Source organism: Pinus tabuliformis, chromosome 4_1, assembly GCF_031772625.1.
Source record: "Pinus tabuliformis cultivar Carrire ecotype Pingquan chromosome 4_1, CPIR1, whole genome shotgun sequence".
Taxonomy (NCBI): Eukaryota; Viridiplantae; Streptophyta; class Pinopsida; order Pinales; family Pinaceae; genus Pinus; species Pinus tabuliformis.
The window spans coordinates 592,845,326-592,917,414 of record NC_142303.1 but is presented as its reverse complement, the minus strand read 5'-3'; positions in this window follow the sequence as shown (position 1 = coordinate 592,917,414).

Below are 72,089 nucleotides of genomic sequence, written 5' to 3'. Positions count from 1 at the left end.
TCTTGCAAAATTTGGATTGAGTGGAGTCGCCACTTGAGCAAGAATCTAAATCTAAAGTTCAAAAATGCTAAAACCAAAAGGTTAGTCGATTTCCCAGGTACAAAAAAGCTTGTCCCTAGCAACGATGCCAAAAGATGTTGACCCTACTGCCTACACCTACCTACAAGTTAGTGAGAAAAGCCTTCAACCCCAGAAGGTGTGGTTGGTGGCAGGGGACTAAGAGAAGGGGTTGTCACACTAAATCCCTTCTCTCTCCATTTAAGCTATCTCCTAGGTTAGCTAAGGGGGGTGGTCCCTAATGAAAAGTTCAGTTAAAAAGAGACGTGAGTTTCTAGGAGAATTGTTAAAGTTAAATGGATTATATCTTTAAGATTTATAAGCATGCACTGAAATGAGCAATAACCATCGTATGATAAGCATGAAATACATAAACAACTAGTGCCTTCCAAGTATTTGCTCTTTAAGAAATGAAATTGTATTTTGCTTAAAACAAAAGTAGAATGTTTCAAAAATTGAAAGCAAAGCAATCCTGAAATAGAGACAAAGATGACATGAAAGAGTCAAAATGATAATCTGCAATTAGTGTACAAGAACTAGATCAAGACATGCAAGTAGAACTCCATACTTATCTAGTTAAAACAATGCTCTAGGTAGCAAATAACATCCTTGAAAGCACAAGATATCGATCAAGAAAATTATTTCATTTAAATTTATGTGATCTTAGTAGGATAGAGGAAAAGAAACTCCCTCTTTCAAAATTGTTTGATGAGATCCTTGAGGCAAACCGATTGGGTTCTTCTATTCTTGATCTTGGGAGTTAGTTCGTCTATTGGAGAGCTACCCCACTCCCAAGTAAGTCTTTCAACCAAATCTAAAGATCTCTACACACTTGGAAAAACCCCACTCCCAAGTAAATCCTTCAACCAAATCTAAAGATCTCTACACACTTGGAAAAAGATGTCAGCAATCATAAGGGATTAGATTATGCAATGGAGGAGAAGGCTAGAGATTTCACCAAAAATCTTCTAGTGCTCCTCTTCTTAGAATATTTCCCTAACCCAAAAACCATACAAAATCGCTTGCATTATTAATCCAAACAAGTGGCAAAATGATAACTAGCATAATCCGACATACATGTAGAATGTAAAGCACAACAATTGAAATAACATCACCTCAAGAAATGGAAGGAGAACACCAACACAATAGTACCCCAAAGTCTCTTTTACTATATGAGAGATGAATACAAAATCCAGCAAAGTCCCCGTAAGCCCAGTAGCTCGTTCTATGATACAATATGAGAGCCAAAGGCTCATTTAAATAGAACTATGGGAGCCAATCCCAATGAAAAATAAATGACAAGTGTAACTTGATGACAATTCCAATGTAAAAACGAATTTGTACAAGTGGCTGATATGACTGTTGTGTAATCCAGTAGGTGGCAGTCAATAGAGCCTTGCTGGCTTATGTATTCCTCCTTGGAATCAACATTGATTCTTCTCTAGTGGCAGCGTATTCTTTAGCTTGAAGTGGAGTGAGTCGTGTGAAAAACTTGGAGTAAAAGGGTACATATCCCTTGCAAATCTGAGCTGAACTGATGTGTCAATGTGAGAAATCTGTGGACTGTTCCTTGACATCAACGTGAGAAATCTGTGGACTGTTCCTTGACTGCGTAGGAGTCTTTATCAGCTGGCAGATTACAAGTGTGAGGCTGTGTGATAAGTAACTACTACTAGGTGGAGCAACATGGAGACCAAAGTGGAGACATACTCCACTAAATCTGAAATATCTCACACTTAATTCAACCTTCCAAATCTGCGTAGATCTCTTCTGATGAATCGAGTCGTAACAAAGGCAATTCAAGCCTCTTAACTGGCACTTAACTTTCTGATTGGCTGGCAATGGATTGGTGGGGGACAAGACTTGTCTTACTTGGCCACGTTGTCCCTTTTGACTGCTGTGTTGAGTTGATCCGTGTACAATTACTATACTTTGGAGAAACATTTACCATAGATTTTTCATGAACGTTTGCTCTCCGTTGATTTCCCTTGCTGCGTTTGAAACCTTTGACATTTATGGCATGTGCATATTTCTCTTTTAATTGCCCATATGTAGCAAAGGAGAGTGAGGTGGGGTCCATTCCCCACTCACTAACTTTACCTTATATTTGAATTATATCACATTTTTTTTTTCTTTGAATTGAATTTAACTTGAATTTTTTCCATGCATAATACTTCATGACTTCATCACGAAACAATTTGACTGCCTTTGACTTGGCACATTTGACTTTGGCTTGTACGCTATGTGGTGGGCCCCACATATTTGCAACATCAGCTTTGACTTCTCCTATGAATTTCCATGTCACCCTTTGATTCTTTTTTGACTTTGGAAAGAATAATTATTTTTTCCAATTATTAATTTTTTGAATTTTTTTTCTCATTTTTGCTACTGTCATTAGGAAAATCGGTTTTTGAGGGGCTATAAGTCAATTTTTGACCCCCAAAGTGGGTCCTAGGATTATGTTGGGTCTCTGAAAATGAATTTCGAGTAGTTACATGCCCCAAACATTTCCTAAGACCACTTATTTACATCATTACATAAAAAATAATTAAAAAATAATGTTTTGTGGGAAATTTTTAATTATTAAAAAATCCTACTTAGACCTAGCCAAATTCCACAAAATTTTTTGTGTGATCAAGTATGGTAATATACATTGTCTCTAGACACTAAGATATGTTAGGGGCTTAACCTTTAAAACGTCACCCCGACTTTTGGGTAAAAAATGAGTGAAAAAAACCCAGAAAATTATCCGCCTCTGAAAAAGAAGGGATAATTAACCAGATAAAAAACATTCCAAGGTGTACTTGTTTGCTGATTGAGTTCCAACATCCTAGGCTTGTTACAGACTCAAAAACTGATCATTACTAGTATCACTAATTACAATTCCCTGCAGGATGTGGAATCTGGGTACAAGAAAGATGATGAGAAGATAGAAGTAGAGTTAAAAAACTTTGTTGACTGATGATATATGATGGTACAACTGTCCTGTGGATCATCCTGTGGCGTGGAGTCTTCATATAATCATCGGGTGCCAGGCCAATGGTCAACACATCCTAAGTGCCAAATCTTCCTATGTTACTTCTCTCCTACTTTCCAATAATTAATCTCAAATAACTTTAATCTCTAACCATGCCAACACATGCCAAAGCATGCCAAACATGCTAAGACTTTCCAAGTGCTAACATGTGCCAAGTGCCAATGTGTGTCAGGGAGTGTTATGCATGCTATGGAGTGGCAAGGCATGTCGAAGAGTGCTAAGGTGTGCCAAAGAGTGCCAATGCATACCAAGGAGTGTTAGGGAGTACTAGGGAAACAAAAGGGAGCACTAGGTCAAAATGCATGGAAATGAATGAATATGAGGGTGTTCTAGGGAGTGTCAACAAGTGCTAGGTGTGCTAAGGAGGGAGTGACAAGGTATGCTAGGGAAAACTAGGGCATGTCAAGAAGTGCCAGAGTGTGCTAGGGAGTTCCAGGGTGTGCTAACATGTGCCAAATTGTGCTAAGGCATGCTAGGATGTGCAGGGTGCCAGGGTGTGCCAACATGTGTCAAGGAGTGTCCAGGCAACAAAAGGGAGAACCAAGCTAAAATGCAAGGAAATGAACACATAAGAGGGTTAATAAGTTAGGACTTTACCTTTTTCAAAAGAGGCATGCTAGGCACACTAACAATAGGTTCCAATACATGTCAAGTGCCAATATGTTCCAAGTGCTAATGTATGTCAATGCATCCCAAGGTGTTTTGGGGCATGTTAGGGACTACAGGGCATGCCAACATGTGCTTGGGCGTCCTAGTCATGAAAGATGTTCTAGGTACAAATATGTTCCAAGACATGCGAACTGCCAAAGAATGTTAGTGTGTGCCAAAGCATGTCAAGGTGTGTCAAGAGTGTTGAAGAGTGTTAGGTATCTCTCATTAATAGAATTGACTAAACTTGATTATGTATTAAATAATATGGTTCCTACACACACTAGTGGAACTTCATCTAAAGGGAATTTGCTAGATAATAAACCTAACAAAGATGAATAATGTGTTGACTCATAGGAAAACTATATTATCATTACTTGAGGGAAATGATACACACTAATTACTTCTTAACAAATTGAGTGACTCTAACCACTATGACCTTGGACACATAATGAAAAAGACTCCATAACAATGGTCTTAAATTGTTATCTTTTGACAAAAAATATAGCAAGAGTCACATAGCATCATCAAAAACTCATTGGAATGATCAATGATGACGAACATTTTTTTACTGTCACCAAAAATAACCAAAAAGAGTGTCAGTGAGGGCCAATAAAAGATCGTCACTAGAAGTGTCACCAAAGAGAGAATTAGTGATGGGCCTTTAACAACCCTCACCAAAAGTGTCATTGAAAATGGCTTTGGTGACAAACCTTAAAGGACCGTCACTATATGCACTTACAACAATGTCTTTTTAAGGATTGTCACCATATGCAACACTGGTGATGAACCTTAAAGGTCTGTCATAGGCATGACCCTCACCAATGACCTTTTTTTGTTGTAGTGAAGTTGTGGAAGGAAGTTGTGCAAGCTTGTGGAACGAAGTATTACCGAGGGTGGTACACCGTGGGGTATTTGTGTATTGAGGTTGTGTGTAGGTCGAAGGGCCGCAACTTGGTTATTTATTGGGTTTGGTTGTGGGTTGCTAGTTGAAGGGTTGTAACTCAGTTATTGTATATTTGTATCTATGAAGGGTTATGGCAACAAACTGTTTGGAGTTCCTCCCAACCAAACCGAATTCGATTATAAACCGAATTTTTGTGTATTGAAGATTTATCATCAAAGAGCAGTTAGGAAATTGTTTTGGGAGTCCCCCCTCTGATTTACATAAGTGTTATTTATGTACATGATTCGTGTTGCTTATGATTGAATGTGATTATTGCTGAGCTTAAGTTAATTGAAGTAAACTATAGTTGAAGTTAAGTTTTGAAGTGGCTATTGTAGTGAGATTTGATTGAACACCAATTTCGCAAGTATGAGATATTTGTCTCGGTATAGGGTACATGGGCTAGAGGCATGGTATGAGCATTAGTAAACTCAAGTTGGTTTCGCCATTGAGGAGAAAGTGCGCTAGTGCCAAACACCTCAGGGGACTCAGGAAGCTCGTAGCTCAGAGGTGCGCCCTGGTGGCGTGACACCCAGATTTTGAGACTAGACATTGGCTTACCTGAGGGAAGTTATTTCTAGGAGGGAAACCTCACCATGTTTTGAGGCTTATACCATGCCTTTGGGAGGGATATTGAACCTCTTGATCCAAAAATATTTCATCCTTTGGGAGACCACCCTCTATCTTCGATGGTTTTGTTTACATTTAGCATACCTTTCTTATTGTCTTAGTCTCCTTTACCTTGTGGATGTCAAGTAGAAATTTTCTAGGCTAAGGAGATGGTGTTGCGTTTGCCTCTACTTGAGCCAACCCAAAAATATTATCAGTGGAGGTATATAGCTTGCTTGGACAATGAGATTACCATGTTTGAATTTTTAGCATGCAATAGTAGTCTCCCACTTGTGAATCATTCATGCCAATGGCGGGAATTAGTCTTTTCCATTTGTTTCTTTTTGCCTCTCTCTCTATATTTTCTCGTTTTGTCAACTCTATTTTTGGTCACCTCACTAGCGATTGATTCCCTCTAAGTCATTGTCATGTTTAGGGCCCAACTTGAGATACCACTTCCTAGATGGTTCTAGTCAACATGCTCCTTCCTCCTTGTTACTTCCTTGGAATGTTGGTTTTGGTTGTTGCATCCTGTAGACTACAATTATGGGATTTCTTAATCATTTATCCAACACATCCTTCCTCTAATCTTTTGCTCCTTGACTTAGCTAGTACCACCCTAGTGTCGCAACAAATTTTCTCTCAGACTATATCGACCTTTTTCTATTGTTTTCATTTTTCTTTTCTCATTCTCTCAACATCTACATACTCATGTTGGATATTTTATCTTCACTATTACGTCACTGGCTCATCATGACTCACACCTTTTCTTGTTTTGTGCTAGCATTGTCTCATGTAGCCTTTGCTTTTTCCTCTCGAAATTCACTTTTTCTCATGCTAGAGCTACCATGGTGATTGTATTTCCAAATCTTTCCTTCATTGGTGCTTCACCAGTCTTCGTATCTCTTGCACCCTAGGTAGCTACACGTGGCCATAGCTATCTCGTAGTTTCATAGCTATTTATGAACTTTGCCATTGTAGATGCCTTTTATTTCCATCTATTTTGCAACTGACGAGGTCGCTTGGATGATTATTAGGATATATTCTTACCTTGGAAACCCCTCTTTTGGACTTATGAACACTTTTGGAGTTGTCCACCTATTTAGCCCCTTTTCACTCCACACAAGTGGACGTCTGAACAGTAGTTTCATAGCTATTTCATGAACTTTTCCACTGTAGATGCCCTTTATTTCCATCTATTTTGCAACTGACGAGGTCGCTTGGATGATTATGAGGATATATTCTTACCTAGCAAACCCCTCTCTTGGACTTATGAACACTTTTGGATGATTTGTCCACCTATTTAGCCCCTTTTCACTTCACACATGTGGACGTTTGAACTTCTAGGGCCAAACATTGGCTTCGTTGAGGGAATTTATTTCTATGAGAACAATCTTACCATGTTTTGGGGCTTATATCTAGCCTTTGGTACTTAACTAGTCTTTGTATCTCTTGCACCATATTTAGATACATGTGGGCATAACTAGCTCTTAGCTTCATAGCTATTTCATCAACTTTGCCACTTTATATGCCCTTTATTTTTTAATTTGGAAATTTTTGCCTTTTATTTTTGATGGTGCTAAAGCAGTGTCAATACATCCCTTGTTTTCTCGTCTCATCTTGATTTTGTTCACCTCGTGTCCTTGCTAGGGAGTCAGTGTCACCTTCTACCCACCTAAAGGTAAAACTCTAACATGACCATTGTAGGATTATAAACTATTTTGGTAGCGATGTTACCATTCTTATATCTTTCGCATCCTTCAACAAACTGCAACACGAAGACACCTCTTTTGTTAAATTATAATATTTATGACTATACTTCTTTGGTTTTTATGCATTTCACTTATGCTTGCTTCTTAACACCATTCCTATCTATTTTGTTAAGCATGTACCCACCTCTTATGGATTCAACACGTTTTGGCCATGGACTCTTTGGACTAACTCTATGATTGTTCATGTGGTGTCACATTTCATAAGTCAATTTCATAAGTGGTAGTACACATATCCCAAGCCATTGGTCACATTATTCAAGGCACATTTGGGCAACTTTTGCATGCATGGGCATCCTTATTACATGCTAGGTGCTCAACTAGTGTCAATACCTCCCTTTTTTTTGTGTTGATTTTGTTCACCTTCTATCCTTGCTAGGTAGCTGATGTCACCTTATCTCCTAGAGGTAAAACTATAACATAATCATGGTAGGATTGTATCTTATTTTGGTATTGAGATTACCATGTTCACATCTTTCACATCCTTCAGCAAGCTCGCATCAAGACATCTTTTTTGTTCAGTGAATTATAATTATCGTAATTATAACTATTCTTCCTTGGCTTTTCACATTTCATTTATGCTTCTTTCTTTACACTACTGTTATCTACCTTTTTCAACATAGAACCCCCTTTTATATATTCAACACATTTTGTCTTGAATATAGTTATTCAAGACAAAATGTGTTGAATATCAGTTATTGTTATCCTATTCCCTTTTAGTTTTATGGGGAATGCTAGTTAGCAGCCTCCATTTTGTTTCCTCCTAGTTTCTCATTTGTTTCCCTTCTTATTTAGGTTTAGAGTTGGTGAATAGTATAGGTACCCATGTTGTTTGATTAACTTCGTGTTGTTTTTGATAAGTCTCTTAGACATTGCTACTTTGCCCATGCTATTATAAATTTGTTCAAAGGCTATATCAACTATATTTAATATAATCAATAGCTACATTTAGCAAATCCCACCTAGGAGCAACATGTGTGTCAAGAAATTTATAGCTATAGAACTTTGAAGTTCATAAGTTCCATGCATTCTTGGAGATGGTATGAGATTGAGATTTGTGTAAGTGGTTCCATTTTATTCTTAATTATACCAAACCAATAGTTGGCTGTGGTTCGAGACCAATTGTTACACTAGAATCAATATGGAACCTAGGGAAAATATGCGATGAAATTGCTCTTGTGATAGCTTCTTGTACATGTTGTGTCTTGGACTGTGGATAATCTAAGACTATTAATTAAGGTATTCCTTCTACTCAAACATATCTTTGAAGAAATCTTTAACATATTTAGTGAGCATCTAAGTATTCAACAAACAATTGTACACTTTTTTTTTTTTTTTTTTTTTTGAATTTCTGATCGGAGAACCCACAGTAATGGAGTTTTTACACCAACGTTTCGAATCCCAAATGGGATCCATTACTGTGGGTTCTCCGATCAGAAATTCAAATAACACAAACCACAGATCTCTGAAATCCAATTGTACACTTGTAATTCATGTATTACAATTCTCATCTACTTGAATTTCTATTTACCATCGATAATGCCAATAAGACATACATTCTCGACTAAAAAATTTGTAATTTTCAGTAGATGCATCTAACCTTGTAGCTTTTCACAACTTGAACTTGGTCATTTATGAGCACCATCTATCTTTGATAGGTGTGTCTTGGACATGTTGACCCTGCCGCCTACACCTACCTACAAGTCAGTGAGAAAATCCTTCAACCTCACAAGGTGTGGTTGGTGGCGGGGAACTCAAAGAAGGGGCTGTCACACTAATCTCGACTCTCTCCGTTTGAGCTATCTCCTAGGTTAGCTAAGGGGGGTGGTCCCTAATGAAAAGTTAAGTTAAAAGATGTGAGTTTCTAGGAGAGTGTTATAGTGAAAATGGATTACTTTTAAGGATTTATGGGCAAATATGAAGTGAGCAACTTGAAATAACAATGCCAATCATTAATATGATTAAAAACCATAAAACCCCAGTGCCTTATAAGGAATTTGCTCAACAATTTAAGAGATATTTGCTCAAAGTAAAATGCAATGCTCTCAAAAGAAAAAACAAAGTAACCCTGAAATGTAAATAAGAATTGTTAGCACAAGATATGTAAGATACAAAATGCTTTTGAGATAATCAACTTTATAAATCAAAACATGTGAAACATATCTTGCCAAAACCCAAAAATTAGTAATTAACTTGGAAATGTAAAAGAAAGGAAGTGCTAAACCAAGACATCAATATGCAATTAGACTTGAAACATGAAAATAAAACACTTGTTTGAAATGATTACAATACTTGCTTTTGGAATATACTTTGCATATGAAAACTCAAACCATCAAGAGACAAGCAAAGTAAATGTAATGGAAAGTGCTTTTGGTTAATTTTATTAATTAGCTCTATAACAAGATTACAATTTAACTCTTCAATCGTCAAACCTCACCCTCGCTCAGACCTCACCCTCGCCCAATGATATGGATCTCACAGTGAGGAGTCAATAGAGGAGTAGAGGATCCCTAAAATGTCTGCTTCAACCAACTTATGTTGGAGGTAAAATTTTAATGAGGCTTGGGGCCTTCCTACATTAAAATGCCTAGATGAAATGCAAATTGTGTTAATTCCCCAAATTAAAATAATGATACATGCAAATGCTTCAAAGAGATTGATTTGCAATGCTTGAAAATGAAATAGCGTTCAACATAAGTTGCAATTTTAACTTCAATTGGAGGAATAAAATTAGCTTACAAGTGTTGCATGTTTTTCATCAATGAATTAAAATGATACAAGTAATTTGCTTGAAAGTAAAATTTGTTTCAAATAGACAATGACAATAAATTGCTCCAATATTCAAGATAACAATGTAGCATAAAATTGAAGCATGTATTCAAGTGCTCATGAAACAATTTACCAAGGTAAATGGAAACGAATCAAAGTTTGTTAAGAATATAAAATGCTTGCATGTAAATGATGAATTGCCCAAAGTAAAATGTAAGCTTGTAGCTCCAAGCAACAATGAGAAAGAAAATGTAAAGCTCAAACGAAATTGTAACAAACTTTAGCTTATTGAAATGTGATAGTGAGGTTGTGTTAGTTCCCAATTAAAGCATGCATGTAAGTGAATGAAGTATGAAAGCTTAAACCATGCAAATGTCAATCCACCCAAGAGAAGCCTCCCTCTAAATGGGGAGATAGGAAACTGTTGTCGCACAAATTGTCCAGGCAACGCGACAACGCTCAGACCGGGGGTTGTCACCCTGATCCCCGATCTCTCCATTTAAGCCGTCTCCCAGAAGTAGGCTAAGGGGGGTAGACCCTATGGGATAAATGAAGACCAACTGGGAATCAACTGGTTTGGGAGACACAGCAGGGGAAAACCAGCACTTGGTCGATTTTAGAATTTGATTAGATCTTTAAATGCTTAAGACCAGTGCCTTATGGAGTTAATGAAAACCAAGTAATTAATTAACTGCTGCTGCTTATGAAGTAATTTAATGATTGCTTGAAAATATTTACAAAATATCAAACATGTCACGAGCATTATATAATCCAAGCAGTGATTAATTTCACCAAATGCAAGATATTCAATAGATGCGCAATGTTCTAGCAATTAAATTTCAAAAGATCAAATACTTTAAGCAACCACGAAATTTAAATGCTAACCAGTTTCAAATAGTTAATCTCCAGATATAAACATTTAAGCACATTTAACTATACCACAACAAAAAAAGACTTTAAAAGGAATTTCCAATTTTTAATTAGTCTTTTTTCAAAATTTTTTAATTTTTAAATATTTTTATTATTATTATTATTATTTTTTTTTCCATTAAAATCTAAATTAGATTCTAAAAAAAAAACTAAGGATTAAACTTTCTATGCTTTTTTTTTTGGGGATTTTTTTTTAATTATATTAAATTTCTAAATTTAAATTCTAAATTAAATAAAACTCAAAATTATTAAAATCTAAAATCAAATCCTAAACTAAACTAGGACCAAATTCTAATAAAACAAATCTAACAAAATGAAAATCTAATAATAAAAAAAATTCAAAGTCCTAAACTAAACTATGCACTAAACTAAAAATAAAACTTAAATCTAATCTAAATCTAATGTAAATCTAACGCTAACCTAAAAAAATCGAACGAAAACTAACAAAGAAATAACGCATATAAAAAAAATCAAAATGTGCGTTTGCAGGTGAGATAGGTAGCAAAAGAAGCACGACGGACAAAGGGATGCAGCTCCGAGGAAGGGGTGAAGAGCGACGGAAGGCATAGGAGGCTGCGTGGATGAGCAGGCAACGTTTGAGAACGCAGGCTGCAGGATGGGTCTCACATAGGTTTTTGAGGAAGGCATGCAGAAAACTCGAGCAAGGGAATGGCGCGGAGATGGAAAAAGGAAACACGCGAGGCAACTTGGAACAAAGGGGACACAGAGAAAGGCAACAATGGAGAAAAAAGGTAAGGAAGAAGGTTGCAGGCTGAATCGAGGGCAGAAGGAAGACTTGCGTACAAGGATTAGGCGTATGGCAGCTTGATGGTGAAAGGGTGTGCGTGGAAATGATGACGTGAGGAGACTAATAACAACGTGTTGAGGGTGCCGTGGAGAAAGTGCAGCAAGGTGATGGATGTTTGCAGGTTTGAACGAGAAATGGCAGCGATGGAGGAATAAACGCAGAGCTTGAGAGGCGGGAGGCTTTCACGCAGGGTTGAGAAAGGATCTCGAGCAGGGGGAGGACGGATTGCAAGAGAGCAATGGATGGAGCTGATGAAGAAGCGTGAGGGAGACTGCGTGAGGAAAGCAGGTTGAGAAGACTGCGGAGTGGGGGAGAAAAAAGGTGAGATGGCAGCGTTGAAGGAGTATGGCCATCAGATGGGCAATGGCGTAGAGATGGCAGCATGAAGGCTGCACGGGAAATTGATGGGGAGCCTGTTGCAGGCCCAGGGCAGCGAACACCCTTGAAAAAAATTTCGAAATTTTTCCTGCAGAAACGAAAACCCTGGGCAACAGCAAAAAGCCTGAAAAACCCTCAAATTCCTTCAGAAAAACCCTGCAAGAACTGATCCTGAGGCCAGATCTTACCCTCAAGGGCCTAGATTTGGCTTCAAACAAAAATTTCTTCTCAGACCTGCAACCTGCAATGGCAAAACAGAATACCAGAAACAACATGTGGAAGAAACAAAACTAAAAACCCTAAAACCAGCTAAATAAATACAATATTCACAGTTTAAAGGCTCTAAATAGCCAGATTTGTCAATATGCCAAAAAGATACTTTTGAAGATTTTGAATTTAAGATGAGGTGCTTTAGAAAACCCTTCATGCATCCGCAACAGAAATTCTAATGATAAGCCCGAGATTAAAACCAGCTGGGCTCTTTAGAAAATGCAATCCGGGAGTTGGCTGGTTCAGCCGAGAACTTCCCCGAACGCCCGGTAAACTCAAAATCAAGGATATCCTGCACAGCTTAATTCAACCATTAACAAAGAGGGAGAAAACGATACTAAAATCCAGATCTAATGGAGATACCTGCCATCATATTCAGAAATTTAACTACCATTCAAACCCTAGCGACTAAACAAGATACCTGTGTTTAAAATCACTCTTCATCAAGCTATCATCAATGGCTGAAAATAAGTTTATGCAGAAAAATAAAACATCTTATAGCGCTTCCAGAAGAGTAACACCAACAAGATTTCAACCCGAAAGTCTTTTCTTTATTGCACATGAAAAATGACTACAAGAGAGCTTTCTTTAACACACGACTCTAAAATCGAATGATTTCAAATGACCCTTGACACCTTATTTAAAGGAAAATTTCCCCAACGGCTAGTTCAAGTGATCCATGTCAAAATGATCTTGACCGTCGATGAGGATCAAAATCTCTTTTAATCTCATCCTTCGAAATTTCAAATGCATTTTAATATATTAAAAATTTGGAATCTTGCATTTATTTCCTCAAAACTTTGACTTATTATTATTTTATTATTTTTAAAATTTTTTATTTATTTTTAAAATTAATTTTTTAATTTAATTTAATTTAATTTTTAATTTTTTAGTTATTTTTTAATTTATTATTATTAATTATTAATTATTTATATCTTTTATTATTTTTATTGGACCCTCAAACTTAGCCTTTGGAAAAAATCACCTAGGACCTAAGACTTATGAGGGGATAAAACATTTTCTAACCCTCAAGACACTTTACATCATGACTTTTACAATTTTACATCTCAAGGGGAAAACCCATTTGACACAGACCCTCATAGACTACCCAGTTCTGCGACACAAACAAAATCTAGCAGATCAAGCAATTTGTAATAAAATAACCTAACCAAATAGTTAGGACTATTCCCAAATCACTTTACATGGACTCGACCTAGCACACTAGGACTGCCCTAAGATTCTAATGACAAAAGCCATTCCAGCTTTGGGGTTAGGCTGAAGGAAAACTCTGTCGACCATTGGTTAGTGAGACAAAAAACTTTCCGGAACGTAGATTATCACTAGAAAATTAGGTTTGCCTGGGCAATTTACAAACATGACACAGATTCGCTAAGATTATTTACATTTTACACATGCAGACTGGGTTTACAACATAACACGATCAGGCTGATGATGGGAGTCGAATGGCACAGACACGACGATCAAGCACTACCCTTTTGCGAAAAAGGGAGTGTACTGCTATGGGTAGTTGATCAACATCTTGCTCTACTTGGGGACACGTTGCTGCATTGTAAGAATGTGAGAATCCAAAATCTGCATCCACGCAACACACCACAAAACATAAGTAGCGTCCATCCAAAAATCATCATATAACATTAAGCATAGGAAAGATATAAGCTCTTCATTTATTAACTATCTAGTAACATGAAAGTAAATCTAGTCCTAAAACAGAAATGAAAATGCTGAAAAAAGGAGTAGGGTTAGAAATACAGAGGATACCCTATGGCATCAGATGTGTTTAATATAGTGTATACTTAGCATTTGCCTTTCAGGCAAATCTGTCGGCTGCTTCTCAGATGTGCCATGTCCAATTCTGCATATGGTAGGACTTTTTCCTATCCGAAAATCAAGTTGCTCGTGGCTATCTGATGCATCAAATCTTATTCTCGTTCTCTTTCTTTTGCGTTTTTTCTTTGTGGTACACTGTATCACTGATGACGTGCAACTTTCTGCTTCAAAGCTCTCAAATGAAGTATGTAAGATATGCGTGACATGTCTTTCTTCATTCTGCATCTGCTCTGTCAAGGATGATGGATCAATCTCACAGGTGCGATGAGTTATAACTTGATCTTCTATGACTGGTGGATTAACCGTGTGAGCATCAACCTGATTATTAATTTCCCTATTATCCAGGTCACCTTCGATTAGCTACTTTTCAATGGAGCAATGGACCTCATAATAAGATGGAGCTTGTTGCAGCAGATAAGGAGGCTTCTGATCTATTGGCGTTCCCTGGTTTATTTCATCCTCTGACCACTGTTGAAATTTCTGAACCTGTATTGTAATGGCATGCATCTGACTAGAGTGTTCAACCTTCATGGCACTGATTTCCCTGGCATGGTCTTCTTCCATGGTCAATAACTTATTCTGAAGGCATATCTGATTAGCTTCCATATCTTTTATTACTTTATCGTCCTTTGCCTTTATGGTCATCCAACAATATTGCATAAAGTTTATTTCTTTCTTATGATTTTCTTGCAAGGTAGCCAACTGATTATTATAATCAAATCTCATGATGGTCATTTCATCATCCATGGTTGACAACTTGTTCTGAATAACACCTATTTCTTCCTGAAAACTTGCTTCCCTAGCAGTCACTTGATTTGAATGATTGAGTTCCATGATTGTCATATTTTCCTCTAAGCCTGATAACTTGCTTTGCATAAAATTAATTTCCCTGTCATGATTAGCTTTCATGGTCTCAATTTCCTTAGCATGCTAACTTTGCATGTCGGTTACATGATCAGAGTGTTTAATTTTCATGATTTCCATCTCCTTATCACATTTTTCCAGGTGGGTGCATAAAGTTCTCATATCATTGGCGTAATTAGTTTGATTGATCTCCATATTTTTTACCAGCAGCATTAGTTCTTCTATAATTTGCTTCTTATTTTCCCTTTCATTGTCAACACTGATTTTACAATTTGTCCCTGCTTTTCCACTATCATGGATTTGATCTGCAATGGTACAAGTGGATGGCACATTCTGATATGAAGAATTGTCTTGAAATCTTTCATCGACAACTGGACCCTTCATAAGATTACTTTCATTCTGTTGCACAATTTTAGGGGCACAAGGTGAGCTATCTTGATAACCATATCTATCTTTAAAAGCATTGACAATGTCTTGTAAAGAAGTGAAAGAATCTTCAGGACAATTATTAAACCAATTCAAAGCATCACCCTCTAAAGAAAGGACAAATAGACGCATTTTGACATCTTCATGATCATACTGAGGAGATCTACAATATATGATCATTATACGAGTAAACTTGCATAAATGCTTTCTAACAACGACTAAATCACCACTCGAGAACAAAGGTAATTTAAAAATGGTCACTTACAGAATATCATGGAGAAAATCAGTAAAAGGACATGGGGTAAACAAATAATCCATGATGAATAATGAAGGACCAAATGGATGATAGAGAGAGACCTCTGCTCAAGAAAATCAAGAGATAAAAGAAGTGGAGTCGCCACTTGAACACGAATCTAATTCTAAGATCCAAAAGATAACAAACAACCAGATAATAGGATATAAGGAGGGCTTCTTGTCTGGGAAAAATAAATGAAAAGGAATGGAGCCGCCACCCAAACAAGAAACAAACCAAGATGTCTAGGTGCTAAAGGTATGATTAAACGATATGACGAAAGATAGGGTGATGAAAAGATCAAATGACGCCAAAAAATGTTGGCCGCTTGACAGGCTAATGAATGGCGAAAAAGATGAGATGCGCCAAAAAATGTTGATTTTGCCGGCTCGAATGAGAGATGAGAAAGATGAAAGATGAATGTCGAATAAACCAAGGACAGAAAAAACTCTATCCCCGGCAACGGCGCTAAAAAATGTTGTCGTTGCCGGCTCAAATGAAAAGATGACAAATGAGGAAATGTCGATAAAATGTCGTTGAAGCGCTGAGAATCAAATATCCCCGGCAACGGCGCCAAAAAATGTTGTCGCATAGATTGCCTAGGCAACGCCACAACGCTCAGACCAGGGGCTGTCACCCTGATCCCCAATCTCTCCGTTTAAGCCGTCTCCCAAAAGAAGGCTAAGGGGGGTAGACCCTATGGGATAAATAAGACCAACTGGAAATCAATTGGTTTGGGAGACACAGCAGGGGAAAACCAGCACTTGGTCGATTTTAGAATTTGATTAGATCTTTAAATGCTTAAGACCAGTGCCTTATGGAGTTAATGAAAACCAAGTAATTAATTAACTGCTGTTGCTTATGAAGTAATTTAATGATAGCTTGAAAATATTTACAAAATATCAAACATGTCACGAGCGTTATATAATCCAAGCAGTGATTAATTTCACCAGGTGCAAGATATTCAATAGATGCGCAATGTTCTAGCAATTAAATTTCAAAAGATCAAATACTTTTAGCAACCACGAAATTTAAATGCTAACCAGTTTCAAATAGTTAATCTCTAGATATAAACATTTAAGCACATTTAACTATACCACAACAAAAAAAGACTTTAAAAGGAATTTCCAATTTTTAATTATTCTTTTTTCAAATTTTCTTTATTTTTAAAATATTTTTATTGTTATTTATTTTTTATTTTTTCATTAAAATATAAACTAGATTCTAAAAAAAAAAAAAAACCTAAGGATTAAACTTTCTATGCTTTTTTTTGGTGATTTTTTTTTTAATTATATTAAATTTCTAAATTAGATAAACCTCAAAATTATTAAAATCTAAAATCAAATCCTAAACTAAACTAGGACCAAAATCTAATAAAACAGAATCTAACAAAACGAAAATCTAATAATAAAAAAAAATCAAAGTCCTAAACTAAACTATGCACTAAACTAAAAATAAAACTTAAATCTAATCTAAATCTAATGTAAATCTAACGCTAACCTAAAAAAATCGAATGAAAACTAACAAAGAAATAACACATAAAAAAATCAAAATGTGCGTTTGCAGGTGAGATAGGCGGCGAAAGCAACACGAAGGAGGAAGGGATGCAAGTCCGAGGAAGGGGTGAAGAGCGACGGCAGGCAGAGGAGGCTGCGTGGATGAGCAGGCAGCGTTTGAAAATGCAGGGTGCAAGATGGGTCTCACGCAGGTTTTGGAGGAAGGCACGCGGAAAACTCGAGCAAGGGAATGGCGCAGAGATGGAAAAAGGAAACGCGTGAGGCAGCTTAGAACAAAGGGGATGCAGAGAAAGGCAGCAATGGAGAACAAAGGTAAGGAAGAAGGCTATGGGCTGAATTGAGGGCGGAAGGAAGACTTGCGTACAGGGATTAGGCGTATGGCAACTTGATGGTGAAAGGGTGTGCGTGGAAATGGTGACGTGAGGAGACTGATAGCAATGTGCTGTGGGTGCCATTGAGAAAGTGCAGCAAGGTGATGTATGTTTGCAGGCTTGAACAAGAAATGGCAACGATGGAGGAATAAACGCAGAGCTGGAGAGGCGGGAGGCTTTCACGCAGGGTTGAGAAAGGATCTCGAGCAAGGGGAGGACGGATTGCAGGAGAGCGATGGATGGAGCTGATGAAGAAGTGTGAGGGAGACTGTGTGAAGAAAGCAGGTTGAGAACACTGTGGAGTGGGGGAGAAAAAAGGTGTGATGGCAACGTTGAAGGAGTATGGCCAGCAGATGGGCAATGGCGTAGAGATGGCAGCGTGAAGGTTGCGCGAGAAATTGATGGGGAGCCTGTTGCAAGCCCAGGGCAGCGAACACCCTTAAATTTTTTTTTGAAACTTTTCTTGCAAAAACAAAAACCCTGGGCAACAGCAAAAAGCCTTAAAATACCCTCAAATTACTTTAGAAAAACCCTGCAAGAACTGATCTTGAGGCCAGATCTTACCCTCCAGGGCCTAGATCTGGCTTCAAACAAAAATTTCTTCTCAGACCTGCAACCTGCAATGGCAAAACAAAATACTCAGAAACAACATGTGCAAGAAACAAAACTAAAAACCCTAAAACCAACTAAATAAATACAATATTCACAGTTTAAAGGCTCTAAATAGCCATATTTGTCAGTATGCCACAAAAATACTTTTGAAGATTTTGAATTTAAGATGAGGTGCTTCAAAAAACCCTTCATGCATCCGCAACAAAAATTCTAATGATAAGCCCGGGATTAAAACCAGCTGGGCTCTTCAGTAAATGCAATTCAAGAGTTGGCTGGTTTAGTCGAGAACTTCCCTGAATGCCCGGTAAACTCAAAATCAAAGATATCCTGCACAACTTAATTCAACCATTAAAAAATAGGGAGAAAACGATAATAAAATCCAGATCTAATGGAGATACCTACCATTATATTCAGAAATTTAACTACCATTCAAACCCTGGTGACTAACCAAGATACTTGTGTTTAAAATCACTCTTCATCAAGCTATCATCAATGGCTGAAAATAAGTTTATGTAGAAAAATAAAACATCTTACACCGCTTCCAGAAGAGTAACACCAACAAGATTTCAACCCGAAAGTCTTTTTTTATTGCACATGAAAAATGACTATGAGAGAGCTTTCTTCATCACACGACTCTAAGATCGAATGATCTCAAATGACCCTTAACACTTTATTTAAAGGAAAATTTCCCCAACAGCTAGTTCGAGTGATCCATGTCAAAATGATCTCGATTGTCGATGAGGATCAAAATCTCTTATTATCGCATCTGTCGAAATTTCAAATGCATTTTAATATATTAAAAAATTGAAATCTTGCATTTATTTCCTCAAAACTTTGACTTATTATTATTTTTTAAATTTTTTATTTATCTTTTTTAATTTAATTTAATTTAATTTTAAATTTTTTAGTTAATTTTTCATTTTTTTAAATTTTTTATTATTTATATCTTTTATTATTTTTATTGGACCCTCGAATTTAGCCTTTGGAAAAAATCACCTAGGACCTAAGACTTATGAGGGGATTAAAACATTTTCTAACCCTCAAGACACTTTACATTATGACTTTTACAATTTTACATCTCAAGGGGGAAAACCCATTTGACATAGACCCTCATAGACTACCCAGTTCTGCGACACAAATAAAATCTAGCAGATCAAGCAACTTGTAATAAAATAGCCTAACCAAATAGTTAGGACTATTCCCAAATCACTTTTACATGGACTCAACCTAGCACACTAGGACTCCCCTAAGATTCTAATGACAAAATCATTCTGGCTTTGGGTTTAGGCTGAAGGAAAACTCTGCCAACCATGGGTCGATGAGACAAAAAACCTTCCGGAACGTAGATTATCACTAGAAAATTAGGTTTGCGTAGGCAATTTACATACATGACACAGATCTGCTAAGATTATGTACAATTTACACATGCAGACTGGGTTTACAACAAAACATGATCAGGTTGATGATGGGAGTCGAATGGCACGGACATGACGATCAAGCGCTACCCTTTTGCGAAAAAAGGGAGTGTACTGCTATGGGTAGTTGACACGTAGTGGTCAACAGATACCATGGGAGAAATCCCAAGCTCCCACAAACAAGTTAGATCCTTTATTAATATTACAATGAGAAGAGGGCCCTTCAAAGTTCTCAAGTATACTTCAAGGTGAGTCCTCACAATAATTTCTTGAAACTTGGACACTAGACCTCCTTTCTTGAGAAAGTAGTGACAAGATCTCACAAAACTTATGCAAGGGAAACAAGGTGTGAGTTTCCTCCAAATGCCCATGCTTAAAGAGGAAAATGGGCAGCCCTCTAGTAAGCTCGACTTGGCCAAAATAAGCCTCAAAAGGGCTCACGACATCCTTGGAAATCAAACCCCCAACACTTGCCAAAGGTCTTGCAAACACTTGTTAGATGTTGCAGGAAGTTGCTCTTCAAAATCTGCCACACAAGAGTTAGCAAACAATCCAAACAATGGCTGCAAAATAAGTTAAGTATTAATGGAAAAATCAGTAAGATAAAATGTATATGTACAATTATAATTTACAAAAGGCTAAGCTAAAGAGTGAGAGTAAACTCTCATTTTTGCTTAGCCATCTTCAAGCTCTTAGATAGCGAATGAAAGAAATGAAGTACAATGTTCTTTTAAAAGAGATTTAAATTTAGAAGTTCTCAGCTTGTGTACAAGCTATGTGTCGAAATCCCTGCAAAACCACTTTGTAAGATAAGACTATGAAGGTTCAAAGAACAAATGAGAGCTCCTTTAAGAATGTATCAAGAGTGGGTTGGTCTCTCCAAAGACTTCCCCTCACGTTTGATTCTGTAATCCCAACAAGATGTTCCCTTTACAAAACTTCAATCAAGAATTAGTTCCATATAGATTTAGCGATAAACAATGATAAGAAACTCTAGAGATTTATTTAAAACCAACTAGAGCATTCTATACCTAGAGCATACTTCTAAATCAAATGTCAATGCAAGATAGCTCTACATTAACAAATCTACAAGAGCATATGGAAGAAAATTAGATCAAAGCATGAATAAAAGGAATTATACCAATGCTCAACAATCCATCCCACTTGAAAAGGAGGAACACCTCATGAATGAAACCCCAAAGTCTTTATTGATATTTTTGAAAGTGTATAAGGCAGCATCGCTTCCGCAAGCACAATAGCTAGTAACAATATTATACAATGTGAGAGCCCATGGCTCTATTATATAGAGTTGGGAGCAAATCCCAATGAAGAATGACAATGACAAATGGCATTGGAGTCAATCCCAATGTAGAAGTGATTAAACAAGTGGCATGAGGTGACAATCCCAATGTAGAAGTGATTAAACAAGTGGCATGAGGTGACAATCCCAAAGAGAAATTCAAATTTGTTGAATGGAGCTCCAATGCCAAGTGTAAAAATCGAATTCTGGCAAGTGGACATCATTTTCTTCTTCCCTTATGTGCCAAATTCGAATTTTATGGTGGAATGACAAGTGTATATGGGTGGTAACCCATGTGGGGACGATTTCCCACAAAAATCTCTACCAAATATTCTCCCAAATCCTCCCAAATGTGCATTAACTTTACAAATTCGAATTTCCAAGCAGCTTTTTCATTTAATGCCAGAAATTCGATTTTATTTGAGCACATGTCCTTTCTTTGATTTTAAGAGTCCACATCACCTTGGGACTTCACTTTAACTCCCCCATAATTTTCCACCTCATTCCACAACATTTAACATGCATGGATATTTATTTTTCTCCATTTATTTAATTTCTGATTTAATTAATTGCTAGATTTCCCACTAAACTTAGGAAAAATGGGTTTTGAGGGTCCAAAACACATTATTAACCCCTCAAAGTGTGTCATAATAGGAAGTTGAGGGTGAGAGGTGTAATTTTGATTACTCATACCCCATACAACTTCTCTAGACTACACTTATTACAATTTAAATACAATTTTATTTGCAATTTTTGACTTGTGGGAAATCTAAAAATTAAAAAATGACTACCTAGACCTAACCAAATTCCACAAAATTTTTTGTGTGATCTAGTATGGTAATATACATAGACTCTAGACACTAAGATGTGTTAGGGGCTCAACCTTCAAACCATCACTCCAACTTTGGGGTAAAATGTGAGTGAAAAAACCTAGAGAATTATCCGCCTCTGAAAAAGAAGGGATAATTAACTAGATAAAAAAAACATTCAAAGGTGTACTCGTTTTCTGATCGAGTCCCAAAAACCTAGGCCTGTTACAGACTCAAAACTCATCATTACTAGTATCACTTATTACAATTCCCCGTAGGGTGTGGAATTTGGGTACAAGAAAGATGATGAGAAAATAGATGTAGAGTTAAAAAAACTTTGTTGAGTGACGATATTTGATGGTACAAGTGTCCTTTAGATCATCCTTGGGCATGGAGTCTTCATGTAATCATCAGGTGTCACTCCAGTGGTCAACAAGACAGATGGATAGTCCAAGACTGTCAATTAAGGTACTCCTTCCGCTCAAACATGGCTTAGAAGAAAATCATCAACCTATTTAGTGAGAGGATCTAAACCTTTTTGGCACATTTATTGACACCTTGCTGCAAAATTGTGAATGCAGTGGAATAGAATCATTGATCAAGAACAAATAATTCAATCAATTGGTTGATGTGCACAATTAGAGCAGATGCTACCACACCACAACACATAAATATTGTTGTTAGATTCACTCCTTGTACATGTAGACATTGAATGCATTCACTTTGGATCCCTTTGGGAATGAGTTGGATCTCATAGACTTCAGGTGGAGATTGTTCACCATTTTCCACATCCAAATAGGATTTGCCATATGTGCCATCTCCATGAGCTGGAGACAAAGGGTGCCCCTCATCTTTAGGTAAAGGATGCTACCGTCTCTGTAGGGGACTTGGGGTGCTTGCTCTCCACTTTTTTTATTATTATTGTGTTAGAGATGCCTAGCCCTCTTGATAAAGGAGATTTTCAACCATAGATCTCGATTTTGGCATGCCCCACCTTGCCATGGGACTATTGAGAGGATCACCTTTTGTTGTTTGATCGAGGCAACAAGAGAAAACGAGTGTCCTGGAGTTCTTCATAACATGCAGTGGTGAGATCTTGGGTATCTTTTCAAGATCACTCCTTAGGAGATTGACTGATATCCTCGAGGTTGATTTAGAGGTTTCAAGCAAGACATTCGACCACACAAACTCCCAGTGTTCAAATGGATCTAGAGTAGGGTACCGGCTTCATTTGTCAGATTACCTCCAACATTAGTTGAGCATCCAGATATATATCTGTTGTTTTTTCCTTTTGACCTTGGATGTAGGAGAGCAAGGGTCCCTCATAACTATGCCTTCCCTAGGATTGTTTAGTGATATCTGTAATGACCCACTTATAGCTATAAATAAAATACAAGTATTAGCATACATACGAGACCTCCATACGATAGCTACGTATGCATGGACCCGTATGTAACGCACTATATATATGATAAACCCTCAAACGAACAGAAAATGTTAGTTTTAATGTTAAATTTTAATTTGTAAATTAAAATTTATGAAATTAATAAAATTAATTAATTAAAATTATAAATTAAATAAATTCATTAAAATAATAAATAAACTTTATCAAATCAAATTTACATATTCGAATAAAATCACCAAATCAAATAAGATTTTGTTTTATAAAATTAACACGTATCAAAATTAGGACACGGAGATGGAGGGAGACGGTGAACGGAGACTTAAAAGAAGGAAGGTTATCTTGAGAGAAAGGGGAAAAAGAATGATCAGGGGGCGGTTGGAAGAAGTACAGTTGAGAGGAGGAAAATTTGTAACACAAAGTTATCGACAGTAAGGGCTGAGCCTTGTTTGTTCTGAAGTTTTTGGGCATGGGGGAATAGTTTGCGTCAATTGAGAAGCATTCTGGACTGAATACCTAGGTTGTACCCAGTTTGGCTGGGAGGTTTTGGTCTTTTGGTAACGGGAGTGAGAGCGGGAGCAATTCTGAAGCATCTTCATCCGCAGGAACGCAGGTAGGTACTTCTCATCAAATCAATTAATTTTGATATATGAATTTTGGTTAAACTTTAAAGCAGGTTTCATGTAGATTTCATATTTTGTTTAGAGTAAATGGCTGGTTAAATTATTTAGAGCATTACAATATCCCACCTTGTTATTCAAGGACTTCGACAATGAGCCATTTCCTTGATTGGCCCTTTTTCCCTTGATAATCAGGCCTAGGAGATGTCATCTTTGATGCCATCCACATCTCTCTCTCTTTGTGCATCAAGATGTTAAGTTTTTGAGTCTTGGGACTCTTACTTTCTATCAATGCCCCTATAATAGTGTTATATATCTTTTGGAGTTGGTTAGACCTAGTGATTAGCTTAGTTAGATGCTTTATCTACATTTCTCTTTTTCTTATCTTTCTGTATTTTTCTTTCAGCATTACCTAGGAGTTGGTTTTGCGCTTTTGTGGTCATTTGGTGGATATTTATAAATCTCAAGAAAGCCCTACTGTGATTTTACCTCCCCATTGTGAAGGCTTTTGTTCATACCTGTAACTATCATAGTAATTTTCAATTTGAGTACTTTGGGAGTTCAATTGATGTAGAGAATCTTTGGCACTGAGTAGCTTGTTATTAGATCACTGCCATCTGTAAAGTCCATCGAATATAAAATATAGCTTTGCTTTGAAATTTCAACATCTAATGCATAATTCACATGCCCAGAAGCTTTAAAATGTGTCATTCAGGTATTTTTCCACCCATTTCTCATCTTATTCTATTGTTGGGTATTGGATATTTGTAGGATCTGTGTAGCGTAGGATCTGTGAGTAGGGTACCAGTTTCATTTGTCAGATTACCTCCAGCATTAGTTGAGCATCCAGATATATATCTGTTGTGTCTTCCTTTTGACCTTGGATGGTAGGAGAGCAGGGGTTCCTCACAACTATGCCTTCCCTAGGATTGTTTAGTGATATCCCACCTTGTTGCTCAAGGACTTCGACAATGGGCCATTGCCTTGATTGGCCCTCTTTCCCTTGATAATCAGCCCTAGGAGATGTCATCTTTGATGCCATCCACAGCTCTCTCTCTCTCTTTGCATCAAGATGTTCAGTTTTTGAGTCTTAGGACTCTTACTTTCTATCAATGCCCCTATAATATTGTTATATATCTTTTGGAGTTGGTTAGACCTAGTGATTAGCTTAGTTAGATGCTTTATCTACATTTCTCTTTTTCTTTATCTTTCTATATTTTGCTTTCAGCATTACCTAGGAGTTGGTTTTGCACTTTTGTGGTCATTTGGTGGATATTTATAAATCTCAAGAAAGCCCTACTGTGATTTTACCTCCCCATTGTGAAGGCTTTTGTTCATACCTGTAACTATCATAGTTAATTTTCAATTTGAGTACTTTGGGAGTTCACATCAGTTTTCCTCTTGAGATTGTTTTTCTTGTCAATTGATGTAGAGAATCTTTGGCACTGAATAGCTTGTTATTAGATCACTGCCATCTGAAAAGTCCATCAAATATAAAATATAGCTTTGCTTTGAAATTTCAACATCTAAGGCATAATTCACATGCCCAGAAGCTTTAAAATGTGTCGTTCAGGTAATTTTCCACCCATTTCTCATCTTATTCTATGGTTGGGTATTGGAGATTTGTAGGATCTGTGTGTAGCGTACCTCCATGGCTTTGCTGCATTTCACGACAGATTTGTCAAATTCTTTGTAATCTTTAGCTTGAGTTCCTTGAATCTCTCTGTTAAGGAAATGTCAAAGGTGCTCAATTTGCAATTAACTTTTTGCATCATATCGCAATGCTCTTTTGTTGTGTTTTGGGTTGGTATTAGTGTAGTACATCTGTATAATTTGAATTTTTAAAGTACATATCATTTTTTTTTGCTTTGATAGTTATAACTGAGAAACAGAGGGCTTCTCTGCAGACTACACTCAATATCCTGATTATTTTTTAGTGTAATACCTCTGTATAACTTGAATTTTTGAAGTTCATATCAACAAAAATATTTGCTTTGACTGTTATAACCTAGACACATGGGGCTTCTCTGCAGACTACACTCAATATATAACCTGGTTATTTGTTAGCTTTAAATGTGGGCAGTATCTCTATAATTCTTTGTTGTTAGCCGACATGTTTCTATATTCCTTTAATAGAAGGCCATTTGCATTAAGTTACTGAGCTCACCTAATTCTTTGTTGTCAGCCGACATATTTCTATATTCCTCTAATAGAAGGCCATTTGCATTAAGTTACTGAGCTCACCAAAGTTGTATTATTAGACTTTTGTAAACTGGCAATATTTTCTGATTTCATGTTATTCCTCTTAAACAGTTTATTACGCAAAGTTTTCAAGTTGGGTAATTCACTGAATATGTAACTTCGTTATTTAATTTCATACATGAACAAGATCCATGATCATACATATACATGATCAAATATGAAATATGAGGTTTGATAATGTAATTCTACGCTTCAATGATGATTTTTAGTCATCCAAATTTAAAGTAAGAATTTCATCTAAACAAAATTGAAATTCCTGTAGATAGAACAAGTAGGAGTATAATTCACCTAATATTATCAAAATAGGTGAATTATCTTTGAGCAATCTTGTAAAAAAGATTGATATTTTTTTTACTATGTTGAATAATAATGATGATCTTTCATTGGGAGACAGGCTTCAAACTGGTATGAGAGGAGTGTTATGCCAAGTGCTCCTTTCAGTAAGATGCCAGGGGCAACTGCTCATGACAAGTTTAAATTCCCTGGTAGGCAGAAAGTTATAAGTTATTGTCAGCAGAAAATGGTATGCTAATCCACAAATTACTCGTAAACTTTTTACACTTAATTACGAGAGATCAAATAATTCATTGTTGTACTCATCTGTTAGGGGGCTCTCCAAGTATACCAGAGCTGACTACTTGAAGTCAGAAAACAGAATTATTCCCGATGGTGTGAATGCCAAGGTGAGCGGAAGTGAATATACATTACTTTGTATATATTTATATTTGGAATGTTTAGTTGATTATTTTGTATTATTTTAATTATGAATGTTTAGTTGATTATTTTAATTATTTTCTTCCTACAGTTGCTTGGTTGTCGCGGCCAATCGTCCAACCGACACCCTCGGCAGGCATTCTTTCAGCCAGTTCATGATTCTTCAGCTGAAATAGTTGCTTAGATTAGTGCTTTGTTATGGTTGATGAATGTAGAGCCTTAAAAGCTTGCCCTGTTCATCAAGGTATAATCTGCATCATTTCTTAATGAGTCAAGTTTATCTCATTAAGATACTCGTTAGTGGGTCATTAGGTGGGGGCGTACATCACGTGAATAATGATCATTCAAAGTTCTCCTCAGTTGTTTATTGCATGAAAGGTAAGTACACAGTTTGTGAGTGCATAGCCAAATCTGAACCTGAACAATAGGCAGGCTCAACAAGTATACAGTGGAGAGACATATCCAGCTTATGCTGTGGAAATCCAAGAGATTAACCTGAGATCTGGGAGAGTTCTCATGGATAACCAACCTCCCCCTACCAAGGTGAGCGGAAATGAATATACACTGCTTTGTATATATTTATATTTGGAATGTTTAGTTGATTATTTTGTATTATTTTAATTATGAATGTTCAGTTGATTATTTTGTATTATTTTAATTATTTTCTTCCTACAGTTGCTTTGTTGTCACGGTCAATCGTCCAACCGACACCCTCGGCAGGCATTTGTCAAGCCAGCTCATGATTATTCAGCTGAAATAGTTGCTTAGATTAGTGCTTTGTTATGGTTGATGAATGTAGAGCCTTAAAAGCTTGCCCTATTTATCAAGGTATAATCTGCATCATTTCTTAATAACTCGAGTTTATCTCATTAAGATACTCGTTAATGGGTCATTAGGTGGGGGCATACATCACGTGAATAATGATCATTCAAAGTTCTCCTTAGTTGTTTATTGCATGAAACGTAAATACACAGTTTGTGAGTGCATAGCCAAATCCGAACCCGAACAATAGGCAAGCTCAACAAGTATACAGTGGAGAAACATCATATCCAGCTTATGCTATGGAAATCCAGGAGATTAACCTGAGATCTGGGAGAGTTCTCCCAGATAACCAACCTCCCCTTGCCAAGGTGAGCGGAAGTGATTATACACTACTTTGTATATATTTATATTTGGAATGTTTAGTTGATTATTTTGTATTATTTTAATTATGAATGTTTAGTTGATTATTTTGTATTATTTTAATTATTTTCTTCCTATAGATGCTTTGTTGTCGCGGTCAATCGTCCGACCGACACCCTCGGCAGGCATTTGTCAAGCCAGCTCATGATTCTTCAGCTGAAATAGTTGCTTAGATTAGTGCTTTGTTATGGTTGATGAATGTGGAGCCTTAAAAGCTTGCCCCGTTTATCAAGGTACAATTTGCATCATTTCTTAATGACTCGAGTTTATCTCATTAAGATACTCATTAGTGGGTCATTAGGTGGGGGCATACATCACGTGAATAATGATCATTCAAAGTTCTCTTTAGTCGTTTATTGCATGAAAGGTAAGTACACAATTTGTGAGGCATAGCCAAATCTGAACCCGAACAATAGGCAGGCTCAACAAGTATACAGTGGAGAAACATCATATCCAACTTATTCTGTGGAAATCCAGGAGATTAACCTGAGATCTGGGAGAGTTCTCCCGGATAACCAACCTCCCCTTGCCAAGGTGAGCGGAAGTGAATATACACTACTTTGTATATATTTATATTTGGAATGTTTAGTTGATTATTTTGTATTATTTTAATTATGAATGTTTAGTTGATTATTTTGTATTATTTTAATTATTTTCTTCCTACAGTTGCTTTGTTGCCGCGGTCAATCGTCCAACCGAACCCTTGGTAGGTATTCGTCAAGCCAGCTCATGATTCTTCAGCTGAAATAGTTGCTTAGATTAGTGCTTTGTTATGGTTGATAAATGTAGAGCCTTAAAAGCTTGCCCTGTTCATAAGGTATAATCTGCATCATTTTTTTTAATGACTCGAGTTTATCTCATTAAGATATTCGTTAGTGGGTCATTAGGTGGGGCATCTATCTACATCACGTGAATAATGATCATTCAAAGTTCTACTTAGTTGTTTATTGCATGAAAGGTAAGTACACAGTTTATGAGTGCATAGCCAAGATATCATGGACATATGGTGGGTGAAACTTTCAAAATGTGTTAAATTCAAGATATACTTACTTACATTTATGGATGGAATTTTTAGTAAACTCATCAATGTGAAACTTTCAAAATGTGTTAAATTCAAGATATACTTACATTTATGGATGGAATTTTTAGTAAACTCATCAATCTAGAATATTATGAGGATAAATATTACATTAGTACTCAAATTTTAACTAGCAATTTAGAGTTTTAAAGGTGTTTATTTTTTTAAAATTAATACATTATTCTAAAAATTATTGCCAAAGTGGAGTGATGAGAAGGTAATCCAATTTTGAAAAGTTAATCTCCTCATGAAATGCAATATAATGATTGTAGAATAATTTACAATGATACTCATTTCTCATTAATATATTGCTAATTTTCATGGGGTTAAACATTCATTCAAAGAATCTCTCCAATGGGAACCATTGTTGTAAAACCCAATAGAGAAAAGGAGGCCCATTATGGGCATCTCAGGTTAAATGGGTGACAGGGTTGTTGCATAGTGCATGGTATTCCAAATAGTATGAACGAGAGTGCTTGGAGCAGATCTAGGTTGGTTCTCCTTAGTGGGTCATTAGGTAGAGGCATTTACATCACGTGAACAATGTTCTTTCAAAGTTCTCCTTAGTTGGTTACTACATGAAAGGTAAGTACACAATTTGTGAGTGCATAGTTAGAGATATCATGGATGGTTGATGAACTCTAGTGGGCAATCAGACAACCAATTGAATCAGCTCATTTGTTACATGCACAAAAGCCAAATATGGGGGTACAACTTCCAAAATGTGATAAATTCAAGATATGCTTACTTACATTTATGGATGGAATTTTTAGTAAACTCATCAATCTAGAATATCATGAGGTGAATGTAACTTACACAAAGGGAATGAACCAAACGCTGAGCATATGGAACTAGTTAAATGCCCATTAACATTGGCGACGATTGATTGGGCTAACCACTCGTGCTTAAAATGTTTGGAACATTCTATCTATCCCTCAAACACACCTACTAATAATAACTCAAATGCCCAACAACATTAACAACCAAATGAGTTAATCCCTTACACTTGAAATGTTTGGAAACATGTCATTGTCCAATAATGCATTTAAGTAAAAATAATATTTATCTCAATTTTAAATTTATTAAATATGGAAAAGAAACCCAAATTTATTCAAAAATATTAACACTAAACATTTTTAAATAAATTTAATTATTTTATAAATATTACCTAACTACTCAAATTTTAATTAGCAATTTATAGTTTTAAAGGTGTTTAATTTTATTTTAAATTAATACACTTCTAAAAATTATCCTCCAAGTGGAGTGGTGAGAAGGTAATCCGATTTTGAAAATTATGTTTAGTATTTAAGTATCCAATTTTGAAAAGCTAATCTCCTCATGTAATGTGATATCATCATTGTAGAATAATTTACAAATGATACTCATTGCTCATTAATATATTGCTATTTTTCATGGGGTTAAACATTCATTCCAAGAATCTCTCCAAGGGGGGGTCGTACTTTCATATGAAGTACGAGAGGAATTGATAATTTAAGATTGACAAGTGAGATACATAGGCTTTTGCAAATTTCATATTCTTCTTGCAAATGTTGGGTAAAAATAAAAATAAATTCATGTCCAAAACTATAAAATGTTTTCAATTAGACTTGTTGAGTCCACCCAATTCTAAGAGACACCCTCAACATGTTGCTGCAAGACTCGGCATTGAATTCGAAAATTTGAGTTTAGTGTTTTCATGTTGGCACTGTGTAAATTGCTTTGAACATTTCTTTTTCTCCAAATCTTATGTTCCATTTCATGGAGTATTTTCCATGTCTAAAAGCATCAATTTTTATTTTTATTTTCATAGTGGTAGGAACCACCTAACAGAAAAACATATTCATTTTAACCAAGAACACAACTAATACACCTTGCAACCTTTTCAGAAGCCTTTGTATCATAATGTGCCACTCAAACATGGTATATAACAACACCTTGAACATGAATGAATTTTTTTCTCCACTCATCAAATGTGAGGAGAATATGTCATTGAAATTTGCCTCTAACCTCTTTTTTGTCAAAATATATGGCATTAATTTTTTTTCATTACTAGGTCTGCCAAGTGTTGCGCTCTAGTTGGTGCAGATCTAGCCAACCAGGGCTTGCCCAAGTGTTGTGCCCTAGTTGGTGTTAATTTGGTCAACCAAGGCTTGCCAAGTGTTGCATTGTGGTTGGCCAGCATCTTTGTCAAACTTCTTAAACCAAAATATTTATGAATCTAAACAAAGTCATTTATACTTCCTGAAATAACATTACTCCTTTTTCTATATCTAGATTACCATTCACTAAATTTGGTAACACATAAGTTTGAAATCTTTTTCACAAAGCTTTGACATAAGTTAATTCACAATTGTATATAATTTTAATTTACAATTTTTTTCCCAAAACAAAAATTGCATTAATATTAATTTTGAGTCGCACATTTTTTCCCAAAAGAGCAATTTCTTCAACATAATACTTTGATGTTGATTTGGGGTAGCATCGGATGTGCTGTAGCCACGAAATTTGATGGAGAGGTTGGGGCACATGAGATGTCCAATACCCAAAAAGGGTTTGGGCAGATTCTAAACAGATCAGGAGATATTAAAATAATTAATATTTTTAATGGAGTTCCTAAGTCTAAACTTAGAGAAAATAAAATATTAATGTGTATTAATATGAATCTGTGTTAGAGCGATCCAAAAGACATGGATCAAGCCAAATCTAATCTTAGCCGTTGATTAGGGACTTAATCTCGGCTATTGAATTGTCAACAGGAAAACTATAAGAGGAGGCTTCAGGGTCCCTTGGAGATCACACCAGATGATCAGTCATTCTATTCTCTAGAACGGGGTTTGCTAAGAGAGATAGAATCAGTGATTGAGAGAGCAGCTGAGGGGCATTGAGTACAGAGGAACAAAGAAGGCAGAGATTGCGTCGGGCGAGCAGTGTAGCAGCCAAGGAGGGTGATGCAGAGCCAGCAAGTGCTCACAAAGGGCCACGCAGAGGCAGCCAAGTGTTGTGCAAAGCACCAGAGGGGCCAGCGTATCTGACGCAAAGGCTCCCAGAGCTGACGCAGGGCCTCCTGGGGCTGACGCAGGCTAAGAAAGGCTGACACAGGGCTAACGTGAGACAAAGAGGGGCTGACGCAGTCCAGATTGGGCAGATGCTGGGGTTGCAGGAGCAGTTTTGTGCTGAAGAGCTTCTGGAAGGGTTTTCCAAGGTTTCAGCCAAGAGATTTCTCTCAAACTTTGAGGTATAACTGCTAAGTAAATTCTCTGTTGGGTAGGCTAGTTACGGCACCCAGATTGTACTCTGATATTGCTTAATAAGAAAACCCTTAGATAGCTACACCGGTTTTCCTGCATTGGGTTTTTCCAGGGACATTGGTCCAAAAATAATGGTTTCATGTGGTGTGTTTGTTCTTGTTTCTTTTAGTTGTTGATCTGTAATATGTTGAGCATGCACTGGTGTTTGTAAATAACTTGTTAAAGAAAAATTAATAAGTAGGTAGGAATAAATCAGAAAAATTGCATGAGGGGTTTCTAAATTAAGAAAACTTAGAAACTTCAACATGGTATCGGAGCGTGATTGCAGATCACAGGAGGACTAAAAGACATCAGCCAAGCGGAGCAATAGCAACAGAAAACAACTGTCCCGAGGTGACAGAAGTTGTTTCCAGCAGCGCAAAAGCTAAGAAGTGTGACGCAGAGCCGGCGACAGCCACGCAGAAGAAGCCAACAGCTGCACAGAGCCTCAGAGAGGCCAGCGTTGTTGACGCAGACCCATCTGAGGTGACGCAGAGCCAGCGTGAGGCAAAGAGGGACTGACGCAGTTCATAGAGAGGCAGTTGTTGGAGTCTAGAAGGCTGCAGAAATATTGCAGAGTGGAGTTGGTGAGGTACTGTAGTTAGAACAGTACCTGACTGCAGAAATATTGCAGAGTGGAGCTGGTGAGGTACTGTAGTCAGAACAGTCCCTGACAGCGCAGGGCCAGAGGAGTTGTTACCGAGGGTTTCTAGCCGAGGAACCTGGATCAACAGTGCAGTTGCACAAGATAATCAGATTAGGGGGCATCTCGACAAGCGGCAGAAGGATTTCCATGAGGGAAATCAGGGCTCAGAGGGAGTCCAGAAGAGAACTTCCAGATGGGAAGTAGAGACTCAAAGGAGTCGAACAGAGAACTTCCAGGAGGGAAGTAGAGGAGCGTCATGGCACTTCACGGGGTAAGAGACCAGGATAGACTGGACGGAGCATCGAACTTCGCAGTTTGGAAGGCCAGAATCTTATCAGTGCTTGACAGGAATCATGCCAAGAAATTAGCTTTGAAGGTTATAGATATCCCAGTCGACCCCAATGATAACAACAAGTACGAAGAGGCGATGGCGAGGGCCAACGCATTATCCTTGATGGGGTCAAGGATCATGTGGTACCACATATAGCTGAGAAGGAAGCGATGGTTGAGATGTGGGAGGCTCTCAAGAACCTGTACCAGCATACTTCTGTGCAAAGAAGAATGCTGCTCGAGAACCAGATGAGGTCGTATTAGATGAAGAAGGGTCAATCGATTGACTCCTTCCTCGGAGGACTGAATGAGATCCGAGATCAGTTGAATGCTATAGGAGCAACACCGGATCAGGAGCTTATGATGAGGACAACCCTGAATGTTGTCTCCGAAGAGTGGGAAGTATTTGTCCAGAGCATCCTGGGTAGAGCGACTCTCCTACCTTGGGACAAGATGTGGGCAGCTCTTCGCCAGGAAGAGATCAGATGGCAGTCAAAGACAGGTAGCAGCAGCAAAGGGATCAAGGTCAAGCAGGAGGAGGATGTGGCTCTAGCATCTGAGGGAAAGCAGGAGAAGCGGAAAAAGAAAGATCTCTCCAAGATCAAATGCTTCCACTATGGGGAGATGGGTCATTATGTGACGCAGTGCCCAAGGAAGAAGATTAAGGGAGAGTCTTCTGAGACTAAGGCAGCGCCAGCACGGGCAGAGAAGGAAGTTTTGACAGACGATGATTGTGCCATGAGTGCACACACGCCACTTGAGCAGAAGTGGGGAGACATCGAGCTGTAGTCAGGTGGATTACAGGCGATGAGGGGCAGGATCCTTGAGGTACCCAGCCTCTTGGATTAGACCTTGCTACGGGAGCCCCAATGAGGAGTAGCAGGACTGGTTGAGTGGGTAGAAATGGATGCGGATGAAGCGGTAGAGAGGGCTACAGTGCAGGAGTCTTGAGACAATGCGAGGCTAGCAGGTTGCAGCAGTGTGAGAGGCACAGGAGTGTTGCGCCAGTGCAGGAAGGCACAAAGAGGTGTGCAACGATGCGAGATGCAGGGAGTTGTTGCGGCATCGTAGAGGTTAGAGAGAGGGAGCACTTGTCAGTGACAGAGGGAGCTTCAACACCAGTGGGTGTTTCTAGCCCAACAGGGAGGTCAGTTGGGAGATTAGTTACTTACTTCTCAGTAACTGAGTTGCAGTGCAGCAGTGGGCAGCACGATGCAACATGATGAGAGGAGGTGCAGTGCGGATGCAGTGCTGGGAGAAAGGACCAGCAGCAGCACAGATGCAGAGGGAGCTGTCGTACAGATGCAACAGTGGCAGTGGCAGAACCATGGGCAGCAATACAGGAGGCAGCAGTGCAGAGGATGTTGGGTAAGAAGGCCTAGCATCAGCACAGGTACCGATGCCAGATGATCAGAGTAATACTTAGTGAGGAGTATTGCTAGAGCACAGTCCTCGCTAAGAGGGAGTGTTGATTTGGGGTAGCATCGAATGTGCTCTAGCCACGAAATTTGGTGGAGAGGTTGGGGCACATGAGATCTCCAATACCCAGAAAGGGTTTGGGCAGATTCTAAACAGATTAGGAGATATTAAAATAATTAATATTTTTAATGGAGTCCCTAAGTCTAAACTTAGGGAAAATAAAATATTAATGTATATTAATATGAATCTGTGTTAGAGTGGTCCAAAAAACATGGATCAAGCCAGATCTAATCTTAGCCATTGATTAGGGACTTAATCTCGGTCGTTGAATCGTCAACAGGAAAGTATAAGAGGAGGCTTGAGGGTCACTTGGAGATCACACTAGATGATCAATGATTCTATTCTCTAGAGCGGGGTTTGCTAAGAGAGATAGAATCATTGATCGGGAGAGTAGCTGAGGGGCATTCAGTACAGAGGAACAGAGAAGGAAAATATTGTGCCAGGAGAGCAGCACGACAACTAAGGAGGGTGATGTAGAGCCAGCAAGGGCTCACGTAGGGCCACGCAGAGGCAGCCAAGTGTTGCGCAGAGCACCAGAGGGGCCAGCGTAGTTGACGCGGAGGTTGCTGGGGCTGACGCAGACCAAGAAAGGCTGACGCAAGTCCAGCGTGAGATAGAGAGGGGTTGACGCAATCCAGATTGGGCAGATGTTGTGGTTGCATGAGCAGTTTTGTGCTGAGGAGCTTCCGAAAGGGTTTTTTGGGGTTTCAGCCAAAAGATTTCTCTCAAACTGTGAGGTATAGCTGCTAGGGAAATTCTCTATTGGGTAGGCTAGTTACGACACCCAGATTGTACTTTGATATTTCTTAATAAGAAAACCCTCAGACAGCTGCACCGGTTTTCCTGCATTGCGTTTTCTGGGGACATTGGTCCAAAAATAATGGTGTCATGTGGTGTGTTTGTTCTTGTTTCTTTTAGTTGTTGATCTGTAATATGTTGAGCATCTACTGGTGTTTATTTTCAGTATTTACTTTTAAATAACTTGTTAAAGAAAAATTAACAAGTAGGTAGGAATAAATTAGAAAAAGTGCATGAAGGGTTTCTAAATTAAGAAACTTAGAAACTTCAACATTTGATTTGTGCTTCATTCACAACTTTTTCCCAAAATAGAGATTGCATTAATATTAATTTTAAGTCACACATTTTTTTCCTAAAAGAGCAATTGTTCAGCAAAATACTTTGGTTTGGGCTCCTCCTAAGTTAATTTATCATATTTTATCTTTTGAAAAAAAAAAGAAAAAAAAATGATAGTTTGGTACAATATCAAAAAAATTAACCAAAACTTGTGTATAGAAAATATGCTTTTATTAGTCCACGATCGGGGTGCGAGTAGGTATAATGGTCTCGGTGGGAACTAATCCAAAGACAGAGTAATAATGATGGCAAAGGTAAGGTGCCCGGGTGAAGACCCTCATTTATTTCCTTGCATGCGAAAGGTGGCGATGTGATGTTAAGGGATTTGGAAGGTATATGTTTCGATCAACAAATTTGGATTTGAAGTCTTGTTTTAGAATTGTTATGCGGTGGTCGACTCTGGGTAAGAGGTTCCTCTAAGCCCTAGGCGTGGCTGCGAACGGGTGGCTCTTGTGCTTCGTCGCCTCTCAATCAGTGAACGTTTGGTGCAGGTATGATCTCTTAGTTACTTCTACTCTTGCATGGTTCTCTGTCATTGCATGAATATCATGATGGCTATTTCTAAATTGATAAGTGTGGCTAGTACTGAGGGTTCTTGGGTTTTTATTGAGGAAAGAATGGTTATACGCGTTTTCCTCCCTGTATCCCCTGCCAATCTTTTTGTGTTCTTCAGAATTCTACTTTCTTTGATGGCTATGTACTCATAAATTATTGTGGGGGCCTCATTTAGTGTTCTAGGTTTATGGATTTTTGAGCAATTAGCTTCATTAAAGCCAGCCCAACAGCTTTGGGTGATCTGGGTTAATTGTGTAAAGCACTACCTTGCCTGACGGAGAGATATGTGTTCAAAGGACTTCAGGGCTAGAAAGGCATTCACGTTTAGCCCTTTGGGTTACGATTAACTCATTGTCGTGGAGGAATATGGGTCTGCTATCTTAGTCGATTATTGTTGCTTTGTATTATGTCTGCTCATTTTTTTAGGGTTAAATCTTTTCTAGTCTAGTAAAGTTCTCGTGCCTTCCAGCGTCTCTGCGGACAAGGTTTCGGCTTGGTCAGGTGCCAGGAAGGGTGGTTCTGGGTTTTCTTGGTTTCGGCATTCTGCTTTGTTGGGTGGTCTGCAAGCCATTCTTATGGCTCGTCCCTCCTCCCAGAAAAGGAATAATGGTCGGGGAGCCTAGGCCCCGAGCCGCAACAATGGTCGAGGGCGAGGCGGCGTCCAACCCCAGCCTCAACCAGCTAGGGCAAAGGACGTCGAGGCTCGGTGGGGAAGTCCTGGGAAGCTGCTTAGGTATATTTCAGCACTACACCTCCACATGTTTGTCAATTGATCTCCAGTTGGGAAACAAAGCTTAAGCAACAAGATGAGAACTATGATATAGACTTGGAGGAATGGAAGCATATAGTCCCAGAACTTGGTCACTCTCGTGGAAGATACACTTAGTACCAACAGACAGTTTATCTCTACTGGCTTATGAAGAACATAGTGGCAAAAGAAATAGGATCTAGTTCTGTTGGGTCACCCAAACAAGAGTCTGAGTTGCAGGAATTCACAAAGAATTTCAATTGATCCAGTTCCAAATTCAGCTCCAAAATGTTCGCCTCAGCCGGATTGAGAAGCACATCCCTTGTCTCCCTAAGAGAAGTTGTCGAGTTCTAACACTAAAGATCCAATGCCTATTGATTCCTCTAATGAGTAATAGTTTGATTAGCATGGTCTTGTTTTTAAAAAATTTTGTGTAGCTCATATGATGGGTTTACAATCTTTATGCTTATGTTTTAGTTATATAGATATTAGGAGAAACAAAGATATTTAGACCTACATGGCACTACTAGAAAGTTTGAGAACCTTTAGCTTTTGGATGGCTTACAATGTAGTTAGATGGTCAATAGACTCAGTTTCCCAGTGGGCGAGTTGAGGTTGTGTATGTAAACTCTGTCTTGTTTTTGAAAAGGAATAGAAAGCATCTGCCAAGCTTCTAAGAAAAAAAGGTGCTTTTATTAAAGAAAGAAACAGTAACAATTGCTTAGTTTAGAAGCAACAGATGCCATCACAACATAAAACCAATGATCGATTAGATAATGTTGAATGTCTAAAAATTCCTGCAAAAAGTCATCCTTAACTCTATATCTCTGAAAATGGCGGACCTTCATAGTCCTGAAAATCCATGCAAGATATTTACCAAAAAAAAATAGTCAACCAAACAGGGTTTGAATGAAGGGCTAAGCATTGTCGACACTCAAAAGAGGCGTTGTCTGGTGGTTAGATGAAGATGGCGTGGGCGTAGAAGATGGAAATGGTGTTGTGGATATCCAGACATTTTTCTTATTCATTCCTTCTTTCTTTCTTTCCTTGTCCCATATTTGGCTAAACAGGGCTGTCAAGTGTCACGCCCTAGTTGGTTAAGATCTGCCCAACTGGGGCTGCCAAGTGTCATAACCTGGCTGGTGTTGATCTAACGAACCAAGGGTTGCCAAGTGTCATGTCCTGGTAGGCTAAGTTTGGGCCAACCAGAGCTTGCCAAGTGTCACACCCTAGTTGGTCGAGATGGGGCCAACCAGGACTTGCCAAGTGTCACGCCTTGGTTATCCTACATGGGGCCAGCCAGGGCCTGCCAAGCGTCACGCCTTGGTTGGCCCAGATGAAGTCTGCCAAGTGTCATACATTGGTTGGCCAATATTTAGTCAACTAGGGCCTGCCAAGTGTTAGGGCATGGATGACCAAGATCTGGCTAACCAGGGCTTCCCAATTTTCGGCCCTGGTTGGCCAAGATCTAGTCAATCAGGGCCTGCCAAGTGTCACACACTGGTTGGCCAAGATCTGACCTACAAGGGTCAGCCAAGTGTAAGGCCCTGTGTTAGGCCCCTATACTACTAGTGTAACCCCTTATTGTTATTAGTACAACCCCCTTATTATATTGTTGTACCTATGTAGTCCCCATATTGTTATTATTGTGCCCCATAGAAGCCCACTATTGTTATTATTGTGCCCTTACATTATTATTGTTATGTTGGCTCTGATTATATTATGACCCCTTAGACTCCTATATATAGAAAGGAGGTCTTGTCATTTGTATCATCCAAGAATTGTTCATTTGTGTAATGTAAAGGAGGTTGCCCCCTCGAAGAGGCTTATTTCTAAGGCATTGATCTATCTTTTGAATCTTTTTGTGAGTTGGTTTCATAACATTTGATATCAGAGCTTTAGATTCTAGGGTTTTGCTACTCCAAACCGGTCATCGTGGCATTTTCACTATAACTTTTTTCTGTGCCGTTTTAGATGCTAAAAAACAAACCCATTTGGCTTGAAATTGTTCCGAACCTCGGGTCTGAATTTCAGAGCTTTTTGTGCTATATTTGCGGAGATATGATCTAAGGAAGTTGGCCTTTTTGCAGACTCCCGAATTACATTCCAAACAGGTGACCTGGGGAAAATAGTCATAACTTTTGTTTTGAGCATTAGATTGAAATTTCGTAAGAAGTTACAGAAAGAGGACGAACTGTAGTTTCCTATGTATATTTTTCAGATCCTAAGGTCAAAATAGTGACACGTGGCACTTCATACAAGTTCGATCTTCTGAAAAGGTATATAATCAGGTCATCTTGGGAGATTGTGCATAACTCTTTCTTGGAGAATCTAAATTCGATCAGACTGGTGGCATTGGAAAGAGGACGCAGAGGGCTACTGCAAGTCACAATTTCAGAACTTAAAGATCCAAAAGTACAGAGTTACAGTTGTTTCAAGATCGAGCTCCTAAAATCAAGAAAAAGTGAGATGAGGAAGTTTGATGGCAAGGATCTGGTAAATTGGATACTACAGATGGAGAAATATTTTGATCTACATGGTGTACCACTATTACAAAAGGTATGTATTGCATCTTCATATTTAGAACAAGATCAATTTTTATGGTATAAAGGGCTTTGTTCTCATAAACAACTTGTTACGTGGTCAATTTTCATGGAGGAAATTATAGCACATTATGAGAATACAAAGAGAAACACCTTCTTTAGAGCAACACCACAACAATTGGAAGAAAAAAGAGAAAAAGGGCTTTGTTACAAAGTGGAAAGAAAAATTATGGCAACAAGGAATTCTACCCCTCACAACAATAAAGATGGAAGTGTTGTTTCTCCTAGCCTTCCACAACCTACAAGGGTTACACCACAACAATTGGAAGAAAAAAAGAGAAAAAGGGCTTTGTTACAATTGTGATAGCAAATGCACTAAAGGTCATAAGGATGCTGAGAAGAAATTTTTTACATAGAGTATGAAGAGGAGGAAGAAAGGGATCAAGAAACATCAAAAGAAGAGGATATACACCAGGACCCAACCCCAAAGAAAGAAGAAATGAATCCGACCATATCTTGTAAAGCATTGGAAAGAATTACCACTCCTCAAACTCTCAAGATAGAAGGACATATCAAGAAGAAAAAGGTTCAAGAAGTGAAAGATCACATCGAGAAAGAAGAAATGAATCCAACCGTTTCTTGTAATGCATTGGCTGGAATTACCACTCCTCAAACTATCAAGATAGAAGGACATATCAAGAAGAAAAATGTTCAAGAAGTGAAAGATCACATCGAGCATCAAGAAATGAATCCGACCATGTCTTGTAAAGCATTGGAAGAAATTACCACTCTTCAAACTCTCAAGATAGAAGGACATATCAAGAAGAAAAAGGTTCAATCAGTGAAAGATCACATAGAGCATCAACAAGTTCTCCAACTTTTAAAGGATAACGCCACTTTGGTGCAAAATCGAATGAAACAACAGGGAGATCAACATCGCAGTGAAAAAGGTTTTGGTGTAGGTGATTGGGTATTTTTACTACTGCATCTCAAGCAAGCTATTTATGAGAAGAAAATGTTGGCAATACTACATGCACTTAAGAAACGACGACCTTACCCAATGGGAAGACACTTTAAGGTAAAAATGGATCATGATAGTCTTAAATACTTTTTAGAACAAATATTATCTTTAGAAGAATAAAAAAAATGGGTCACAAATATGTTGGGTTATGTCTTTGACATCATCTACAGAAAAGGGAAGAAAATTTTTGTTGCAGATGCACTCTCAAGAAAGGATGAGGATATGGAAGCATTGTTTTGTGCTATTTCTATTATCCAACCAAATTGGATAAACGAAGCAAGGGATGAATGGAAGAGGGACGAAGAAGTGTGGCCACTCATTCAAAAGTTGCAGAAGATCCCAATTCAAATAATATTTCCAGAACTTGAAGAGGAAGGAAAAATCATATTGGAACCTGGAGCAGTCACAGAAACAAGAACCCAACAGCTACGAAATCGATCAATTTCAGAGTATCTCATCACGTGGAAGAAATTACCTACTGAAAATTCCACATGGGAGGACAAGAATTTTATACAGAAGCATCAAGAACTACTCAAGCGTTGAGGACAACACTTTTTGAAGGAGAGGGGCATGTTAGGCCCCTAAACTACTAGTGTAACCCCTTATTGTTATTAGTACAACCCCCTTATTATATTGTTGTACCCATGTAGTCCCCATATTGTTATTATTGTGCCTCATAGAAGCCCAATATTGTTATTATTGTGCCCTTACATTATTATTGTTATGTCGGCTTTGATTATATTATGACCCCTGAGACTCCTAGATATAGAAAGGAGGTCTTGTCATTTGTATCATCCAAGAATTGTTCATTTGTGTAATGTAAAGGAGGTTGCCCCCTCGAAGCGGCTTACTTCTAAGGCGTTGATCTATTTTTTCTATCTTTTTGTGAGTTGGTTTCATAACACCCTGGTTGGATGAGATCTGTCCAATCAAGGTGTGACACTTAGCAGGCCCTTGTAGGCCATATCTTGGCCAACCAGGGCTTGCCAAGTGTCACACTTTGGTTGGCTGAGATCGAGCCAACTAGGGAATGCCAAGTGTCACACCCTAGTTGGTCGAGAACTGGCCAACTAGGGCCTATGAATTGTCGTGCCCTAGTTGGCACAAATGGGGCCAACTAAGGCCTGCCAAGTGCCATGCCCTAGTTGGCCAATATTTGGTCAACCAGGGCTTGCCAAGTGTTAGGGCATGGATGCCCAAGATCTGGCTAACCAAGGCCTCCCTAGTGTCAAGCCCCTAGTTGGCCAAGATCTAGCCAATCAGGTCCTGCCAAGTGTCATGCCCTAGTTGGCCAAGATTTGACCTACAAGGGCCTGCCAAGTGTAAGGCCCTAGTTGAATGAGATCTATCCAACCAAGGTGTGATACTTAGTAGGCCATATCTTGGCCAACCAGGGCTTGCGAAGTGTCACACCTTGGTTGTCTGAGATCGGGCAAACTAGGGACTGCCAAGTGTCACACCCTGGTTGGTCGATAACTGGCCAACTAGGGCCTATTAAGTGTCATGCCCTAGTTGGCCCGGATGGGGCACACCATGGCTTGCCAAGTGTAATGCCCTAGTTGGTCGAGAATTGGCCAACCAAGGCATGCCACGAGGGGTTTCCAAGTGTCACGCTCTGGTTGGACGAGATTTGGCCAACTAGGGCTTTCCAAGCGTCACACCTTGGTTGGTCGAGATGGGGCCAACCACGACCTGCCAAGTATGATGCCCTAGTTGGCCCAGATCCGGCCAACCAGGGCCTACTAAGTGTCATGCCCTAGTTGGTCGAGATCAGACCAACTAGGGCCTACCAAGTGTCACATCCTAGTTGGCCCAAATGGGGCCAACCAGGGCCTTCCAAGTGTCACGCCCTAGTTGGTCCAGATGGGGCTGACCAAGACTTACCAAATGTAATGCCCTAGTTGGTCAAGATCCCCCCAACCAGGGATTGCCAAGTGTCACACCTTGGTTGGCCGAGATTGAGCCAACTAGGGACTGCCAAGTGTAATGCCCCAGTTGTCTAAGTTCAAGCCAACCAGTGACTGCCAAGTGTCATGCCCTAGTTGGTCGAGAGTGGGCCAACCAAGGCTTGCCAAGTGTCACACCCTAGTTGGCCAAGATTGGGCCAACCAAAGCCTACCAAGTGTCACATCTTAGTTGGCCAAGATCAGGCCAAACAAGGCCTACAAAGTCTCACGCCCCAATTGGCCGAGATGCGGCCTACCACCACCTACCAAGTGTAACGCCCTAATTGGCCCAGATTTGGCCAACCACGATTTGCCAAGTGTAATGCCCCAGTTGACCTAGATTCGGCCAACAAGGGCCTGCCAAGTGTCATGCCCTAGTTTGCCAAGATTTGGCCAACCATGGCCTTCTAAGTGTCACGCCCTGTTTCGCCGAGTTTCAGCCAACCAGGGAGTAAGTGTGATGCCCTGGTTGGCTGAGATTAGGCCAACAAGGGAGTGCCAAGTGCACGCCCTCATTGGTCGAGATGAAGCCAACCAGGGAGTGCCAAGTGTCATGCCCTAGTTGGCCAAGATCGGGCAAACAAGGGAATGCCAAGTGTCACATGTTGGTTGGTTGAGATCGAGCCAACCAGGGAATTCTAAATGTCACACCTTGGTTGGTCCATATCAGGCTAACCAGGGACTTCCAAGTGTCATTCCCTGGTTGGCCCAAATCCGGCCTACCAAGTGTCACGCCTTGGTTGGCCTGGATTAAGCCAACCAAGGCCTGCCAAGTGTGACGCTCTGGTTGGACGAGATCAGGCCAACTAGGGCCCACCAAGTGTAACGCCCTGGTTGGTCGAGATTAGGCCAACCAAGGCCCGCCAAGCGTGACGCTCTGGTTGGTCAAGATCATGCCAACCAAGGTCCACCAAGTGTGACGCCCTGGTTGGTCGATATCAAGCAAACCAGGGCTTTCCAAGTGTCAGGTCCTAGTTGGTCGAGATCGAGCCAACCAAGGTTTTCCAAATGTCATGCCCTGGTTGGCCCATATCAGGCCTACTAGGGCCTACCAAGTGTCATGCCCTAGTTATCCCAGATCATGCCAACTAGGGCCTGCCAAGTGTGACGCTCTAGTTGGGCGAGATCAGGGCAACCAGGGACCACCAAGTGTGACGCCTTGGTTGGTCGAGATCAGGCCAACCAAGACCTGCCAAGTGTTAGGCCTTGGTTGGCTGAGATCATGCCAACTATGGACTTCCAAGTTTCACTCCTTAGTTGGTCGAGTTCGGGCCAACCAGGGCCTGCTAAGTGTCAGGCCTTGCTTGGCTGAGATCGGACCAACTAGGGCCTCCTAATTGTCAGGCCCTGGTTGGCCGAGATCGCGCCTACCAGAACCTGCCAAGTGTTAGGGCTTGGTTGGCCGAGATTAGGCCAACAAAGGATTGTTAAGTGTCAAGCCCTGGTTGGCTGAGATTGGGCCAACCATGCATTGTTAAGTGTCAAGCCCTGGTTGGCTAAGATCAAGTTAACCATGACCTGGCATGTGTCACGCCCTGGTTGGCCGAGATCATGACAACTAGGGCCTACCAAGTGTCAGGTCCTGGTTGGTTGAGATTGGGCCAACTAGGGCCTACCAAGTGTCACGCCCTGTGTTCCCGAAATTGGGCCAACCAGGGACTTTCAAGTTTCAGGCTCTTGTTGGACAAGATCGGGCCTGCCAAGTATCACACCCTGTTTGCCCAAAATCGGCCAACCAAGGCCTGTCAAGTGTCACGCCTTGGTTGCCTGAGATTGGACCAACCAAGGTCTGCCGAGTGTCACACTCCGGTTGGCCCAAATCGGGCCAACCATGACTTGTCGAGTGTCACACTCTGGTTGGCCCAAATTGGGCCAATCATGACCTGCCGACTGTCATACTTCGGTTGGCCCAAATCGGGCCAACCATGACCTACCAAGTGTCACGCCTTGGTTGGCCCAAATCGGGCCAACCACAGCATGCTAAGTGTCATGCCCTAGTTGGTTGAGATTGGGCCAACTAGGGAATGCCAAGTGTCACTCCCACTTATGTGCTTGATGGTAAGTTTAACAGAAAATTCACAAATTGTTGTTAAAAAAACAATATTTATATATGTATTATTGTTTGCAAAATATGTTAATAAACAATTTATTTGAAATTGCACTTCCATATGTATTTGCTCAGGCACTGGAATGGTATTTAATGCAACTCTTTCGTTAGTATCTAAACATTCTCTGCTATGTTTTGTAACAAATTAATTGTTGGTATCAAATAGCATATATTTTTAATAAATTGGATGAAATAGTTCTAATTTAGTACAATATCTATTATAAGAGGTATGGTGAATTTGATTTGTCTTTGACTTAATCTTGTATTGCTAAACATTTCTTTACACTAAGGTTTTCTTTTGCCCAATTTCGTTTCTGCGATCAACAATTGAACTTGGCTTCCAATAAACTTTTCAATTGTAGCTTATTGCAACATTTTGTCACCTCATCATTGAACTCCATTATTTATTTACCAGAGTAATGCACATTCTTTGCATGTGTGCACTAGTGCATGGTTATGTAAGAGAATAAGAAAGGTGATATGTTGAATATTCAAAACCTACCTGTGTTGCAGCAAGCATATCTAAGAGTGGAGATGAATATGACATTGTGTTTTAGCTTGTGATTATTGGTCTTAATTATGGTCAGTCAATCCCGAATTTGGTGGGCAGAGCTTTGTAGAAAGTCAAGTCAAGAAAATCTCAGACCTAAGGAGAATGTGTGCAGATAGAGTAAGGAAATGGACGAACTTTCTCAAGTTCACTATGCTAATGTTGCCTCTATTGTGACGATTTGTGTGGCGTTATAGGCCACTAGATATCCTTCAACCTAAGAATCATAAACTAACTTTTCAGTTACTCTAAATGTCTACAAGGTGGGTATGAAAGTTTTTATATTGTTACTGATTAGGGATTTTTCTCAGAGGCTACTGTTCTCTTCTTATGCTTGTTTGCATTTGCATATTTTACTAATCGTTCTCTAATTTAGGTTATTGAAGTTGGAGCCAAAGCACTGTTAGCAGGATCTGCAGTATTTGGAGCAAAGGATTATGTTGAAGGTAGGTTCTTATTCACTAAATGATCAATACGGTTAATTTTAATTGTAATATTTATCTCTTGTATTGTCCGGGTAGGTATCTGAAGTTTTAGGCACTACTAATAATCGAGGTTGTACTAGATAAAGATGAGTTTTGTGTTGCAGCTATTAAGGGAAGCAAAACCAGTAAGAGGCGAACACTAGTTGCAGCATGAGACTAGTTTTAATAAGTTGACTTTTATGCAGTATATGGTTCTGATTCTAGTGCCAATTTAGTAGATTGATCTCTTGTTTTTCCAATAAACAAGTTGGAACTGATGTTCATTTTGTGGCAAGTGTGATATTATCTATTATTCTCAGAACGCAGGGTTCTGATTTATAATGAACCACAGTAAGTGGTTCGAAACATGTCGACTTGTAAATCTATATGTGATTTGATCCAAAAGATTTTTGATATATATTATCTATTATTTTTCGTTCTCCATGTAACTTGCAAAATCACACAAATAAGAATGCTTGTCAGCTTATCAAAGTCTACAAGTCTGCAAATTGTATTAAAATCTTATATGAAAATTTATTCCTTAAAAGTAATCATGACATATAGAAAGGGAAACTCTTAATATACATATATTTTTCTTTTGTGGATTCCAAACACATTCCAGATCGGTGTGTAAGCAAATGTAAAATTATATATTCTGAAGCATGCAAAAATTTCTGCATTTAAATGGTATTTATTTGAAAAGGAAATCCAATATCTGACGGCATGAATTCCAAAACTGATCATATATATTTTTTCAGTACCAAGTTTTGGAACTTGTGGCTTACCTTTTCGACACAATTATAAGAATTATGATAGATGATTTTTGAGGCGTTATTAAATCATCGTGAAGATCCATTGAAGGAAATGCCAAGTAAATGAGATATAGAGCGTTGCATGTTATCTTGACATGCATATGCTAATTAAAGAACGGAGTTGTGAGCAGTAGAAACGTTTTCCCGACGTCTATATTTTATCCATTGGGACCCCACCATATATTTTTACAGAATTTTGGGTTTCTGACTTGAGAGATGTTTATAAATTTAATCAATGATATCTTCGAGAGGACAACAAAGTTTGCAATAGTATTATAATGCCATCATTCTTGCACGTTGTTGTTCAAACACTTGCTTCTACAGTCCGCAACTCGTCTTCATCTCATGATGGATTAGTGTAAGAACCGTAGAAATGGTTCCCAGTTGTGGGGTTTTTATTCACACTATGTGCTCTTATACTGCAAGGAGGCAATATGAGAATTTGTTGGCTCTTGAAATCAAAAATATTGTAGAGCAAGTTCATGGACAATGTCTATGAACTCTGTCAAAGGAATGAGGTACATATTATATGGCATCCATTAAAAAATGTCCAAATATCACTTGTCTGCTAACTACTATAACAATTGCTAAACTTGAGTAGCAATGTAATTTCGCACGAAGACAACCATGGAAAAAGTTGGCTAGAAGTGCTTACCTAATCAGGGAATTTAACTCACAAATATCCAAGACAACCCATTACAACAACAAAATTTAACATTGAGTATCTAACATAAGCACGAGGTAGATAAGCCTTTCCAAATGAAATTACTAGAAATAATTAACACCAAGTATTCATCACAACATACAAACATTTTTACAAAAACACCAAATATTCATCTCAGCATTCCAAACATTCTGGCAGACACATTCTAGAGCTCCCAACTTATAATTTTTTTTCAATAAGTATATAGGAAAGAAAATGAAAATAAGAATTAACACGTGAACAATGGCTATCAAGGAACAATTTAGAAAATTTACCTCCCAACCATGGTGAATTTTACACAATTGCTAGGCTCTAGAATGACATGGGCAATGCTTTCTCTCACTCTAGGATAAATTAACTCTCAATGTCAACAATCTTATGATAATCTAATTTAAAATGGTTATGAAATGGGTGTAACACTCAATATTTGCAAAATTAATTAGGCATGGTATGAAAGTTAGCAAACATTGTGAATCAATGTAAATGTCTAACTTGAATAATGTAAATGTATAACCTGAATAAGATACAAATGAAATAGAAAAATGAAGGAATTAAAAAAATAAAATTAGGAGAGAAGGTTGAGGCTACAAAGCGTCATGTTTGTTGGCTTTCTTTTACTTCCTATCTCCCTATTTCTTTGTGTTTTATTCTCAATGGATTTTTTTGGTAGAGAGAAAGAGACAAAGAGAGACATCAGAGGATTATAATTAGAGATTGTCAAAATGAAGAAACTATGACCCATTTGAAGTTAGATTTCCCATTTGGGTTTCCAGGGTGAAATATTTGTCTTATGGTGTGTTTCTTTTGTTGTATGAACTAGGTTTGTAAGTTGAACCTCGATTACTTACTTCAATTCTAAGGTAATGTGCACATTACTATTAAATTATAGACTTATGTAGTACTATAATTCATTGGTTCTATCTTTGACAACACATAATGGTTGTTAAACATTGAGCTTGGTTTAAAGAATAACACCTCTCTCAATTGTGTGATGGTTTATTTTCTCACCAATTACAATGCAAAGAACTATCAACCTAGCGCACATTCTTTTAACCTTGGAGTCATCATCTCTAATTATTGGGTTATACACATAATTCCACTCTCTTCTTATCCTTGGAGTGGATTGTGGGGATTAGAAATCAAAAGCCTATTGTTTGAATAACCTAGATCTTACCATACTTTTCTTAAAAGGAATCAATGGTTATGGTTACAATGTTATTACCTTCCATTGGTGAGTTGCTAATTTTCAATCCTTGAATTGGGAAGTATTTTGTTTGCAAATTGTTGGCATTAATTAGGAGTGGTGTATGGAATTTTTGGTGAGCCCTTACCACCCTTAAAAATCCTGAATGGAGTCTTGTATTGTGCCCATTTAGATTATTGGTAGTTGTATAGGTCGTGTTCTTCCTCCAAGAGTTTCTATACAGCCATATGGCATGGGCACAAGTTATATGCAACATTGTTGGGTACCTTGTTGCACCTCCACAATATTACTACAACCAATTGAATATGCGTTTGTTCATGAGAATGGGTCTTCCTCTTATTTGTATATATTCCTTTGGTGTTAATATTGATTTACAATATATATGTGTGTGTGCGTGTGTGTGCGCGCGTGTGTGTGTGTGTGGATTAACATGACGAATTTCGCAGAACTAGAACCACAAAATAGAGTAGTGAACCAAAATTTAAGGTATAAAAAGACTTGTTGGCCACCACATGTAGCCAACAAGGTAACCCATCACACAAACATTCAATGGGGCCAACAACTTCCTCCATTTTCCCACACTCGAGTTCCAGAGGGGGTACAAATTTGCCTAGACTTATGGATCTAAGTTTCTCTTCTATTTTTTTCCTATTCTATTAAGGTTGGGAAGGTGAATCTAAAGCTCTTTCTTCCCGATTGGGCCAAGTGTATTAAGTATAGAAGGATAGAGACTACACTACTCCCTAAAGGCTTATTGGAGTGCCTATCCTTCCTTCTCTTTTGGTAGAAATATCAGGAATAGGTAAAATACTTATGGTGGATATTGGCCTAAGGTGTGTTCACGTTATTAATATTCCATTCTTGCCTCCAATATGGATAAATGTGTACCTTTCACATTGTAGTGTTGAACCAAGCTTTGTGAATCCAAGATGTCATTACAAGAAGGAACATGATATTGATTGGACATGCAAGTATCCCATGAGATTATCACCCATGACAAGCTAAAAAGAGTTATATAGTTAGGTGCAGGTAACAAACTTATATCACTGAGGTGTAGGTAATAACTGTTATAAAATTATATATTACGGAGCAATGGAACACATAGAATATAGCAGAAATATAAACACATAAAACCAGAGAGACACAGATATATGTGGTTCACCCAGTTTGGGCTACGTCCACATCGAACAGCCAGTCCTTCATTTTTATTATCCAGCAAAATGAAGAGACAACCTACCGCATATCCACTGTAATATCCTCTGTTTTCTCTCACAGTCTCGCCTCTCTGTTTCTCGCTCGGAGAATACACATCTATTACACAGCCTCAATACAATGCCCTCATTTCAAGAGAGGCGTTGCCTTCTAAGGAAAAAACCCTAAACTAAACATAAGTTCTACCGTCAGAACATCCACCTAATGAACGACCCAGATTGACTAGAAATTACTATACTTTTACAAGGCAATTTTACATCTGTTTTTAGCTTTGGGGGCGCTGCCCTTGAAACCCCCGCCGGGGGACCGCTGGCCCCTAGACCCCCCAAGGGGGGGGGGTGGATCGGCCCCCCCGAACCCTCGCGAGGGGGACAAGTGCCCCCCGCACCCCCCGCGTGAAGGGGTGTACAAACTTCCTGGGGTATACATCTAGTTGAAACAAAGACCTCTAAATAATCATGCTCCACACCCAACAATAACCAAGCACTTGAGCTATAAAGCCTGAGCCTAGCCATCTCTCTAGAAGGTTTATCCTTAAATGGTCAGGTGCTGGGAATTTATGCCCCTCCTTGATTAGCTTTAGAGCTATGACAATTCCCCATCCTAGAACGGTTGTTTCGTATAAGGCAAGGTATTGAGACTGGTGGTGTTGGATGTGGGTAAGTAAGGCGAGGTTGCAGAAGCTTGCCTCTCACAAGAGAAGGTGTTCTTCGAAGGGGAAGGAGCCCGCCTAACTATAAGTGAGGTGAGGTTGCAGAAGGTCTTAGTTGAAGGTCGTGTTCTCACTAGACGAGGTACCAAAGGTTAGCACTACTACAAGTATCCTTCTCTGCCATCAAATGCTAATGGTAAGGTAAAGGAAAGAATTATATTCTCCCATTCCAAGTAATAGAATGATATGATGATATGATCTAACCTAAGGCTCTTGGTAACATGAGCATGAGATTCTCATTCTCTCAGTAAGGTCATGGTAAGGTGAAAGAAAGGAATAAATGGAAGGATGGCTCATCCTGCATCGGGCGAGGAAGGAAAATACATGAAACACTCTCAGGAAATCACTGGAAATGAGATCAATCTTGTGCAACCACTAACTCATATATAATGTCAAGTGCAACCCAAACACTAACTCATATATAATGTCATTGGTCATTTTGGTAAGGGTTTTATCTCAACAAAGTGAAACCAGTGCATCATGATTGGTCAGAATCCAAAAGGTTGCAACCACCGCAACATATATAATGTAGTGAGGTGATTTCACAAAATCAATGAACCACCATAGCGTATATAATAGGAGTATGTTCTCCCAAAGTATAATTACATAAATAATATATCTCTCACAAAATGACATCTCAGTCTCATGAATGAACTGTAATTAGTTATATAATTCATCATTGAATTATTGCTATTGGGTCGGATCATGCATGAAGGAGATCAAGATTGTATAATGCATCTGGGAACACTTAACAATGTTATTTTCAATGGTGTTTCTACTCTATTGGTTCTAAGAAAACAAACTACAACTAGATCTCAACCATTTGGTGGACCTCCTATAGCATTAGGGATTGGCCCTATTACCACAAGCAAAGAGTCTAGCCATTTTTGTGCATATTATATATTATGGTTTTCAGAATGGTTAATTTTATTTAACTAAATTGATTTCCTGTGTATCTCCTCGGAGTATGCATTCTCCCCTAGTTCTATTAGGGCAAGGAAAAATACTTTATTTGTAAGTTATTAATATTTTCTATTAATTAAAACATCATTTTCAAGGAAAAAAATTGATCAAATCCCATTTTTTATATGTTTAGGATAACTAAAAGATTGATTTGAAAATGGATCTAATGAATCCCAAACATGATCAAATAAAATAAAATAAAATTACACTAGAAAAACACAAGGACCTTGCTAAAATTAATTTAAAGCCATACCAAGTTAGCAAACAAGGGATAGGTATGTTGCATTAGGTTTTAAACACTTCATCTATGTTTTATATCATACTTGTTCAAGGTAAATAATGTGGGATGGATGGGGAATAGAAAAGTTCATTTCAATAGCATATGTAAGATTTGTATTCCTTTACTCATTAATCATACTCAAAGGTGTTGAGTTTTTATAATGTCTTCTATACTGATAATTACTTCAAATGATTTAAATATTTTTCACATTCTTATCCATTATTTCATTATCAAGCAATTGCACAAAAGACATTAAAAAAATAAGATATATGATAGTAGGATCATGAAAATGCATATCAGTTGATTCCAAAAATAAGTTCAAAAGTTCCCTTAATAACACTACCAACTTTCCCCCAATGGGGGTGCGCATGCGTTGGTAAAAATGTGTTAAGTTATGGTATGTTCTATGCTTATAACAGTTTACTTATTTTTCTTTTTATATTCCACCGATTAGCAATCACATGTACATAAAGTAAAGTGCAGATAGAACATTAAACGATCGACAAAAAACAAGCCAAGAGAAGAGACACAAGATGTGGCGACTAGCTAGGGACAAACCCCACAATGTGTGGGGAAACCCTTTGATCAAATCTTCTTTTATCTTCAATAATTCAGCAGAGAGAAATAGTACAATAAATCTGACTCATATCAGCAGTAGCAAACCCTAGATCAGTATCATTAGCGGCTTCATTATCAAAATAGGGCAGACCATATCTCACAAACCGACAGTCGGATTGACTTCATTCCACCACCAAAAGTTTCGGCTTCCAGAGGAGGTTCAGATGAACCTACAGCGCGGTTCAGATGAGGAGATTTTCTAGGCCACACAAGTCAATCTTTACTTCTGCAGTTGCAGCTTCAGTTTCAGCAGTTTCCGGCTTCAAACTAGGGCAGTCGATATCTTGCAAACCGTTCGTCGGATTGACTTCATTCCACCACCAAAAGTTGCGGCTTTCAAAGGAGGTTCAGATGAACCTACAGTGCAGTTCCAAAGAGGAGATCTTCTAGGCCACGCAAGTCAATCTTTACTTCTGCAATTGCAGCTTCAGTTTCAGCAGTTTCCGGCTTCAAACTAGGGCAGTCGATATCTTGCAAACCGTTCGTCGGATTGACTTCATTCCACCACCAAAAGTTGCGGCTTTCAAAGGAGGTTCAGATGAACCTACAGCGCAGTTCCAAAGAGGAGATATTCTAGGCCACGCAAGTCAATCTTTACTTCTGCAGTTGCAGCTTCAAATTCAACAGCTTCCGGCTTCACATGTGTGAGAGAGAGAGACCCATGTCAGCGCAGTAGAGAAGAGACTCATATTTGCGCATTAGAGAGAGAGAGATGTGATGAGATGAGTGAGTCCAAATGAGGAAAAGTCCTCTTATATTTATACACAACGTTGGTGGGTGAATATATGCGACTGTTGGGCTTCTAAGCCTACATGAGTTGTAGATCGGCTTGATAATAATTCCATAATCAAAATAAATTCATATCTCCATGAATACTTATCGGAATTGGATGATCTTTATATCAATCCTACACCTCTCGACGAGAGGAATCTAATAAAAATATTATTAGCCATGAATAAGATGACCCACATGAAGTTTTGCCCTGGTTGCCAATTTTAACACTCCCTCTCAACCATGGAGAACTTCATCTTCAATCTGTCTATCGGTCGTTACTATTCATCCATCAAATGCACTGCCTTGTATAGCCTGACCCTTGCCTTTCTCTGCTCTATTTTGCCTGTTCTGCTTTGTCTTGTTCTGCCCTGCACTGATCTGTACTGTTTTGTTATGTTCTGCTCTGCTCTTGCATTGTTCTGTTCTACTATGCTTTTGTCTGAATTATGAAGAAGAAGAAATGATCGAGGATGTATCATACTGACTCAAAGTCAGTCTCAGAGTATGTACCACTGGTCCCAGACCAGTCTCAACCAACCCAAAGTCAGCGTCATAGTGAGTACAACTCCAATGGTCCCATACCAATATCATCCTCCACTGACTCAAAGTCAGTCTCAGAGTATGTACCACTGATCCCAGACCAGTCTCAACCGACCCGAAGTCAGCGTCATAGTATGGTACAACTCCTACCACTGGTCCCAGACCAGTATCATTGATCCCAGATCAATGGAGGTCATCCTAGCGTAGGGAGTACGGTAGTTACAACGATGCGTCCATCGGTACTACTATGGTCCCTAACTTCATTTCCCTGCTCATTGATCAGATGAGAGGTACTTCCCATGAGTCCCAGACTGCATGGGTAGGATGCCTCGACAGGAGAACTAATCAATCCTGTCCTCACAAGAGAACACATCAGTCCTGCTACAATTGCCATGGAGAACACATCAATCCAGGCCTCACAGGAGAACACATCAATCCTGCTACAATTGCCATGGAGAACACATCAATCCAGGCCTCACAGGAGAACACATCAATCCTGCTACAATTGCCATGGAGAACACATCAATCCAGGCCTCATAGGAGAACACATCAATCCTGCTACAATTGCCATGGAGAACACATCAATCCAGGTTGCCATGGAGAACACATCAATCCAGGCCTCACAGGAGAACTAATCATCCTGTTACACAGGAGAGCGAATCATCCTGTTCCACAAGAGAGTGAATCATCTTGTCCCACAAGAGAGCGAATCATCTTGTTCCAGTGTGCACCACCAGGGGAGGGTGAGTCACCCTGTGGTCATATGTTGCTCCAGTAGGAACCGCAAGCCCTCAGAGCTCCCAGAGCTCAATGTATGCAACATGCAGGACCCTTGTACAAGGGTTTCTTGCCGACTCCAAGTTGTTTGGGAAAATCACAGATTAGATCTTTCCTCAGGGCTTTGACAAGGTGTATCAACCTGTACATCATCTTAATGTGATGGAGCTTCCTTGCTCATCGACTTACCATATCCCAGATGATGTTTATCTACTGGAGCAATTGACGAATACGGGATTCCTCAATAATCGAATCCCACCTCTGGTTGTTATAGAGAATCACAGTGGTATCCAATGTAAATCCAAACAACTCACTGAAGAGCTTTCGCAACCAGACTGCCTCACACGAGGTTATGCTAGCAACAATATATCCTGCTTCGACGGTGCTCAAAGCCACCGACTTTTGCTTCCTGCTCATCCAGGATATCGAAGCAGATCCCAAGGTGAAACAGTACCCGGAAGTGCTCTTACGGTCCACCACACTGCCTGCCCAATCAACATCAGTATATTCAAGTAGTCTCACATCTCTGGCAATGTATCTTAATCCATGAGAAATTGTGTCCTGAAGACATCTCAGAAGATTCCTGGCATCAATCCAGTGAGGCTCAACCAAATATGAGCTCACAATGCTAACTGCAAAACATATGTTCAGACGGAGACTCACCAAGAACATCAATGCGAATGAGTTTTTAAAACTCGGAGGCATTTCCCAAGTCTGGTCCGACATCACTACCATATAACTTCTAAAAGTTAAGATCCTCGAGGTAGTCACAAGCTTGCAGTCCATCATACTGAATCTTTCCAATATATTTACCACATATTTTCCTTGAGATAGGAAAATTTCCCTTGGCTTCTGCCACACTTCAAGTCCTTGGTCCTTCATTTCAAATTCAGAAGCCATCTCCCTCTTACATTTGTGAATGAGAGGGTTTGCACCTGTTAAAAAAGAGGTCATCCACATACAACACCAGTATGAGAGGCTTGTCATCTTCAACCTTAAAGTAAAGGTTAGGATCGGCTTCACTCCTAGTGAATCCCAGCTTCATCAAGTAGCTATCAATCCTCTCATACCATGCTCGGGGTGCTTGCTTCAGCCCATAGAGAGCCTTCTTCAACCTGCATACATGAGATTTTCAATCATAAATCTCAAATCCTTCAGGTTGCTCCACATAGACCTCTTCTTTGATAGAACCATGCAAGAACGTGGTCTTAACATCTATCTAATGTAGGTTCCATCCTTGTGAAGCCACAAGAGCTATGATCAAGCGGATGGTCGTATATCTAGCAACAGGTGCAAATATCATAGTCTATACCTCCCTTCTGGGATAAACCACGAGTAACAAAATGAACCTTATACTTTTCCATACTTCCATTTGCTGCATGCTTTATCTTGTAAAGCCATTTTGAAGTAACAATTGTCTTGTCCAGGGTCTGGGAACTACTTCCCAGACATCATTCTTCATAATAGACTCATATTCTATGGTCATAGCATCCTTCCATAGTTAATGCTTGATGACATCTGAGAATGATGAAGGTTCATTTTGTATGATCGTGCTCATGATGGTCAGGTATCCTTGATACCTGTTAAGTTTCTTACTTTGATGGAAGGTTCCTCAGGGTGCAACATGTCCTTCAGCATCATCAAGTATCCCCCTAAGCCGTGAAGGCCTCTTCCTAGAAGAGGAAGGCTCATGTGGATGAGATCAATCAAATCCATGGGTTCTTCTACATCAGGCATTGATTCATCATCCTTTTCTTTCGGTTCCCTAGTGTCGTCTCCTTGAGAGCTACTCAAAGTCAGCAGATTGTCCACCTTGCTGAGAGCCATATCTTTGTCAAAGATGACATCATGACTAATCAAGACTTCCCTTTGACCGGTGGTGAACATTTCTTCAGGAGTTTAGGAACCCTATGCTTGATGAGGGCATCGATTTTGTACATATACGACGGTGATTGTAGTTTCAGCCCATAGAAACTTTGGAAGTCTTTGATCATGTAGCATGGCCCGAACAACTTCCATCATCATGTGGTTCTTCCTTCCCACCACACCATTCTGCTCAGGAATATGTGGTGTAGTAGTCTCCCTCTTAATGCCAACCTCAGGTATGCCTGAGTAAACCAATTGTAATATATCGAAGGTCTTGCTTTGGCTTGAGGGGAATGGTCCCCTTTTGAGCTTTCCTTTGGCACATCCCGGACATACACCTTCTTTCTCTACTTGGAATTCGGGCATCCCTGTTACCATCTATCTTACATCGGGTAGAGCTTTGTAATGAAGGTGGGCAAACCTCCGATGCCAAAGTTCGGACTAAAGAGTTGTGTCACAAGACATGACACCTAGCGGACTTCCATCGACCTGATATAATGAATCAACAATAAACCCAAGAGTAAAGGCATCTTTAACATTATTTTTCCATATACATACCTTGCCATTGCTGAAGGTTACCTTGTAGCCTCTTTCTTCCATTACCAAGATGGACACTAGGTTCCTTTTGAGGTAAGGTGCATTTAATACATCATAGAATTTCTAGCCTTCTTGAATGCTTGTCTTCTTCCTTGATTCCCAGCTCTCCTCTTACCTTTGCTGTTGAATTTGTCATTCCTTTAATTGCTATCAGAGGGATTTCAAGTTTCACCACTGCATACTGTACCATGCTTCTCTAATCATGATTATCATCATGTTGCCCATGTCCATGATTTTATCCATCATAATGCTGCTCAAACTAGTGTGCATCATCATCATGCTATCCTATATGTCTATGATCTCATGTTTCCCTTTATATCCATGATCTCATTCATCATGATGCTCATGATCTCATACATAGTGACTTGCTTTATCGCAAATGTAACATCGTCATTTTCTTCTAGCCTTAGGTCCAGCCTTTCCTTTTGATTTAGTCCCGGAATTATTTCTTTTCTTTGCATGAGAAGAAAAGGTAGCAGGAGGACCTTTAGGCATGGGAATTTCTTGCACTTCTTCCCTTGTTTCTTCTTGAATGCATCTAGCCATTAATTCATCGAAACCAGGAATTACATTATAGTTCAAAAGAGTAGTCCTGAACACATACCATTCAAATGGCAATCCTCCAAGAGTTGTGAGTGCCATTTCTCTGTCAGTAATAGTTTCCCCAATAGATAGGAGATCGTTCTTGATCTCGGTGATTCTTAAGAAGTATGCTTGCATACTTTCATCTTTACCCTTCTTGATTTCCCTCAGCTTATTTCTAAGAGACAAAACTTGATTTGCATCATTAACTTTAAATAAACTCACTAGTTTATCATAGATTTCCTTGGAGGTCTCTAGTTCAGAGATGTAGACCACCAAGTGCTTGTCGATAGAGTCCCGGATGATCTTCTATTGTTTTGACTTCTCCATTTTTTCATTTGTTCCAGGCAGCAGCGGATGCATTTGATGGAGGCTCAACAATATTGCCTCTCACATGATCCAACACTCCTTGATTCTCAAGGGTTAGATCGATAGACATCTTCCGTCCGTGATAGTCAGCTTTCTCACGAAGCTTGTCTTCAATAGGAAAGAGTGTTGAGGACCCCATAGTTCTTTCTGGATAGCCTTGCCAATATTCTCTTCGATGATTGCTCTTGCTCTTGCTCGGGCTTTGTCTTCACCTCAGCTCTGATACCATGTTAACTTATGGTATGTTCTATGCTTATAACAATTTACTTCTTTTTATTTTTATATTCCACCGATTAGCAATCACATGTACATAAAGTAAAGTGCAGATAGAACATTAAACGATCGACAGAAAACAAGCCAAGAGAAGAGACACAAGATGTGGCGGCTAGCCAGGGACAAACCCCACAATGTGTGGGGAAACCCTTTGATCAAATCTTCTTTTATCTTCAATAATTCAGCAGAGAGAAATAGTACAATAAATCTGACTCATATCAGCAGTAGCAAACCCTAGATCAATATCATTAGCGGCTTCATTATCAAACTAGGGCAGACCATATCTCACAAACCAACAGTCGGATTGACTTCATTCCACCACCAAAAGTTTCGGCTCCCAGAGGAGGTTCAGATGAACCTACAGCGTTGTTCAGATGAGGAGATCTTCTAGGCCACGCAAGTCAATCTTTACTTCTGCAGTTGCGGCTTCAGTTTCAGCAGTTTCCGACTTCAAACTAGGGCAGTCGATATCTTGCAAACTGTTCGTCGGATTGACTTCATTCCACCACCAAAAGTTGCGGCTTTCAAAGGAGGTTAAGATGAACCTACAACGCAGTTCCAAAGAGGATATCTTCTAGGCCACGCAAGTCAATCTTTACTTCTGCAGTTGCAGCTTCAGTTTCAGCAGTTTCCGGCTTCAAACTAGGGCAGTCGATATCTTGCAAACCGTTCGTCGGATTGACTTCATTCCACCACCAAAAGTTGCGGCTTTCAAAGGAGGTTCAGATGAACCTACAACGCAGTTCCAAAGAGGAGATCTTCTAGGCCACGCAAGTCAATCTTTACTTCTGCAGTTGCAGCTTCAAATTCAACAGCTTCCGGCTTCACATGTGTGAGAGAGAGAGACCCATTTCAGCGCAGTAGAGAAGAGACTCATATCTGCGCAGTAGAGAGAGAGAGATGTGATGAGATGAGTGAGTCCAAATGAGGAAAATTCCTCTTATATTTATACACAACATTGGTGGGTGAATAGATGCGACTGTTGGGCTTCTGAGCCTACATGAGTTGTAGGTCGGCTTGATAATAATTCCATAATCAAAATAAATTCATATCTCCATGAATACTTATTGGAATTGGATGATCTTTATATCAATCCTACACCTCTCGATGAGAGGAATCTAATAAAAATATTATTAGCCATGAATAAGATGACCCACATGAAGTTTTTCCCTGGTTGCCAATTTTAACAAAATGGCATGTGATCGACCATCCGGGCCTACCTCCCCTCCACGCACATATTAACGTCACAGTGATGTCAAGACCTGATACTTACTCCTCTTGCGTGACACTTCTCCTCAAGCACTGTGAGGATAAATGTGAACCTTGGTACATGATTTGGCTCAATTAGACAATTTGGGCAATGAGTTTGGGTGGTAAGGAGTTTGATAGCGGTCCGGTAAGCGTTTATGGTGCCTCACTGGGGCCCTGGCCTTGGGTGAGGAAGGAAAACAACACTTGTAGTAGCTTGAATTGGTTTGACATCGGTCTCATGGTCTGCCCTTGGGACCTTGGTACACAGACAATCATGGTCTGGTTTTTCTCCCTTGCTTCTAGTGGAAACAAGGCCTTTTCATCACTCCACTAGCTCCGGGCTCCTCTCTCGCTCGAGCGGACCACCACAAGTCTTTAAAGGTGTATGGTTTTTTATTTGGCATTTGGTAATTTATACTCTGAGGTCGGGTCTCACCTTTGGCCCGAAGGACATTTCAGTCTCTCGGCCAGCATTTGGGGTTGGGGGTTCTATTCATGTGCGGCCTTGGGGTGGTGTCCCATAAGTATTTTACTTCGACATCTGGGCTAGGTAAACTGGAGCCCTTCTCACCTACCTAGTAGTACTATAGGGATAGTGGCTCATCCCTTCTTGGGTCTGTGGGTCTAGATTATATTGCCTCCTTTGTAGGCATTCGACAACTTTCTCTACAAGCTCCCCCTGTTGTGATCCACCACCATCCATGCATAGAAAAATGCCACGCCAGCAAGGCTGCCCTCGTCGGGGGCGGGGGAAGCACGCCCAGGCAGGGCACCCTGTACTAGGCCATCATTTGTCCTTTGCTACCTCTTCTAGTCAGGAAACAGAGGATGCTAACACTCTTTCCCTAGCTAATTCGCCAGGCCGCCTAGTATCTCCTACCTCTATGAAATTGATCGCTGAGCAACTGCAACACATAAAAATTGACATTGACATTCTTTGGGTCCACAAGTACGAAGACCGCAATGAAATTTTTGCCTATCTCATTGACATTCAATACAACCAGAATACCATTATGGAGTAGTTGGACAACCTTTGGCGTAGCCAATGTTGCACAAACAACCATCTCCGCATCTTAGAGGCACGGGTGGAACATATTTACTTCCACATCCATAACCGTGTTGGATACATTGGAACTCCCCCTGTAATTACCCCCCATCTCCCTCCTTGATATGTTGCCATTAGTTCTAGTTTCTTTTTGTGTCTCTCACAGCATGCTAAGGCTTAAGAGCCATCCAAAAATAATGTATGTAAATTGCCTATCTTGGTATTCTGCAGCCCCTAATCTTAGAAAGTTTGGTTGGAATGAGGGAGCGAGGGATGTTGAGAGCATTTTTGTACGCTATGCTATTTTGAAAATTAATGAACACCATTTTGAAAAAAAAAAATGCCATTTGTACGCTATGCTATTTTGAAAATCTAATGAACGCCATTTTGAACGAATGAACAAAAAAAAAAAAAACATCATTTGTTTGCTATGCTATTTTGAAAATCTAATGAATGCCATTTTGAAAAAAAAAAAAAAAAACAAACAAAAAACAAAAAAGCAAGCAAACAAAAAAGCAAAAAAACGACAACAACAACAACAATACTCTCATTTCCCTACGGTGCTAAGAATAGTGTGTGGATCATTGACTTTATTGAGTTCAAAAAATGTCTTCCCCTCTTTACCAAAGTTGAACTTCAATACGCCCATCGGATCTACTAGATCGGATTGTGGCGACTCCCTGCCGACTTCATCACTTTCGAGGAGGGCTCCTCGGCTCGCTTCCCCAAGCTGTCGGGTTGTGGCCTTCCCTATATGTTTTACACCGCACACACCCGAATCATGACCTCGCCACCCAACATTATAGCTCAGCACTATGGGTACGCTCTCAGCGTTCTTATGCTAACATGCATACAAGCGTACAACACTCTGTTTTTTTTTTTTGAATGATTGCATTATAAGGCGAGTACAGGGTATTTCACATCCTCGGTTCCCATAACTTACAAAGTGAAAGAGTGAAGCAAGGAACGCCGAGGAGATTGTTATCATTTGAGTGGAGTTACAAAGTGAAAATCTGAACAAGGAGCGTCGAGGAGAGTATCACTGTTCGGGGTCGGTTTACACAGTGAAACCGGTGAGCGCCGAAAAGGGAAGCATCACCATTCTATCTCTAACTCCCACCACAGTCACATCGACCAACCAAGCACCATAAATTGAAGACTGAAGGAAGCGATATATGCCAGGTAACCAACTTGACACTTCTGTGTTTAAATTTTAAAGAGCATAGACAAAGAAGGGTTCGAGGCATAACCCTCTGCCATCACCATGACTAATAGGGTCGAACCCAGTACATTTGATAGCTCACAATACCATAACGATTGCATTGAGATTCTTCAAGAAGCACAGTGGTTACCTTTTCTGGAAAAATTCCATGGGAGTAATGAAGAAGTCACAAAACAATTTGCCTTTACCTTTAATGGAGAAAAGGCCCTAATAGGCACCTTCTCCTTCAGAATCTCAGAGGATACCATAGCTCAGGCAATTGGACTCAGCCCTGAGGGAGAAAAGTACTTTAAAACTAAACAATTCAAGGAGAAATCATGGACACAGTTCATGTCCAGGTCTAGAGTTTCCTCAGTAAATTGGAAGAAGGGAGTTCCAAGAAGCTGGTTAGTTCATCCTTGGGATGAAATGGTTTACATTATCCAAAAGTTTATAACCTGTGAAGGTAGATACAGCATTGTTTACCTATATCACATCAAGCTACTCCTCCATTTAAAGAAACAATGTGTAATCAGTGTGCCATATTTTCTGCTGCAAAGTTTAACAAAGATGGCCAAAACTATCTAGAAACAAAAAGGGAATGAGGATAAAAGCCTGTACCATTTTGGCCTGATTAAAATCCTCATTGAACATGAGTTGCAGAAGCAAGGGAAGCCATGGAAAGAATTCTTAATTGTCAACCAAATCAGAGATGAGGAGGAAAAAAAAGAAGTGCAAGAAGATTCTGGATTTATGGACATAGATGAGGAAATTCCAGTGTCCAAGGCCAGCAGAGCACCTCAACCTGTGGGCAACATAAGGACCAGGAACATGCAAAAAGAGGATGCCAAGAGGGCTGAGAAAGACAAAATTTTTACCACCTACTCCCGAAGAACAAGGAGGACACCAAAAACTCAGCTGCAAGAAGACCAATTCGAATCTCATGCCCCTGCACAAATTGATGTTGAAAGTGGTGATCATTCACCACCAGCACCAGAAGTTGACATAGAGGTGGAAAGCCATAACAAACAAGAAAAATGTTCACCACCTCCCACCAAAAGACAGAAGAAGTTAGAAAAACAAATTGAGGAATTGAAAGAAGAGCTCATGGAAGCTAACATGTTGGAAAAGGTTATTAAAAGAGAAAATGAAATGCTCAGGGCACAAAGCAAAGAAACGCAGAAGACAAATGAAAAGCTCAAGGAAAGAATCAGTGAGTTAGAGACTGAGCAGTCTGAGATTTCCAACTGGGCCACTAAGTGGTACAATCAGAAGAAGGCTCTTAAAGAGAAATATAAAAAGTTAAAGCAGGAACTCAAGGGACAGAAGGATCACCAGGTGAAGAAGAATGTAGATACCCTGCTCAAGGCAGCAGAGATCCATGCAGACACAGATTTCAAGGGGAGTACTTCTGGGGTAGCATGAAGACATGCTAAGTCCTTAAGTCAGGGAGAGATGTTGGTATCATCCTAAGACCCTTTTTCCTTCCCAAAAACATATCATTTCTCCATTCATTTTCATCATATATCCCTCAAAATCCTTGAATATTGATTATTAATCGTTCTATAGTTATTAAATTGCATAGAAATTAATTTAGGGGTTTTATGTTCCAGAATTAGAGGTTTTTGATGACATGGTTACAGGAAGTACCCACATCCTGTAATGGGCTTACCGTTTGACATGTGGCGCAGCAGATGAGCGAGAACGAAAGGCATGGGCGAAAATCAGAATGTCCAAGCATGGACAAACACCTCTCACCCAGCCAAATCGAGCCTCCTATGCATGCGGTCAACTTCAGTCAAAGCAGGGTACTCTGGCGCATAAAAGCAGCAACAACATCGTTCTATTTTCGTTTTGATTTTTGTTCTTTTTGAAACATATGGTATGGAAACATTTTGAAAAGGCTATGTAATAAACGCGGCAACAGCACTATGTACATTCAATGTATCGATGACATGGCTGTGTGTACGCATGTGTAAATACAGTTAGTTCAATGTTTGAAGGTGAATCAATCGTTGAAACATTTTCTCAGAACAGAGTTTTAGTTAATACACAGAACCATTTACAGTCACAACGTGTGTATACCCTTTTTGCATTGGTTGATTGCTGAACGGTGGTAGTCAGTATACCCTTAGGCGCGGATGGGCCCTGCGTTCTTCGTTTGGTATACTGCTCTTCGTTTTGTTACATTTCAGTTCATATATATTCGCATAGCGTTGTATTAGATTCGATTTATATGTGTGCACAACGTTGTATTGGATTCGATTTATGTATCACATGGGTTGCATCATAGTTTCGATTTACATAACTGTTGATTTACATAGCATACGGGTTGCAGTCATATAAGCTTTCGATTCCTTTATCCTCTGAATTTCATTACATGTATATGGTGTGCGCATATGAAGGGTTTATGGTTATGTTGAATGGTCAGCACTAGGATCTGGAACGAGAATCTTGTAAGGGATTCGGTCTCTGTGTGATTTATAGATGCATGCTCATAAACTCTGCTTCATTTCACAGTCTATTCATGTTCTTTTTATATAGTTTAATAGTGTAAATATCTTGCATGCTGTGTGTGTTTACCAAGCAAAGGTTTTCTGAGTGATACCTCTGTAAGGAGATTAGAATCATTGCCACAGTCATACACAGTACTTAGATTCATAGTTTGCCTTGATAGATGCATCTCATAGCCAGCATTGTAGTCAAATATATCAGTAGGGTAATCTAGGTGTGTGAAGGATAGGCTGCATATAACGGTCTTCCGTAAAGAAGCCTTGCAATCTACCTCATAATCACCTGGGCGGTAATTCTTTATGTCTATATATTTTAGACCACGCCTCTAAGCTTACGCACCTCGGTCGATATTAAATATAGAGTCCAGTCTAGTACCCTAGCTGGAACCACTACATGCAGTAAATTTCTTAACATTATGGCCATGTATTTTGAATATTGTTGTTCTAAATGCAAAATATTTGATAAATAATACTTTTTTTTATGTTGCATAATTATTGGAAGGACTTGAAAAACACCTATATGAAAGTTAGGTTATATTATTTAAATGAATTGCATTTTTTTTTTACTAGCTAGGCAAAGCCTAGGATGGAGTTAAGTATAAAGTTGAATGTAAGAATAATTTTCCCACTAATGGGATTCTATCAGTGGAATTGTATGAGACTCGACTTGGTCGAGCATATATGCACCTAATACGTTAAGTGGGAACATTTCTTTCTTACTTCAAATTGTCTTTCATTTTTATTATATAGTCAATTTAATAAGAGGAAAAAACTCAATTGAATATGGTGTATGTACCATTTAACAAATTATATTTCTCAGAGTGTTATATTTCATGTTGGACAAAATGTCAAATTATTTTTTTCCATTGGATTTGGGAAGGATAATTATGTCTTTCATTTTTATAATGTTTTCTTAATGTAATAGCGTATGTACTATTTTACAAATTATGTTGGATAAAATGCCATTATACATTAAAATATAATAGTTCTTATTCTAATTAGGCTTTCCATTTTTATTATATTATTAATTTTAACAATTGGCAAATAGTTAATTATATTACTATATATTTTACATTGGACAAAATGTTCTTATATATTAAAATGTCATAATTCTTGTTTTCTATTTTTTCTTTTTTAATTAGATATGAAGAGTAATTTTATATGGTAGATGAGTGTTTACATGAAATTGATTATGGTACTTGTATGATTGCATTGTGTATGTTGGAACACTGTAAACATATTGTATCCACTGATTAATAGTAATTGTAGCGAATAAATACTTCGATCTTAAAATGAGTTATAGTAATTAAATTGGGAAACCATGTAGTGCTAAGGATGAGAATTAAAATAAGGCATTGATTGATATGATCTCTCTTCAAGTGTAAAGAAGGGGTGGTCTCACCACCTTGTTTCTTACGAGAAGTGTAGGTCAATTTATTCATGAAAAGGTTTGATTGAATTAATGTTTTTCTTATTGAATAATGTAGTGCTTGATTCATTTTCATTTGTTTGTAACTATATATTTTAAAAAGGCTAAAATTTATATGATATAAAATCGTATTGTTGCGAAATATTTATTATTTAATATATTTATTTTAAATATTTATTATAATAATTTGCATTGACAATTGAAAAAGCTCCTCTTTGTTTGGAGATTATAATCTCTACTAACAGGGTCAGCGACGTGAAGGTGGAAGCTTATATTCCCCAAAACTTTGCATTGTTAATATGAGGTTTTTAACATATCAACATGTCGAGATGATTTAATCATATTGATTTGATATGTTAAGTGATTAATAATGTGAATGGAGTTTTTTTAAAACGTATTGCTTTATTGAAATTAATGAAAATAAATTATGATAATTTTTTGCATTAATCATATTATTATTGAATATTTGAAACACTTACTGAGAGATCACATTATTAATTGTATTATTACTTGAATATTTGATTTCTAGTGAAAGTGTTCCAAATATTCAAGATATGGATCACAGAAGCTTGAATTTGAACATATTATTATTGTTGTTGTAACTTGTAGTATTTATTAAAAATAATTACTAAATATGCTTTTTATTTTAGGATGTTATGTCATCAAAATATTTATGTTTTGTTGTAAATGTTCAAACTAACTTGTTTAAATGGTAAATGCAAAATGCGAAAAAAGAAAAACAACACATGTTAAAAATATGAGAACAAAAGGTTGAAAATATAAAAATATATTTTATAAAATAATATTGATATTAGTATTGTGGTTTTTAATTAAATGGATATGTTTAAAAAATTATATAAATACATAAGTATATCTTAACCAAATACATTTTAAAAAACAAGCACACATAATTGGGAAAATGCAAATCTCGCTATAGTTAAAATTCAATATAATAAATAAACATTAAAATATAATAAAATAAAAGGATACAAATTAAGTGAGTCTATATCAAGTATACACATTCAGTTTTATAGTAAAATTCATCACTAATAGAAATCACACTTCATAAACATACTTAATCAAGTTCAAATAAACAAAGATACAATCCACAGTTTCAAATACAATAGAATATAAAATTTAAACATATACATCAAAAAATATTGATAAAACCATATAAACATACAAACATACATCAAGAAACATTGAGATTCAAACACACATACACACACAAGCATACATCAACTGTAGGGACTAACCTTATAAATTTTTATTTTTTCAAAAATACTAAAAATACAACCATAAGAAAATAACATTTGGACTAAAAAATTATTAAGCATTATATAAAACTTTCTGAATTTCATTTTATTGAACATATCATTTAATTTACATGTTATTAACTGAAACCATAATGAAGTCATACAAAAGAATATTATAACAACATAGGTACCATTCACTAGGAGACGAGATTCAAACTTGACTTGCCGCTATTTGCCCTCCTTTGTTGTCGGTCGCTTCCAAGTGTGAATGTCAATGTGCTTAATCTGAATGCAGTGACCCACCGATTGACCTCCAGCCTACTCCTTGGTTACTCTCCTTCCCTGTGGACTCCCAAGCTGCAATGGGGTTGTACAATAGAGGAATGTATTAGCTGGTAGAGGAGAGTATTCCTTGGCTCAAAAGTCCGCTCTCTAAAGTCCTCTACCTCACCAAACTTACTATAGCTCGTAGTCACTACTCTGACATAGTCTATCCATCCAACAATAGGGTATAAAAGTCCCTTCTCCCATGGTCTACCCTTTCTTTTATAGGAGTCCTCATAGGTGACACTTGGCATTTCATGCATAATTAATTATTTTTTATAATTCAATAGTTTGATTATTCACCCACCCATGTGTTACTCTCTCATCAAGGGTCTCCAAAATTATTTACTTAAATTTTAGTTTAAAACTAATATTTTTTCTCACCTCAACAAGATTCATATTTCTTCTCCTAGTTGTCTTTTGATCCCTCTTTTTACTCCTTAATTTGTGTTCATTGCTAAATTCAATTGATAAGTCAAAATTTGATCCCCTATCTGCTCCTTAATTTAACTCAAGTTATCTATGCCCATGTGTCACTCTCTCATCAAGGGTCTCTAAAATTATTTACTTCAATTTTAATTTAAAACTAATGTTTTTCCTCACTTCAACAAGATTCCTATTTCTTATCCTAATTGTCTCTCAATCCCCCTTTTTACTCCTTAATTTGTGTTCATTAGTCAATTGATAAGTCAAGATTTGATCCCCTATTTATTCCCTAATTTAACTCAAGTTATCTCTTAGATGGATATTCTTATGTTGGTTGTTTCCACATGGAGGTTCTCTAAATTTCTCTAAAATTTAATTTATTAATCTTATTTTAATTCACGATCATAATCTCTTAATTAGGTTTAACTATTTTAGGATTAATATTTATCCTTACATTTATGTCTCTCTTTCCCCTTTTTACCTAATTAAACTACAATATCTACCTAATATTTTCCAACATGGGAAATGTAGAGTTTTTAAGGTAAAATATTTTATTTCTTCCTATGATCCCCTTAACCCAAGTTTTATTCTTGATTTAATTACTTCGGCTCTAATCATCATTTACCACTTGATGTGAATTTACATGGTTTTCATATCTTGATTATTTTTATTAATTTATTTATTTTTAATGATTCCAAGGGTGCCAAGTTTGGTCGTGCCCTTCAAGAACTTCCATTGAAGTTTCAAAGTTGTCATGCTTAACCGTTTATTTGTGATGCCAAGGGTGCCAAGTTGGTCGTGCCCTTCAAGAAATTCCCTTGAAGTTCCAAGGGTGCCACGCCACTTGCCCTTCAAATATTCAGTGGCTACGAGGGGAAAGTATAGGTGTAATGACAGAGACCACTATCATCTCTTATGTTGCCTGCTATAGTGAGACTAATGGTTTCGAGGATCAAGGAATCTGCCTTGATGCGCGCCCCCTGGTAAAATCCTCATGAGCGACCCAACTTTGGGACCTGCCCTCATGACATTGTGATTTTCAAGATGAAGGTGTTTCAACCTTTCCAACCCAAGTCACAGTGAGAGTGCTAGTGGGTGAGATAAGTGACACTGTCCCACCCCTCCCATGCAGTTCCATCCAATTGTAAAACCCCATCACCCATATGTGAGTCATTCGGCCAAGCAACTAATCTGTGCTTGCAACCACTAACATATCATCAGAATATAGATAAACATATATAGTAGGTTTCAAAATTGACTTAGAATTTCAAAGATAAAATAATATAAATTTTCATCAAACCAGGTGTCATCAACTTGTCATATGCGAGTGCCTCTGGTAGTTTCCTTCCATACTCAATAATCATCAGTAACAAGGTTTCTCAGTGTTATTCATTGTCATAATAACATCATCAATATCACCTAGTCATTCACATCATTGTTCATTGTAAACCAGAACTAATGCAAGTAGGTAACATAGGGGACACATCCATCATGGTTATCATCATAATAACATCAATGGAAACATACATATCCATCAAAGCTATCAGCATCGTAACATAAATAGAAAACATACCTATCCATCAAAGCTATCATCATCATGATATCAATAGAGAGCATATGTTTCATTTATTTCTATCATCATCATAAATTCAATAGAGACTAAACATAACCATTTATGCTACAATCATGATAATATCAATAGAGAAAATGCATAACCATTAATTCTACGATCATCATAATACCAATAGATAACACGCATAACCATTAGTGTTATCTTCATCATAATATCAATGGAGAACATACATAAACATCACAACCACTAATATCACAACCACCAATAATAAAGTCATGTGTCTGGATCCTCAAATAATAATGTGTGGGCCTTAGGGCTAAATAAATGTTAATGTCATATCACTGTTAGTGAACTAGAGCGGGGCACTACATACACCCCCTCTAATACACTTCGTCTCGAAGTCCTTGGAATACGTAAGGAAACTGGTGACGCATATCCTTGGCGTCCTCCCAAGTAGCTGAAATGGGACTATAGTTGTCCCACTGGACCTTAACCTGGTCCACTAACTGTCGTCTAAGCTGCAAGGTTCGCTGGTCTAGTATGCGAACTGGTTCGACCATTACTGTTCCCTCATCCAAAACCTGCAAATGACCAAAGTCAATAACATGCGAAGGATCTGAAATATAATGACGCAAAACAGAAATATGAAACACATCATGCATACGTGCTAAAGATGGAGGTAAGGCAAGCCTATATGCCACCGGCCCTTTCCTTTCTAAGATTTCAAAAGGTCCCACAAACCGTGGAGACAAATTTTCTCCCTTTCCAAATCTTATAGAGCTTTTTTGGGGCCTTACTCTCAGGAACACCCTATCTCCCACTTCATAACTTCAGTCTACCCGATGAGCATCAACATAGCTCTTTTTTCAATCTTGTGCTTCCTTTAGCCTCCCCCTAATCATAGTCATTTGTTCTTCCATCTCTTGCACCACTTCTGGTCTTATTAATACTTAATCCTCTAGTTAGTCCCAATTGAGAGGTGTTCTGCAAGGTCTTTCGTATAAGAACTCAAATGGCACCATCTTAATGGAACTCTGATAACTATTATTATAAGAAAAATCCACGAGGGGTAAAAACTCCTCCCATCTCTTTTGTTGGTCCATCACATACATCTGAAGCATGTCTTCGAGGATTTGATTAGTCCTTTCTATTTGCCCATCTGTCTTAGGGTGATAAGCAGTGCTGAAGTTCAACTGGGTTCCCAAGGCTTCTTGGAAACTGGTCCAAAACCTTCCTGTAAACATTGCTCCCCTATCTGATATGATCTTCCTAGGCACTCCATGCAATCTCATAATCTCATCAATAAAAACTCTAGCTATTTCTGGTGCCTTATATGTAGTCTTAACTGATATGAAATGGGCGCTCTTGGTCAACGTGTCCACCACTAAAAATATGGAATCATGTCTTCTTGAAGTCATTGGTAGTCCCACAATGAAGTCCATTGATATAACTTCCCACTTAGATTTTGGTATCTCATGGGGTTGCAATAACCCTGCAGGATGTCTGTGTTCAGCTTTTACTCATTGACACTGTAAGCATCTTGCTACCAAGTTCACGATGTCTTTCTTCATCCCTTTCCAAAACAAGAGTGGTTTCAGGTCCACACTCATCTTCTTAACTCTAGGGTGTGCCATGTACACTACAAAATGTGCTTCATTCAAGATTAACTTGTGTATATATTCATTCGGTGGTACGTATATACTTCCCTAAAATCGTAGTAGCCCATCATTATCAAGGGAGTATTCTTGATATTTTGGGACCCTCATTTCAGCCTCCCTCAAACTTTTGCTAACCTCTTGATACCAGATGTCTTTAAATTGTAAATCAAACAATTTCTCCCTCAAATTTGTCTTTAAGGGAATCACTGAAAATATCTGAGGCCTCTTACTTAAAGCATCAACCATTCTATTTATTGTTCCTTTTATGTAAGTGATATAAAAATTATATTCACTAATTAGCTAAGACTATCGTCTTTGTCTTGCATTCAAGTGGTCTTGAGTGAATATGTGTTGTAGCCCACAATGGTCAGTCCTAAGATCAAACTTCCTTCCTAGAAGGTAGTGTCTCCAAATCTTTAGTGCATAAACAAGTGTTTCCATTTCTAGATCATGGGTTGCGTATTTTTCTTCATGGTTTCTAAGTTTCCTTGATGCATAAGCTACTACTCTTCCTTCTTGCATCAACACACAACCCAACCCTTCCTTGGAGGCATTAGTGCAAACCAAAAATTCTTGTCCCATATCTGACACCTTCAAAATCGGTGTTGTCGTTAATGACACCTTTAACCTTTGGAATGCCTCTTCACATTTTTCAATCCACATGAATTTCTTATTCTTTCTTTGAGGCTTAGTAATGGTGCTTGCTATCTTCGAAAACGCTTCGACAAATCTTCGATAATACCCTGGCATGCCCATGAAACTTCGTATTTCATGAACATTGGTTGGTGTCGGCCATTCCATGATGGCCTCAAAATTTACCGGGTCTACTGCGATACCATCCCTAGAGATAATGTGCCCAAGATAATGAATCTTGCTTTAGTAAAAGCAACACTTTGACATTTCCCATATAATTGGTTTTCTCTAAGACATTGTAGAACTATCCTCAAGTGTTCGTCATGCTCTTGTGGGATCTTTGAGTAGATCAAAATTTCATCGATAAATACTTGTCAAACTTGTCTAAGTAATCTCAAAATATTTCGTTCATCAAACTCATAAAAACACCTGGGGCATTTGTCAGTCCAAAGGGTAAAACTACCAATTCATATTGCCCAAATCTTGTCTTAAAGGTTGTCTTTGGGATATCTTCTTCCTTGATTCTTAACTAATGATATACTGACCTCAGATCTATCTTTGAAAACACAGTTTCCCCCCTCATTTGATCAAACAAGTCATCTATCCTTGGCAGAGGGTATTGATTTTTTATTGTCACTTTGTTCATCTGGCGGTAGTCAATGCACAGTAGCCAAGACCCATCCTTATTCTTAACGAAAATCATAGGGACTCCCCATAGAGATATGCTAGGTCATATGAACCCCAATTCCAACAGT